Here is a 71,578-nt window from a genome sequence, read left to right as displayed (position 1 = left end):
ATTTTAAGAATAAGAAAAATCCAGGCTCAGGGCCTCTTTAGTTTCAGTGTCTCCTTCCAGAAAGCAAGGACGTTGAGCTAAAACAGCATGTCTGAAACTTCCGCCGTTTACCATATGTGTGTTCCACCTATTTATGTTTCTCAAGTCAATGTTTTAAAGCGAAATCGGTTTTAAAAAGAAGTACGGCAATGGAATTCTGAATTGCCAGGAGTAGGAGAGAGCATATTAACACGGATACATAACTAAGAAAACAGGAAGTACTTCCTAAACATCTGCCCCCAAACTCATTCCCCCACGTCACCAGAGGTATGGAAAAACACTTTGAAAAGCCACTGAGTTAAATGAACTCCAGGTCCTGTCCTATCTCTGACTCTGTAAGAACACAGAATCCTGGAGTCTGGTGAGGCCTGACAGCTTAAGAACAACGTCCTTCACGAGACACCAGCCATGATAAAGGAACACCTTAAAAATCCACTTGTAAACAAGGTGATCTCTAGGTTATTTATACCAAACTGGTCTCCAGGAGCCTCTGAAGCTTCTTTATTCTTTCTGGGAACAGAGAGAGCCTTTCCAGCCAGAATGACCTGAAGAGGTGAGTGGGGGCTTCCACTGTGGCTCAGGCTCGGGGTGGGGGTGGGGCCCTCAGAAGACAGAGGCCATCTAGAGTTCATGTGCAGTATCTTGTCCTTACCTTGCGTTCGGCTATTCAAAATAGCCAATAGTGACAGCTATTTCAGCTCAGTCCTGATTGGAATTCAACAGGCTTTGAGCCTCCTCTAGGGCTGGGGCATCACAACACGCACGCACGTACACAAAGCGCTTAAAGCTTGGTGACTCAAAGTGTGGTCAGAGGACTGGCAGCATTGGCCTCACCTGAGAGCTTGTCAGGGATGCGGACTCTCAGGCCCCACTCAGATCTCCTGGATCAGAACCTGCATTGTAACAAGGTCCCCAGGTGGTTTGTACGCACATTGGGGTTTGAGTGGTCCTGCTGAGGTGCCGCTGATGTCTCTGGTCCCAAGACCATGCCTGGTACAGCAATGCTTCAGAGTCATCACCCCAGTGCTTGGCCCATCATCAGAATCAGTTGGGGAATTAAACCACACACACACACACACACACACACACACACACACACAGAGAGAGATTCCTGGATTCCAAATTCCAAAGATTCTGATCCAGTACAACTAAAGCAGGGCCTGGGAATCTGTTACGAAACAAGATCTCAAGGGATTCTGCTGCTTAGCCAGGTTTGGGGGAGGTGTGAGCTTCCATTTAGTGGTATTTAACCAAGTTCCAGACAGGGGTCCAAGCTCTTCGCATCTATTAATCTATCTGACTTTCAGGACAGCCTTTGGAGATGGGTACTAGTATCAGTCCCATTTCCCAGATGGAAAAAACGAGGCACAAAAAGTGAAGTAACTTGCCAAAGTTTGAAATGGAAGGGGGGCTATAAATAGAATTCAGGTCACTTGGCTCTAGAGCAGGGATCTCAGTGCTCCTGACATCCAGGCTGTCCTGAGCACTGCAGGATGGTTAACAGCATCCCTGGCTTCTACCTACTAGCTGCTGGTATACAGAACTCTCCTAGTTGTGACAACCAAAAATGTCTCCATGAATTGCCAAAGGTCCCCGGGGGGAAAATCGCCCCTGGTTAAGAACGGCTGCTCTAGAGTCTCTACCTGCCTCCACCACACTTGCTCTGCTGCCTCAGAACCCCTGGGTTTGCACCAAGCACTTTTACACCACAATAGCCTAACAAGGTAAGAATTGCTAGCTTGATTCTAACGTACGACTTACTCAGGGTCATATGGCCTGTGCAAAGCTAGGACTCAAATCCACATTTCAGCCCTTTCCTCGATTGACCCCACACAGTGATGTCTCGGGGAAGGTTTTGTGCCTTGCAAGAGAGCCAAGTTGAAGGCCAGGGATGGATCATGCCCCTCACTACAGTTAATTGGTTCAAGGGTGGTACCTGACCCAAGCTGAACCGATGAATTCCTTCTCTGGATTTTTTGGGACCAGCTAGAACTCAGATTTGTTTCCTTCTGGTGCCTAAAGTGGTAAAATCTAAAACTCAAGAGCGGAGAACAGAGCTTGTTCGCATTGAGAGAAATAAAGCCAAGACATAGAGTCAACCTGAGCAGAGGCACCAGAAGCACTGATATGGCGGGACTTCTGGGTTTGTGCTGCTCGCAAAGTCTGACTGCCTCGCGATCCTTCTTGGGGCCTGGCTGTTCCACAAAAGGGCCCTGGATCTTTCTCATACACTCTCCTTTCCCCCCCACCAGTTACTTTTAGTTGAGTTGAATAAGAGTCCTTATTAGTTTGTCCCTGTTAACAAAATACCTACTTGTTGGGGGGGGGGGGAATCCTTCTTAGTATCAGTAATCTGCTGCTAAAATTCTATGATCCATGTAAGCATGCTGATAATTAAGTTCCTATTATTTTAAGTGGGAAACATTATGTCACATGACACATCAACCCCAAACGCGCAACCAATTTTTGAAACGTAAGTAAAACTCAATAAAATGTCTACATGTAAGCAATAAACTCTGATGTTTGCTATAAATGCTTACCATGTGACACTCGGCACAAATTAATGTGGCACTTACAAGAAGTTGCTTTATCTACAGTAACATCTTCCACATCCTCTTTGTGGACATTTAGTTGTTCTGCTTTCCAAGCTGTGTGGGATTCTAACATTTGATTGTGTCTGCAGCAGAAAAATGTAAGAAACGGCTGAAGACATTTCTCACAGATTGTTTTGTTTTGCCAAATCTGTTATATTGAGTTTTGGGGGCATAAATGTAAATGTTACTTACATAAACAGAGTACAGAAAAGTTGGAGTGGCACGGATGCGTTCATTCTGTGTAGTTTGGGAGTTAAAAAAATAGACATTCTATTAAAAAAAGCAATGGAAGAAATGTTCTAAGTGAGGATCCTGTATATATGTCAAAACCACATCCCAACCCGAAATTTCCTTCTGCAGGAGAAATGATGAACAGTCTGGAGGGTGCGTTTCCCTACTTTTGTTTCACACGCACCTGTGTGTGTGCATGTGCATGTGTGTGATCACGCGTGCACACACACACGCACACACATCCATCAAGAGGGTGGCCTGGGGTGAGGAACCTGCCTGGAAGAGGTGCTGGAAGATGAGGGCCAGGATTCCAGCATGAGAACGTTGGTGAGCACGGAGCAAGTCCACAGGCCTGGAAGGTTCTGGATGAACACCAGCGTAGCTGGGAAGAGGAGTACTGCGCAGATGCGGATGCCCAGGGTGGGCGTGGCAGGAACGAGCCCTCTGCCCCACAATCGCCGGTGGTCGCGTCCACAGTCTGATAACCTGCGGATAAGGAAGGAAGACAACGAGCCTCCGCTACGACCTCCAGGCCCCGCCCCATGCCCTCCAGGCCCAGTCTCCATGCCCTCCAGGCCCCGCCCCATGCCCTCCAGGCCCCGCCTCCATGCCCTCCAGGCCCCGCCTCCATGCCCTCCAGCCTTTGCTGCAGATTTTCAGCCCTCAGAAGCACCAAGCCTCTGGAGGTTTCCTTTGTGGAACAGTTTCCCGCGCTCCCGACCTTCTCTTAGTGACTGGTCAGCCTGCAGGTACAATGCCCCGCAAACCAGATCACACCGCTAAACTAGATCAGAGCACCTAGCCCTTTTCCTCAACAGGGTTCATCACAGACTGTGACTTTACACTAGCTTGATTATGGTTAAATGTTTACCGTCCCCACCGGAGTGTACGTATCCAGTTTGCTCACTACTGTACTGCCAGCAAAGTGACCAGCACCGGGTTGATAGTCAACACCTATTTGCTGAATTGAAAGAGAGCTTTTTAATGAAATTCTGAACAGAGGGCACCCAGGTGCCCCCAGATAATTCTTTTTTTTAAATAAAAGTTCCGTTTTATTATTTATTTATTTTAATGTTTATTTATTTTTAAGAGAGAGAGAGAGACAGAGTGAGCAGGGGAGGGGCAGAGAGAGAGGGAGACACAGAATCCGAAGCAAGCTCCAGGCTCGGAGCAGTCAGCACAGAGCTGGATGCGGGGCTCAAACTCAAGAGCTGTGAGATCATGACCTGAGCTGAAGTCCGACGCTTAACCAACTGAGCCACCCAAGTGCCCCATAAAGGTTTTATTTTATGATGATAGAAAATATTTATGGTTAAAGATTTAGAAAACAAAGCAGAATTATTTCTGGAGATTCTCTCAACCTTGCTTATAACAGCTATAACATAAAAAAAAAAAAGAGAAATAGTCCAAATGTCTGTTAATAAGGACTTGGTAAATAAATCATCTGTGATGAACTTATGATCTATCATTATACAAGAAAAAAAAGTAAATAACAGATCAATATCATAGTTTGAAAAGAATGATTAGTACATGGGATATTTGAATATTCATGAAAAAATGTGAAAAATGATTCATATGACTTTTAGTGGTATATTTTCATAGGGGAGAGATTTATAGGGATCTTTAATGCAATAATGTTTATATTATTGTTTGATTTGTTTAAGAAAGAGCTGTGATGGTTTTGTGTTCTGATGGGATAAAATTAACCCTAATGATTTAAAAATGAAGATAAAAGATACACCTGTAAGTTCATCTCAGAGAGGTAGCCACTGTTACTGTTTTATTGTTAATGTGTATTTATTTTGAGAGAGAGAGTGCAAGAGCTCATGTGTTGGGGGGTGGGGGCCAGAGGGAGAGAGAGAGGGAGAGAGAGAACCCAAAGAGGCTCCATGCTGTCAGCGCAGAGCCGGATGTGGGGCTCAATCTCATGAACCATGAGATCACTGCCTGAGCCGGAATCAAGAGTTGGAAGCTTAACTGACTGAGTCACCCAGGCGCCCCCAACTGTTGTTACAATTTAGAGTAGATACTATATATATTTTTACTTTGTATATAGACACATGCAGACATTTGTATTTACAACAGTGAGTCCTAAATGTACGTCATACCTTGTAGCCTTTTGATGACCTATCCCACTTGTGTTTGTTTAAGCACTCGGGTTTGAAGAACTAACAAATATCTATGAGCAGTTGCTTTAATAATTCCAGAGGAAATATTCTAATCTCAGTGAGCTCATAGCCTATTTAGAAGGAAGGGATGTGGACACATAACTATATTCAAGGGAAGCTACATCTATCTATCTAATCTATCTATCGATCAATCGATCGATCGATCTATCAACCGAAAAGGGAAATATAAGATAGCAATTCTGTGTGGATCAGGGAATGATACCCAGAGGGGGATGGGCACGATTTAAGTACTTGGAGATAACTGGAGGAGGAAGGACATTGCACGTGGGAAGAATAGCATAAGTAGAGGCTCAGTGGTAGGAAAAGACAGGATATATTTGGGAACAGTAGATAGCACAGGTTTGTTGGGACATGGGACACTTACAGAAGAGAAGTGGAAGATCAAGCTGGAGGGTAGGTGGGTGCCAGGTCACCCAGAGTCTTGTGAGCCAGATGAAGGTGTTTAGAATAATATCCTCTCCAACAGAAAGACCTTGATTATTTTCAAGTGGAAAGGTGTGCTTGGTTTTTTCTGTTGCTGCTGTGAGGTAGGGACCTGGAAGTCCCAAAGCAAAGGCTGAATCATTTAAGTTTTCACTAACTTGGTTGATTTGGAGAAAGCTGCTCAAAGCTCAAGCTGGGCTATCTCTGGCCATCTGTGTTTCTGCTCCAGGGCTCTGCCTGCTTACAGTTATCTGCCAGAAACATAAGGAACGCATAGAAGCCCAGGTGATCCACAACCAGGAAGAAGAACACGATGTACCCGGGTGTTCGGAGGAGATTATTATAAAAAGGAGGAAGGCAGAGAGAATATGGGGCCACCTCGTGTGTTGTGTTATCAGCCCCTGCCTCACCTCTCCTACTTGGATGCCATTGCCACCTACAGCCACAGCTATGAAGGCCTGCAGCAGCCTCAGACCTCCTCCAGCTCCAGAAGGCACAGGAATGACCCTGGAAGGCTCATTACCCCCATGTCCAGGTATGTTTTTAGGCAGAAACTTTGTGTCCAGGTACTTATGGAGTCAAGACCTGCCTTGGCCTCCCTATCCCATTGCCTGCTGCCCAATCTCATCTGCTTGGAGAAGGAAGGCTCTGTCTTCCTGCAAATTCCAACTGGCTTGACTTGGACACTGAACACTTGCTCGGAATTGGCCATCCTTTCCCCCATGGAATGAATCTGTTTCCACTCTTGTCCTTCCAATCTATGCTCCACACAGCAGCTCTAGTGGTCTTTTAAAAACTCATTGATTATATCATGCCCTTCCTCTGCTTCAAGAGGGGACTTTTCTCTGCTCTTGAATTAACATTCTGATGCATGATTGGCTCTTGCCTGCCTTTCCACTTTTTCCTTCTATAGTCTCTTCCTCCTCAGAGTGCCTCGCCAGCTTCTGAAGGGCTCTGAGTTCTTCCCACTTCATGGCCACTGGCGATACCATTTCCTAAGGAAGTTCTCCTTTGCCTCTTCAAGTGGTTGCTCTTACTTGTGCTCCAGATCTTGGTTTAAACCTCACCTCTTTAGACAGGTTTTCCCCAACCCCCTATAGCTCTTATTAATTCATAATTTTCCTTATGTACTTTCCATCTCTACTGCTAGGCAATAAAACTCCATCAAGGCAGGAGTCATGCCTGTTATATTTACTCCTGTCTCCCTAGCACCTAGCATGGGGGCTGGTCTAGAGTGAGTACTCAGTGGATACTTGTTCAGTGAATGGGTGAATGAATTAATGAGCAAATGGATCCTTGGTTTCTCGGAGAATGGACTCCTCTTCTAGAAAGTACACACAGTCCATGTGGCTTTGAGTCATTGTATACTGGCTGGCATTCCCTGATGTTCAGGGTCATGAGCCATCTCAGACTGGCCCAGGGCCTCCTCAGCTTGACCCCTGTTTGCTTATATCACCTTCTGGTTTCTTGGCCCTGGCCACTTCAACCACTGGAACTGGAGGGTCTCTACTGCCCATTTCCTACCCCCTGGTCCAAGGCAAGCTGGACCTGGGCTCTTTCTGTTTAGACAGGTCCACAATTAGCAGAACCAATAGGGTTAAATAGATATGTTCACAGAGTACCCCAAATCACACTTATAGCAAAATGTGATCTCAAAAGGTATTTATTAATGATTGCTGGTAAAGGTTCAACCCCAGCATGACACCCATTCAATTAAGAGTGATTTATTTCACACTGTGAAAGCAGTATCCAGTAGCTTCATTATTTAATCTTTTGAATTCCAATGACTACGGAATAGTGGGCAGTGGGGGGACAGAGAGGAAGAAGAGCTGACACAAAAAAACCAAAAACCAAAAAACACACACACACACCCCACAGCTCTGCTGTCAGAATGTCCCCTGACTGCAGGGAGAGGTGACTCCAGACTCTAGCCACCCAGAATCAGCTAATCCACACTCAGAGTAACTAACAGTTGTTCTTTCCCAGGAGAACTAGGAGCTAAGTGCATTTAGATCACATGTTTACCCAGAGTTGTGGTTTTTGGCCTGTTGTGATTCACTGTGTGACTTTGGGCAAGTTGTTCCCTGTTTTGAAGGTTCACTTTCCCCATCTGCACTTTTAGGGGGCTGTGTTCTAGAAACTCCTGGCTCTGACCCTGTGAGAGTCCATCTTGACCCATATGCAAGGCTTGAGTCTTGGTTATTGTTCCGTTGCTGTCTTCCTTTCAGGATTAAAGAAAACCCTCCTGTTAAGCACAGGAAATGTCAATTTTATATATATATATATATTTGTTTGCTCCTAGAGGCCACTTCTATAGTCAACAGTGTATGGTTGTTTCTCAAACTTTCATACGCATCAGAATCATCCAGATATCTTGTTAAAAGACAGATTGCTGGGGCCCATCCCCAGAGTTTCTGATTCACTTGCTCTGGGATGGGACCCTAAAATTTGCATTTCTAACAAGTTCCCAGGTGACACTGATGCACCTGGACTGGAGACCAACTTTGAGAACTACTTTAGGACCCTCAAAAGTGTTGATATTAATTAGGTATGTGTTTCTGAGGGACAGATATCAACATTGGACTAGAGGCTGTCTGAGACCTCAGTGGGACTCACCATCCTACTCTGTTCCAGGCAAGGAGAGGACAAGGTAGCCCTCCGGGGGCATGGTCCCAGAGCCAGGTATAGGGGCTGGCTGCCAGGGCTGTGTCATCATATCCCCATGGTTCATAAAGGGCCCATTAAGTCTAAGGGAGAGGGCACAGGAAATGGGTCTTTGTTGGGTTTAGCAGCATATCGTGGGATGAAAGCAAGGCAGGCCGTTAGCACAAGGCTGCATGGAAAGGTGAAAGGTAGGTGTATGGCAGAAATGCTAGGTGCTAATGCCCACTGGTGCTCACTCTGCCTCCTCACTTCCCTGAAGGGTCTCCAAAATCATCTACAACTCACTAAACATTTAGTGAGTGCCTACTGAGTGTTTGCAGCTGTGCAAGGCACTAGGGTACATATTATTGAATAAGAGAGGCAGGGCCCCGTCCTCCTGGAGCCGTCTGCTAGGCAGATTAACAAGTCGCATGTACTCACTGAACGCATGGTGACAGACACTCAGGCCCAGAGGGGGCAGGGCACTTGTCCAAAGTCACACAGCGAGCTGACCTCTGGTCTCCTGGCTCCCACCACAGTGATTTTCCTCTTTTACGCTGCTGCTTCCCTGAGACCGCATAACTTGCTGGTCTTTGCGGTAGCAATGAAGATAATCATGCACGCTGCCCCTTGTTGCAACGATTTTTACCAGGAGTGTAGGGACTCATGCTCCTCCGGGCTCATCAGAATTTCAGGGAAATATAACAAGGAATGTGACTTCTTTGCCATTTAATTAAAAAAATACAGCGGTGATGAATGCCTATTATAAAAAGGTCAAAGGGTCTAGAAGTATATACAGAAAAAAGGAACATCCCTATTTATATCCTCCCCTGCCTCATTCCAATTTCATTCTCTTCCTTCTTTCCTCAAAAGTAGCTACTTTTCACAGTGTGGTGTGCTCACGTCCAGACCTTTTCTATGCATTTGTAAACATTATGTACACTAATTTATAAACATTGTATATATAAGCAGGCACTTAAAAGTGAGTTTTAAAATCATATATGTATAATATATTTATTTTTTTTTAGATTTCAAATATACCTTCATTTCTTCTGAAAATGGAGGTATTCTTGGTAAAACTTCGGCTACCACGCCACCCTTCAGACCAAATTCTGGCACAAGTTAACATAAATAGAACACACCATAAGGTCCTTTACAATTTACAAATGAATATCATATAGATTTTTTACTTAATCCTCAAAGCTATCCTATGAGGTAGACTCAACTGAATGTCTTACGACAGTTTTTCTACAAGAAAACCGGTGCTCATAGAAATTGAGGGGATTGCCCAGTGAACCACAACACCCAAGAAACAAAGCTAGATCTCAAACCCAGCCCTTTTGCCTCCAAATGATTCCCACTGCATTGTGCCCTACACTATGTCCCAGTGGATTTAGCAGGTTTCTTCATTCCAGTGTTGAGCCCAGTGTTGTGAGTATCGTCCATCTCTGCCAAACAGCTCTTAAATAAACTGGCTAAAGCCATTCTGCATTAAGGGTATGGTAGAGCTGGGGCAAAGCATATATAATAGTATTTTTTAAATTGTGTGTGTAAGGTGAAAAGTGGACACTGCTTTTGTGATAGAAACTGCAGAGACAGAAACTGAATAAGCTCTTGGCTGATGGGGCATGACTGAGAGGCCTTGTTCTGGGATGTGCGTAAAGAAAGGTGGCAGGAAACAGGGCAAACCATGGCGGTGGAACTAAAGCAAAGCAAGCCTTGTTTGCAAGGAGGCTTGAAGGCTCTCCCTGTAGCAGAAGTAGTGGGCACAGGGGCGCTTGGGGGGCTCAGTAGGTTGAGTGTCCGACTCTTGATTTTGTCTCAGGTCATGATTCCAGGGTTGTGGGCTTCAGCCCTGCTTGGGGCTCCTCGCTGAGCATGGAATCTGCTTAAGATTTTCTCTCTCCTCTCCCTCTGCCCCTCCCCCCTGCTTGCATGCACTCTCTCTCTCTAAAACGAATAAGATAAAATAAGATAAAAAGAAGTGGTGGGCACAGTTCACCAGGACACCCACACAGTGCATGGCCACGAAGCTTATCACCAGCAGACTGAGAGGACCCAGACAGAGATGGGGATGCGGTCAGAAGGAAGAGAGTTAAGCAGGTATGTTAGGATGAAAATACAGGACAAAAATGGATTGGACAAGAGAATGGGAAGACAAGCCATAGATTGGGAGAAAATATTTGCAAAAGACATCACTGAAGAAGGACCGTTACCTACATTAACATTCAACAATAAAAAAAGCAATCTAATTAAAAAGGCAAAAGACTTGAACAGACACCTCACCAACGAAGACACACAGCAGGCGAAAAAGCATATGAAAACATGCTCCACATCATATATCATCAGGGAATTGCAAATTAAAACACTACACACCTGTTAGAATGGTCAAAATCCACCACCCTGACAACATCAAATGCTGGCAAGGATGTGGGGCAACAGGAACTCTCACTCTCTGCTGGTGGGAACGCCAAACAGCACAGCCACTTTGGAAGACAGGTTGGCCGTTTCTTACAAAGCTTACAAAACATTCTTACCATATGATTCAGCAATAATGTTCCTTGGTATTTACTCAAATGAGTTGCAAACTTATGTCAACACAAAGATCTATACATGAATACTTAGACCAGCTTTGCTCATAATGGCCAAAACTTAGAAGCGACCATGATGTCCTTCAGTAGGTGACTAGATAAACTGTGATACATGCGGACACTGGAATATTATTCAGCACTAGTAAGAAATGAGCTATCAAACCATAAAAGACATGGGAGAAACTTAAGTGCATATTACCAAGTGAAATCACGCTGGTATGAAAAGGCTACTTACTGACTGATTCCAACTATACGGCATTCTGGAAAAGGCTAAGCTATGGGGACAATAAAAAGATCAGTGTTTGCCTGGGGTGAGGTGAGAGAGGGTTAGGCAGATCACAGTGGGTTTCTAAGACAGTGATACTATTCTGTATGATACCACAGTGGTGAATACCTGTCATGTATTTGTTCAAGCCCACAGAACACACACTACCATGACCGAACCCTAACATAAACTATGGATTTTGGGTGACGATGATGTGTCAGTGTGGATTCATTGATTGTGACGCACGTACCACTCTGGTGGGGGATGTTGATAGTGGAGAGACGTGAGTGTGTTATGGTAGGAGGTATACAGGAACTCTGTACTTTCTGCTCAATACTGCTGTGAACCTAAGACTGCTCGAAAAAAATAGTCTATTAAAACAAAACAAAACAAAACAAAACAAAACAAAACAAAACAAAACAAAACACCTGAATATTTAAGAAACGTGGACAGGGGGATCATGAACTCTGCAGTTTGATATTATTGATATAAGTATATAACTAGTCAGTCTCACATGGACAGACAATAAGACCTTACAGAGAGCAGACCAGAGAAGTAAGTGGCCATGAGTAAAGGAGGGACAAGAAAAAGGAGTGGCCCTAACCCCTCCTGTCATGGGCTCTATCAGAACACTAGAGACTCGTACTAGGTGGCTGTATGTATTTGTGCTGCTGATAAAATTATGCTAATCAAAAAAAGCGTGTGTGTGTGTGTGTGAGTGTGATCTGTAACCCTCCCCCCCCCCCGCCCCCCGGCTTGTGGGGCAATGGAACAGACCCTGACTTGGGAACTCAGTTGCCTGGTCTCCATCGTGGCATCGCCTCTGGTTTCCTGAGGCAGACGAGGTGATGTTAGTGGGCACAGGGGGTGGCTAGCGCCCTCCTCAGTCTCCAGGCTGTGTCTCCGGGCCCCGGCTGGCACAGGCAGAAGTGAGTCCGGTGTGCTGCAGTGACCCTCCTGGATCTGTCGTTCATCCCTGTTCCCTTGGCACAGCTGCTAACTCTAGATCTAATTGTACTCAGGGTTCCAGGACAGGAAGCCTGACCTTAACTTAGGGGTGTTCTGGGGACAAGCGATAGAGAGCATTTCCTCTGCCTTTCTCGTGATCTCTTGAGGACAAAGCTTCTCATAAAATGGGTCAGGTTGTGACAGAAGACCCACGGGATGCCAGCACCAGGCTCAGACCTGCCCTGCACAGGCTCTGAGGGAGAAGTGCCTCATGCAACCCTCTCAACGCCTCGGAAAGCAATAGGATTTATTCTCACAATGCTACCTATGGCTCAGAGATGGGACAGTTGGCCCAAGGTCACACAGCTACGGTGGGAATAGCAGAGCCGGGATGGGGGTGAGTGCATTTTCCTGTGGTCTTACACAGGACGTCCTGGAACCTCAGAAAGTCATTCGTTTCAATATTCTCTTCCCTCACATACAATGCTTCAATTGTCCTACTAAGGTCCCCCTCTATAGGCAAACCGCAAGCAGACTGGCCCCTTAAACCTTCAAGGACAGATGATAATATCTTCCTAAAAAATCTCTGTCCATAACGCAACCTTCTTTAAAACTCCTTCTAGGATTCAACAGTACTCATTCCCCTAAAAATCTTCCCTTACCTGCAATTTAAGAGATTGATAAAGAGGATGTCGCCTCTGTCCGATCATTCATTTTGCAAACCTATACTGGCTCCTTGTGCCCAGTGATAGGCTTGGGAGGACGCAGTGGTAAATGAGGCCGGGTCATTGTCCTCAGACTGCTCAAGGTCTGAACAGCGAGTCTGATCCATGCTAGAATTAGCTAACCTTTTCAGCAAATAATTGCTATTTGCCAGGCACCATGTTAAGTGCTTTGCATGACTCAACTTAATTGGTCCTTAACAATAATCATCTGAAGTAGAAACTATTATTATCCCCATTTGACAGGTGAGAAAATTGAGGCTAAGACAGGTTGAGTAACTTGTTGCAGGTTATATAGCTAGTAAGTGGCAGAGCTGGGATTTGAAGTCAGTTCCATCTGATGCCAAAACCAGTGCTCATTTCCACAATGTTCTACTGACCCAGGTTAATGTCAAACCTGGGATTCTTTGATTCTGCTGGCAAAGACTTGGCCCGTCTTCTTCAGTAGAGGCAGATAATGCTTTATAGGTGTCCTCACTGGCAACACCATTTCTCCAAAGAGTAGCTCAGACGCTACCTCTAATGCAAGCCTTCCCTGCTTTGACCATCTGGAAGAAATACCTTTCTCTTCTGAATCCTTGATTTCACTCATGCCATTCTGTCTGGGATTTCAGCTATGTGTGTACATATCTTCCTCTGTGAGTTGCGAGAGCCTTAGAGGATCGTGTCTCATGTTCATTATTGTAGCCCCATTATGACTGGGTCCTCAATAATGTTGAAAGGATCCCTAAAAAGTTATGCTCATGTGAAAAGCATTATCTTCAAGGAACATTATTGTTGCCCATCTCTACACCTCTCTTTGCCTGTCAAAAATGGAGAAGAGCCCAGATTTAGCTATTTGAGCTATTGAAAAGAAGGAAAGAATTCCCACAAAAGTCTCAAGGTACAAGATCCTAGACGCAGGAGCTACTGTTGGGGAGGAAAGGACATTTACAAGATCCCACTGGCCTCCTTAAATAGCAGGAGCCCTGGTGGGAGAGTTGCTGAGCCCTGCCTGGGAGCCCCTGGGACATTCCTTGGGCTGCACCATTCAGGGACTGGCTGCTGGCAGAGGTGCCCCCAGCCCCAGGCAGGTGGATACCTCACTCTTCAGCTCCAAACACTGTGTGTGAGGGGTGGAGAGCCTCCATCGCTTGGCAAAAGCTTGAGCAAGAACAGCCTTGGCATGTAGGAGCTGCAAGGCCCAGCTCTCAGCTGCTTGAGCCTTAGAAGCCTCAGGAACTTCAGTACAGCTCCACCCCACTGGCCTGGAGTGATGCAAGCTCTGATCCTCAGGAAGAACACAAGACCAAAAGCACGAATGAGTGGATGAATGCGCTTTCCCTCCACTCCCACAGAGACTTCTCACCACTGCTCTAAGAGTCTGTTCTTTTCCTTCTACCAGTACTGATTGAATGCCCACGTGCCAGGAACTTTTCTGGGTGCTGAGGATCCCCCGGTCCCAGGCAGTGTGGTGCCTGTTTTCCAGGAGCTTAGTTGGACACCATGAATATTACTCAGGGTTTCTCATAAATAAGTAAAAGTTTCAACTGTGATAAGTGCTCTGAACACTTGAGTGTAATAAAAGCAGTTGGCTCTTGCAACGAGGTCAGCAAAGGTTTTCCCGAGGAAGAGGGAAGTCCTCTGCGTGGCGATGTTCTTTTCACCTCCTTGCTCTAATGAAAATGTGGCTCCCCTGAGGTCACCATTTTCTCTGCAGGTCACTGCTTCCAGATAGTTTGCCCTTCACCCCACCTTAGACACCCACTCCCCCCATCATAGCCTAGGCCTTGTCATCACCGGAGACTACACCACCTTCAAAATCTCTACTGCAAACATCCTATTCTCTAGATGGCTTACCAACTCCTATCGGTCTGTCTTCTATCCATGAGTTTGCAGACCGCACCAGATCTTTGACATCAGGGCCCCCAGTCTACCAGTGCTACTCTGCTCCCTATCTACTGCTCGTCCCCTCATACCCTCACTGCCATCTTAACCCAGCTATTAGACAGTCATTGCAGTCACCCTTGCCACTCACTCTTATCCGTCTTATCCCTTTCCTTGTATTGGGTCCAACTTTCAAAGCCATAATACTGGGTAGATGCAACTTCGCCTCTACTTTGAGACTACACCCAAGCAGTTGAATATGGGTTGAGAAATATGCACAGATTTGCCAACAGGTTGCATCTTAAATTTATGAACACGACCCTCAGGTGGGTCCCAGCACTGTTGGGCAGATCTATGACCTATCTTGTTTCTGTTGCTTTCCCATTCTTCAGGAGGACTGTTTCTTATCTCTTCTCTTGATTCAAACCTCCAGTATTCTCCCTTTTTCACTCTCAGCTGATGACATTGTTTTTCTTTCATTGAGGAAATAGAAGCAATCAGAAGAGAACTTCCTTATCCTCCACCCATGAAATCTACCCACTGACCTGTGTCTGAATCATATACCAGGCTTTTCTCCCACAAAAATAGGTAAACTGTCCTCACCTGTCGTTAAGTTCCTTTATCTTGCACACTGATCTCTTGCCCTTCCCTTTACTTAACCAAGAGTTTTGCTCTTGCAATGATCCTTCCTTCTCTCTTGGGCCATCAAAATTCCCCTTCCTACTGCATTGTTCCATTGAACATATAAACATAATAGAGTAACTGTTCTCTCATCTGTCTGTTCTCTTTCATAGCACAACTCCTTGAAAGAGGTGTCTCTACTCACTCTCTCCAATTTCTCACTTTCCATTCTCTTGAATCTATTCCAGTAGACTTTGATCCTTATTACTTCATTGAAACTATTCTTGTCAAGGGTAACAATGCCTTGCATTCCAAAATCCAGTGGCTAAACCTGAGTTCTCATCTTGTCTTAGCTGGAGTAGAGATTTCAGTCTTTTTACACTTACAGTTTTCACCACAATGGTGGATAGACTGTAAGGTGCCACCTCTGTTGATATTCACGGTATTCGTGCTCTTGTATATCCCCTCCCCTTGAGTGTGGGTGGGGCCCATGCTTGCTTCTGACTAACAGAATGTGGCAAAGGTGATGGGATGTCACTTTCATGATTACATTATGTCATCTAAGAATTTATATAACCAGAAGACTCTCTCTAGAGTCCTCAAAGCTCAGCTGGCTTTGGAGAAGTGGCATGTTGGAAGGCTCACATGGCTAGGAGCTGAGGGCCAACAAGAAGCCAACTGCCAGTGAGAAGCTGAGGATTTCAGTCCTACAATAGCAAGTAAATGTACCAACAACCCAAGTGAGCTTGGAGGAAGATTCTTTGGCAGTTGTGCTTCCAAATGAGAACACACCCCAGCTAACACCTGACTACAGCCTTGTGAGTTCCTGTAAGCAGAGGACCCAGTTAAGCCACCCCTGACCCACAGAAACCATGAGACAATAGAAGTGTGTTGTTTTAAACCACTAAGCTTGTGGTAATTTATTACACAGCAATAGAAAGCTGATATAACTGCTTATCTTTTATATGAGGTCGTTGCTATGTTTTTTCCATAATGGCATCTTATATTGGATTTTTTAAAGACTCAGATACAATTTATTTGCTTATCAAACGGGTACCATTCTGTGTGTTCATATGCAAATGGTAACCATAGAACCCTAGGGTCTAAGTGAAGGTCATCGGAAGTTACCAAGTATGACCTTGAATGAACACCTTTGTCCCGCAGAGGCTGTTTCCCATGTGTAAATGAATGGGTTGCAGCAGACCATCTCAGAGAAACTCTGAGGTGTGATACATAATGATTCTCTGGCTGACCTTGGGCCTGTCCAGTCATCTTTGGAAGGAGGAAGATTTGGGAGGTGAGCTTCCTTCCCCTATTCATTTCAGCAGCTAGGGGCGGAAGCCCAGACTGAAAGGGATTTGCTAAGTCAATGGTAGAGCTGGCCTCAGCCCTTTCCTTCGTGCTCCTATGTCAGTGCTTTTTCAGTGGCAACAGGAGGCCCTTCTCTCTTCTCAGCTCTCCCAGGCCCTTTGTTAGCATTGTGAGGTAAAGTCAAGGTCTGCCCACCCTACAGATGGGGCTTCGGGGGTTTGCTCCAGATCTCTCGGACCCTTGCCTGGGTCCAATCCTGGGAATATTCCTTGTCCAATGGTGCCTCTTCCTGCCTTATTTCAGGAGGACCTACCAGTTGGCCTTATCTTGTACCAAGGAAGCTGTTGGCTGAGTAAAAGGTTAGGAGAAGTTCTGTGAATGAGGGGGAATCTGTAAGCAGGTTTCAGGTAGGGCGGGGGCTATAGCTTTGGAGAACCTGAGCCCAATAAGCTCTTGGAAACTTCCCCCCAAACAACCTTACTTTAAAAACTAATACTCAAAATAAAACATACACGCCCAGGTTTAGACTATTAATATTCTAACCAGAGGATTTATAATAAAAACTGGAGTCTTCTCATCTAACCTTCTCCATGAAAAGTCCCTCTTTCTGTGGCTAAGCTTTTTTAACATCTGTTTTTTCAGTTCTCTAGTTTTCCATCTCTCTATACAATATAATGAGTTTTCAATTTATTAATACAATGTTAGTGCAAATTTATACCTGTTTTAGTTATTTACCTTTATAGCTTAAAATTATATAAGCATAGAGATAAATTTATTGTCAATTACAAATATTTGTACTGGTTTTCTATTGCTGTTGCAACAAATTACCACAAGCACAGCGGAGTAAAAGAACACAAACATTCTTGTACAGTTCTGGAAGTCAGAAGTCCTAAAATCAAGATGTTAGCAAAACTGTTCTTTCAGGAGGCTCTAGGGAGTATCGGCTTCCTTTTTCTCCCAGCTTCTAGAGCCTCCCACATTCCCTTGGCATGCAGCTCCTCCTTCCATCTCCAAAGCCAGTAGAATAGCATCTTGCCTCTTCCCTGACCTTCTAGCCTCCCTCCTGTAAGAGCCCTTGCGATGTCACCAGGTCCATCCGGATAATCCAGGATAATCTCCTCATCTCAAAACCCTTACTTTAATCACATCTGCAAAGTCCCTTTTGCTGTCTAAGCGTTGCGGGGATAAGGATGTGGACGAGACCATTACTCCGCCTACTCCATCATACATCCCAGTTTACCTGGAGCAGTCCCACTCTATGCCGATTGTCCTGATGCAAATATTAACAAGGCCCCTTTCATTCTCAAAAGTGTCTCCATTTGAAATCATATCGATACTCTACTTATCCAGCGTTTCCCAGTTTTTTTTATATCATAACATGTAGAAAATAACATTTTCTAGGTCCTCAGGATGAAAGAACAAAGCCTGTTTATGGTTAGAGCTAACTGTCTCAGGAGCTCTAGCCACTTTGGGACCTGCCTGGCTGCTTCAAGGGGCAAGAGTATCAATACCTCAGCACCCCATAACCCATTTGTGATACCCCATTGACCATCGCACAGCACTGGGAAAGTCTTCCATTAAAGCAGTATAATACATTTAAAGCGTGCTCTTGTGATGCCCTCCTGTGTGAGCAGCCTTTGGTTCCAAGGGTCTCACACACGTGCATTGACGCTCCTGTCATTGTAATCCTGGGGGCTAGTGCAGGTTGTCGGACTGATGCACCCCTCTCCATCTTTTCACCTGCGCCTCCCAGTTCTGTGTCTGCAGAATCTTCTGTCCCTCACACACTCTCCCAGGCATCAGAATGCCAATATTGGTGGCACAGCACTCGTCCTGGATTCACAGGAGGGGCTTTTGAAGCACTCGTCCATTTTTTTCTCTGGGACTCCGGAGCGCCCAAGTGTCTTAGCTGTGTAACATACTCTTCTTTCTTTAAACGTACTCCATTTACCACAGAAATACTCGTGGTAAAACATCTTATCATTATCACTGCCTTTCAGATCATTATAAAAATCACAACAGCTTGGCCAAGAGGCACATTATAACGGGTCGATCCGGCACCAGCACTTTTCCTATGTACTTGAGCCGGTATTTACTTCCTTAGCAGGGTCTTTGCTTTAAATTGCTGCTTTTCATTTCCACTCTGTTCCTAATTTATTTTGCAGGATGCACTCTCCCTAGTCCTCAGCATGTGGTGTCATGATGGTGTTCAGCCTTCGTTATAGGAATATTATGTCTTCCAATACCCATGCCCAAACTGAGGATTTTAAAATTCATTTTTCAGCACTTGTGCCGCTTAATGAATCCTTGAATTGTATCGTTATGGCTTACAGAATGTTTTAAATTATACTAATGATGAGTGCTCACGCTACAGCTAATAACTACTCAGACCTCTCACACAAGTGCCATGTGACCAGGGCATTTCTCTCTGTATTCTCACAGAAGGACCAGGTGGGCACTTCTGTGTCCCAGCCAAAGTGGCCGCCGTATGGAAGTTATAGTGTAGCACAATTCACTGTGCCCTTCTGAGCATCAGTCTGGCTATTATGACATACTTTGTGAAATTTTGAATTTGGGTGGGATTCTAAAGGCTGTAAATTCTGCATACAAAGTGGATCTTTACTAATATTTTTATATCACACTACCTTAAATTCACGTAACTCATGTGCATACAGACTGTGTTGTGTGCATATGCACCCTGTTTTTTTTTTTTTTCTTAACAAAACATAATCATTCTCTATATGTTATTTTGTTACCTTTGTATGATGTGGGGGGCCAAGGGCTCCAAAGCAAGGGCTCTTTTCTAGAGCAAAGAGACACATGACCTGTGTGACACTCTGGGTGCATCGCTCCTCCTCTCTGGGCCTTGGTTTCCCCACCAAAGGATAGGGGGCTGGACTCACTGATCCTAGAGGCCTGCTCCTGCCATTGTCTTCCTGGTCTTGTAGAAGGCAGCTCTGCTCTTCCTGTGGTTCAGTCCAAAGTATTTATCTCCTCTCTCTCATACTCCATTTCCTTCCATCGACATTTAACATTTCCAATCTACCATAAAACTATTTTTCAGAAATTGACCACTTCTCACCATCTTCACTGTGCTTATTCTTGTCAAATCATCATAATCTTATTCCAGATTATAGAAACTGCCTCCTGACTGGTCTCCCCTTTCTGCCCATGCCTAAATCAACCTAATAGGCAGAGCATCCTGTTTTTAAAAAAAAATTTTTTTTAACGTTTATTATTGACAGAGAGAGACAGAGCATGCACGGGGGAGGGTCAGAGAGAGAGGGAGATACAGAATCTGAAACAAGCTCCAGGCTCTGAGCAGTCGGCACAGAGCCCGACGCGGGGCTCGAACCCACATACCGCGAGATCGTGACCTGAGCCGAAGTCGGCCGCTTAACCGACTGAGCCACCCAGGCGCCCCCCTGGGCTCTTTACTCTGTTCCATTTGTCTGTGTGTCTGTTTTTGTGTCACTACCAGACTGTCTTGATGACTACAGCTTTGCAATGAATCTTGAAATCCGGGATTGTGTTACCTCAGGTTTTGTTCTTCTTTTTCAAGGTTGTTTGGCCATTAGGGGTCTTTTGTGATTCCATACACATTTTAGGATTACTTCTGTGAAAAATGCTGTTCTAGTTCTGTGAAAAATGCTGTTGGCATTTTGATAGGAACTGCATTAAATCTGTAGATTGCTTTGGGTAGCACGAACATATTAGCAATATCTGTTTTCCCAATCCGTTAGCATGGAATATCTTTCCATTTGTTTATTGCCATCTTCAATTTCTTTCATCAGTGCTTTATAATTGTCAGAATACAGTTCTTTTACCTCCTCAGTCAAGCTTATTACCAGCTATTTTATTATTTTTGGCACAATTGTAAATGGGATTGCTTTCTTATCTTCTCTTTCTGCTACTTCATTATTAGTAACAGATTTCTGCATATTGATTTTGTATCCTTACTGAAATAACCTATCTGAATGAATAGGCCTTACTGAATTCACCTATCAGTTCTAGCAGCTTTTTGATGGAGTTTTTAGGGTTTTCTACATACAGTATCATGCACACACTGACTACCTTTTAATTCTTCAAATAGGCTAGGCACATTCCCTCCTGGGCCCCTAGAACATGCTATTCCCTCTGCCCAGAATGCTCTTCTCAAAGAAGTCCACAGGGATTGTTTCCTCCCCTATTTTAGGACTTTGTTGAGATATCACCTCTCAGTAGTATATTCCTGACTATTTAAAAAGGCTTCAATCCCTCCTCTCTGCCTCTAGACTCCCTCTCCCACTTTCCTGATTTTCCTCCACAGCAGGTACACCCGCTGACATGACATGGATATTACTTATTTATTTTTGTTCTCTTCCCTCCCTAAAATGTTTCACAAGGGCGGGGATTTTTGTCTATTGTGTTCACTGTTTTAGGCCCAGTGCCTGGCACATATAATAAATATTCATTAATGAAAAAGAACCAATTTCTTTATTTTCATCTTCTTACTCTTCTATTTGATTCTTCATTTTTGTTATTACATTCTTAATTTCCAAGAGCTGTTTTTTTCCCCTAACAATATTTTTTAAAAGCAGTATTTTTGTTGTTGCTATCGTTATGTCATGGTGGCAACATCTTGTCTCTCTGAGGATATTTGTCTGCGTGTTTGTTTTTTGCATGGTCTCCTCCAAAAGGCTTCATGTTTGTGCATTTGGTTATTCTTTTGTCTTGGAGGTTTTCCCAGATGTCTTGTAATCTCTTTACAATTTTTAAATGAACCTTTAGGAGTACAATTTATATACAATCAAGTTAACGTATTTTAGGTTCCCTCCCCACCCCCCCCGGCCCATGTGGCTCAGTTGGTTAAATGTCTGACTTTGGCCCAGGTCATGATCTCACAGTTCGTGAGATCGAGCCCTGCATTTAATAAGTATTTAATTTAATAAGTAAAAAAATAAACCCACATAACCAGCATCCCAATCAATATACAGAATGTTAGCATTACTCCAGAAAGCTGTGTCCCTTTGCAGCCAATCCCCACATGTTTCTTTGACACATGTCAAGAAACCATTGTTCAGCTCTCTGTCACTAGATTTGGTTTTGCCCATTCTTTACATTTATATAAACCGAATCATATAGTATGCAGTTTTGTGTGTATGGCTTCTTCCACTTAGCCATAATGAGATGCATCCACATTTTTGCATGTATCAATAGCTCCTTTCTGCTCTGTATGCCACAATTTGTTTACCAATTCACTTATTGATAAGTGTGTGGGTTGTCACTGATTTAGCTTTATTAAGGTATCTGCTGTGAAAATTTGAATACAAGTCTGTGTGGACCACAGCCTGGACCCGGGTGAGGCAAGACAGGAAGCCTAGGTCACAAAATTTAAGGAGGCACCTGCTCTTGTGTTCATGTAAGTGCCAACCCTGCGCCTGTACAATCCTAAAAGTGAGTGCCTCTTTAAATGTCCCATCTGCGGCACCTTGCTTGCCTCCCCCTAGTCGAGGCCCTGGTGTGGATAAACACTTTTATTCTCCCTGGGTCAATACCTAGGAGTGGAATTGCTGGATCACAGGACATGTGTTTAACTTCATAAAAAACCATCAAAACAACTTTCCGAAGCGGTTGCATCACTGTCCACTCCCCCCAGCAGTGGATGAAACTTCCAGTTGCTTTACATCCTCAACAAGTGTATTTCCAGTTGTTTCTGTTTCATTGCCATAGACCAACTGCTTCCTGCAAATATGGCTCATCCCTGTGCTTCTTGCTGTTATCTTTATCTTCCTGGCTTCCCGGATCCAAACCAGATTCAGGAGAGCTTTTGTTGAGTCTTGCTGAACTGTTTCCACACCCATTGTTGCAAACAAAACAAATAGAGCCCAGCAGCTCTAAGTGAGCTCTTCCTTTTCAGGAAGAGCGTTTTCACTGTTGCATTCCTGAGATCTGTCCCCCCTGGGTCCCTTTGCTTCTCTTTGAATTTCTTTTCCATTTCCTTTATAGCTTCTGTCTGATCTCAGCGCTTTCGTTAGCCCTTACACATATTTCGGGATCTGTGGATTCTATCTTCTCCCTTTGCTGAAAATAGAGTTTTCAGAGTTTTTACGTTTTGCTTTTGCATAGTTTTCGAGGAGTAAAAGAGTCAAAGTGCTTTTTTATGTATACTTCCATATATTTTTAAAAATATTTTTTAAGTGTTTATTTATTTCCAAGAGAGAGAGCGAGAGAGAGCACAAGCAGGGGAGGGGCAGAGAGAGGGAGACACAGAATTTGAAACGGGCTCCAGTCTCTGAGCTGTCAGCACAGAGCCCGACACTGGGCTCAAACCCACAAACCGGGAGATCATGACCTGAGCCAGAATTGGATGCTTAAGCAACTGAGCCACCCAGGTGCCCCTATTTATGCATCCATATTGAACAGTGAATCTTCATTTATACTTCTGAGTAAACTCTGGAAGCAGAGGTGGGGATTTGTATAGTTGGGAAAAGTTCTCTGGGAATGACAAGGAGATGTAATTGTGTTAATTTCTTTTCTTTTTAATTTTTAATTTTTTAATGTTTATTTTTGAGAGAGAGAGAGAGAGAGAGAGAGAGAGAGAGAGTGCAAGTGGGGGAGGGGCAGAGAGAGAGAGGGAGACACAGAATCCACAGCAGCTCCAGGCTCTGAGCTGTCAGCACAGAACCCAACGCGGGGCTTGAACTCATGAGCCATGAGATCATGACCTGAGCTAAGTCAGACGCTTAACCGACTGAGACACCCAGGCGCCCCATAACTGTGTTAATTTCTAATTATGACTGCATAATGATAAGCTTGATAGAATCCTAACAGTATCTGAAAATGATGCAAAGGTCTTTCTAATAAGAGTGTGGTGGCCAGATATAAGAAAGAATCCTTATTATAGTCAGTGCCTCCCAGGAGCCAATTGGGGAAGGCAAAGTCCCCCTTGCATCAGTAATTCCAACAGGGAGCTCTTTGGTTCTCTTAAGATCGGGCTTTCTTGACCATGACATCAGAAGGAGCCATAGAATCAATGAAATTCAAGACCTGGAGGTAACCTGGGCTCAGAAGCATTCCAAGCATAGTTTCTGGCACTGATCGGTCAATAAATTGCTGGGTTCTTCCAGGGATGAGATGAACTCACTGGCCTTGCTATTTTGAATTGAGCACGAACCTGCATTCTTTTCTCTTTCCCTGGTGAAATGAACCAACTGGGGTAGATATTTTAAAAAATATGGTGGGGTGAGGGGCACCTGGGTGGCTTAGTTGGTTAAGCATCTGACTTCAGCTCAGGTCATGATCTCATGGTTTGTGAGTTCAAGCCCCATGTCTGGCTGTGTGCTGACAGCTCAGAGCCTGGAGCCTGCTTCAGATTCTGTGTCTCCCTCTCTCTCTGGCCCTTCCCCACTTGTGCTCTGTCTCTTTCTGTCTCTCAAAAATAAATAAATGTAAAAATAAATAAATAAATAAATAAATAAATAAATAAATAAAATATGGTGAGGTGCCTGGGTGGCTCAGTTGGTTAAGTGACTGACTCTTGCTTTTGGCTCAGGTCATGATCTCCTGGTTTGTGAGATCAAGTCCCATGTCAACACAAAGGCTTCTTGGGATTCTTTCTCTCTCCCTCTCTCTCTGCCCCTCCCTAGCTTGTGCACTCTTTCTCTCTCTCTCTCAAAATAAATAAATAAACATTAAAAAAATATATATGGGTCATAGAACATACAAAGGCTTTAAATATATATATAAAGTAATATATGTTTATGAAATAATTGAGACAGTATATATAGATAGTTAAGAGTAAGAGTCTTAAGCAAAACAGTAAGTACTGTTATTCATGATTCTAGATTTTAACGCCACAAATCTGTATATGTCTCTCTGTATAAATATTTCTATAAATGCATAGTATAGTGTATGGAGAACAATACTCATATGCTGGCAACTGTAAGTCTTTGGAGGAAAAGTGTGAATTTGGGAGCAGGGAAATTTTCACTGTGTATATATCTATATATTGTCTAACATTTCTAATAATAACAATATATTAATATATAATTTATACTATCTTAACAGTTTTATGGAGGTATAATTTACATAACAATAAACTGCACATATTTTTAAAAATTTATTTTTAAACTGCATGTATTGAATGTGTATAATTTGATAACTTAAAATCCATATTCACTTATGAAACCATCAGCACAATCAAGGTAGTGAAAATATTTGTCACCTTGAAAGTTTTCTTATGCCCCTTTATAATCTCTCCGGTCCTGACCTTCCCACCCACTCCAGGCAACCACTGACAGGTTTTCTGTCACTGGAGACTATTTAACATTTTCTAGAACATTAGGTAAATGGAATATTTTTTCTGACTTCTTTTACTCAGCAGAATTATTTTAAGATTTATCCATTTGTAGCTCTATCAAGAGCTTATTCCTTTATGTGTGTGTGTGTGTGTGTGTGTGTGTGTGTGTGAATGGTTACATAATTTCAAATTAATTAATTAATTTGTTAGTTACATAATTTTTAAAGGAAAAATTCAGGGAGAAGGAGGAAAGAGAAGGCTAGGTAACACATACACCTCAAACATACTGAGATGTTGCCATCCATTTAAAATTTTAAATATGTTAAAAAGTTAACGTTGCCTTACCTCACAGTCCCATTTCCAGGAGCAACCACAAATGAGTTTGTGCAAGCTTCGAAAAATAGGACAAGATGATTTTTAAAAAGATGTATTTTTTTAAATTATAAAAGCAACATACGCTCCCCGAAACGTGTTAAGGAAAGCACACCATGTGCAGAAATGAGCGCACGGCTCAGGGGACAGAGCTCTGGGGACTCGCCAGCCACGCTCCGAGCTCAAAGCCCCGCCCAGTTCTGCCGGGCCCCGGGCCCTGCCTGCGTGTCAGCAACAGGTCGCCAGGTGGTGCTGCGGAGCCGGGCTCCGGAGCTTCCCGGGTGGAGGGGAGCTGCCACGCGCTGGAACACGTGACCCGGGTCTCCGGCTGGGGAGCCGGGATCACGTGACGGGGCCCGGAAGCGGCTGCCCCGGCAGCAAAGGTGGGAGGGGGGGGATGGCTGGGGCTCCGAGCTGAGGCGGGAACGGGTGGGCTGAGCTGAAGCGGGAGCCAGATCCGGAACCGAGCCTGAGCCGGAGCCCGAGCGGTGCGTCCGCGCGCTGATGGGCCGGGGCTGACGGCGTGTCACCGCCTCCTGCAGGACCCACCTCGCCTTCCTCTGGGGCTCAGCGGATGCTCCGGGTCAGGCACCGATCGGCTTGGGGTGCAGGTCCGAATCTCCTCGGCTCCCCCGCCTCAGCCGCGGTAAGATGCGGGCACCCCTCCCAGGATGAGGCCAACTGGAGAATCCCTTTTCCCTCGCGCTCTATCCCTTGACCTCCCCCTGCCGTTTGACAGGTGGGGAAACTGAGGTGCCCAGATGAGAAAGGTCACCCTACCTACCAGCCAGGGCTTCTTCCACGCTTCCCAAGGGGGTCCTGTCGCCTGGGACAAGTGACCGGCCCTGTGGGAGCCCTGCTGGGGACTTGCTAATAGTGGGTCTTTGGGTCATAGAATACCAGAACTGGGATCCTGGGAAATCACTTGGTGCAACCCCATTCTAGAACAGTTGAAGAAATGGAGGATCTGGAAGGGGTCGGGGCTTGCCTAAGGTCACCCAGTGAGTTAGTGGCAGACCTGCGCCCCAACCTCCAGCGGCTGTTCGCCTTTCCCCACACTGCCTCCTGCGGAAAACTTGACATGCGGAAAGGCACCCTCTTCCTGTCCTCTTCTCTTCTAGCTCTGCCTTTTTAGCTCTACGGTCTCCATCTCCCGGATTGGCTTAGCTCTGGGTGTGGTTCCCTGTTTCAGTGTTCACGGTTTTTCTGCAGACTCATCATTCTGGAGGCTTTGCTTCTAACCGTCTTGCAATTTTGTGTAAATCATACTGAGATATGAAATAAGAATTGCAGAAGGTGGCTCGCAGCTGGGGCTGTGAAACGCCCTGGCCATTAACTCGAAGAATGCAAAGGCCTTGGCTTTATGTTTTCTGTATCTTGTGTCATTTGGGGAATACTGGTTACTTGCATGCAGTCGTTTGAGGCTTGCTAAAATAACATAGCGGCATGGTGTAACGGAAAGAGCCGAGATTGGGGAATTGAGAGACTGTGTTCTAGCTCTGACACTTGCTTTGCAACCTTGGGTGACTCCCATCCTGGAGTGGGTGTAGGTTTCCCAGCCTGTACAGTGATGAAGTTGAATCCCTAAGGACCTCGTCTGCTCTGACATTCGGTGCATCGGGTCTGTTTGTTTTCTAATCAGAGAGGGTTTTCCCCTGTGTGTAGTACTACCACTGTGCAACAAAGATTAATCCAGTTGTCCAGGACGCGGTTCCCTACTTCAGTTATTTCTGGGTTGCCATGAAATCCTCCTCTTTCTTCTTATCTCTGTATTATGTCCAAGATAAATGCTGACCGCTGAAAGTCATTTTGATGGTCTTTAATCACTTTAAACATGATCAAGCCCCTCTTTGACTCTTTGTCAAGGGCCTAGTCTATAGTCGTTCACATGTGCACTTAGAGTATGTTTTCTTTAAAGATTTTTTTGTTGTCAAGAAGTAAAGGGGACACAAAAGACTGGATCTTTTGCTCTGAGTTTGAGACTGTGGGGTGGAGGCTGTATGAAGAAGAGGCTGCTGCGATGATGGTATTAAGTCTCTTTTCCTTTGTTTGCTGATGGTGCCATTTATAATCACCTGCCGTTGAGTCCTTATTTTCCCTTTAAACCGTGTAGCCGTTCATTCGGCGTCACCTCTGTGGCAGCGTGACGGGCTTGGAGCTGTCTTTGTCTATTCTCAAGGCAGATTCCATTTCTTCTGCGGTATTCCAGAGGTTATAACTAGGACCAGTGGATGCAAGTGCCGAAAGGGAAGTGGTTTTTGGGTGAGCAGAAGAACTTTCTAAGAATAAGTGCTCTTTCATGTGGCAACACAGAGCACGGAGCTCCCTGTCACTGGAGATAATTGTCCCTTGGCAATTACTTGTGGGAATGTCATGGATTAGATTATTGTATTGGGTAGAGCTTTGGGCTAGATAGAGTGTTAGGTTTTCTTCCAACTCAGGGGTTCTGTGAAATTCTAGGACTGGACTTGTTAGCATGGAGAATGTGAAGTAGGGTGGGTAGGACAGATGGCCACTTTTGTGAACACGGTACTTTCCCCTTTGTCTCATCTCCTGTTAAGTACCCCTCCTGGTTTTTTAATTTTAATTTTAATTTTTATTATTCCTCCTCCTCCCTCCCCAGGGAGTGTCTCAATTCTTTAAATGCTTGATATCTCTCCCAAGGTCAGATTCTGAAGAGTCATTGTGCTGTTAATGATACATTTCTTTCTACCATGACCTGAAAGCAAGGTCCTAGAACTGGGCTGAGTAAATGGACTTTGGGTTCTACTTTTGCTGGCCTGGCTCTGATAACCCCTTCCAGAAGTGTGTGACTGGCTGACAACCACTAACACCTAGGATAGCTTTTCTCTTTGTCCCGTAGAGGAAACTCACACTGAGTCTTTTTGCCTCATCCGGGGCCGTGGAGGAATCCTGAGGCTCCTTCCTTAAGCCAGGCCTTACTGGGTCTAAGTACACAAAGCTAGCTGTTTTATGGGTGTGGGGTCCAGTGGATGGGACATTCTAAATGTACCAGAATAGAAACTACATGATATTGCATTTGGTGCCATCTCTTATCTCCCAAACATTTCTCTCGGAAGCCTTAACACCCAGGGCCAGTTCTCAATGACCCTCTCCAGTAGAAAATAACTCCACTGTGCCTCCCTATTCCGTGAAGTCAGAAATCTATCTGGGTTACTGGGATGCTCATGGCACATAGATCACCATTTCCAAAATGGGGGCTCATTCCAGGAGTGATGGAATGGAAAAGAACTGCAGAACCATGGGTGTGCATAGTGACCTTTCTGACTTCTTGTTCTTGAACTTCTCTGCGGTGATAATCACATCTAACTCTGAGCTTGTTGTGTCTTTTATTGTGCAGAATTCCCCATGCACACCTAATCCTGGCCCCAGTTTTGTTCCAGGGAAGATGGCAGGGAGGAGAGAGAATTTATGGTGTGATAGAAACACTGACTAAGAATCTGGAATGTTATATTCTAATCCCAAGTCTTTAACTAGCTGGGGCCTTGGTTTTCTCACCTTTGAATGAGAAGCTGGGGCTTTATCTTCTATAAGTCACGCCTGGTTCTGACGTTTAGTGGTTTTTATGACTGTGGGTAAAAAGTGAGCGTGTTTGTGTCTTTAGCCCCTCCTGGGCAGAGACTGCTGAGGTCAGCAGCCCTCTCACCAGGCTCATTTAGGCAGGAGTCAAATTATGGAATGCACTTCTGTGGTAGGTTAGATGGAGTTTTATCTGATGCCCTTTAAAAACAGCAGATCACGTGGAAGTTAGAGATTTTCACTTTCCTCCTTGTAGATCACAGATAGCAACACAATCTGTGTCCTTGTTCATGACTTTGGAATCCCAGCAACAGAGAAAAGAAAACGCATCTAGAGAATTCGCTGTTTCTCTGGGTTCCAAAGTCTAACCCAATGTAATTGTTTAGGAATAATGGGTGGCAATTTTAGTCTGCAAATATCACCAATCCATGAACTCTGGTAGGAGGTGAGGCCTGGGGTACACCTATCATAATAAGATCATATGTATTTTTCTAGTGCTTAGTATGAATCCATCTGTAATCAGGATCATCTAGGAAGCTGGTTAAAAATAAACTGTTCATGTTGAATCAGACTGGGGTCAGAAATATGTTTGGTTTTTTTAAGCAGTTTTATTGAGATATAATTCAAATGGCATGGGATATACTTCAGCCATTTAAAGTGTACAATTCACTGGCTTTTAGTGTATTCACAGAGATGTGCATAAAATCCATTTTAGAACATTTTCATCACTCCAAAAGAAACTCTGTCCCTTAGGTGTCACTGCTAATTCCTCTTAACTCCCTACCCTAAACCGTAGGCAACTAATAATCTATTCTCTGTTCTAGACTTTCATATGAACAAAATCATATAATATATGGTGCTCTGTGACTGACCTTTTTCAACTAGAATGTTTTCAGGGTTCACCCATGTTGTCACATGTATTTGTCAGTACTTAATTTATTTTTGTATTTTGTATTATGTCAGTATTTAATTTATTTTTATTGCTAAGTAGTATTGTATGGATACAGCACATTTCATTTATCCATTCATCAGGTTTATTTTCACATTTGGCTATTAGGAATAATACTGGGATCACCATTTGTGTACAAGTTTTTCTGTGGACATACATTTTCATTTCAGGATATACCTAGGAGTAGAATTGCTGGGTCATTTAGCCTTTTGAGGAACCGTGAGACTTTTGTCCAAAGTAGCTACACCATGTCACATTCCCACCAACTGTGTTAGAGGATTCCAGTTTCTCCACAGCTTCACCAGTATTTATTATTATCTGTCTTTGATTTTAGCCATCTTGGTGGGTGTGAAGTAGTATCTCATTGTGCTTTTTGATTTGCATTTACCTGGTGGCTAGTGATATTGAGTATCTTTTCAGGTGGTATTGGCCATTTCCACCTCTTTGGCAAAATAGTTATTCAGATGCTTTGCCTATTTTTTAATTGTATTGTCTTTTTATTATTGAGTTGTAACAGTGTTTGTATTTTCTGGATTTAAGTCTCTGATCAGAAATATGATTTGCAGAAGTTTTCTCCCACCATGTGGCTTTTCACTTTCTTGATGGCGTCCTTTGAGGCACAAATGTTTTTTAATTTTGATAATGTCTAATTTACCAATTATTTTTTGCTTGTGATTTTGCTGTCATATGTAGAAACCACTACCTCATCTGAGGTCATGAAGATTTACACTTATGTTTTCTTCTAAGAGTTTTATAGTATTCACTCCTGTGTTTAGGTCTTTGATCCATTTTGAGTTAATTTGTACGTATGGTGTGAGGTAGAGTTCCAGTGTGGCTATCCAGTAGTCCCAGCATGATTTGTTGAAAAGATGATTCTTTCTCCATTGACTTATCTTGGCACCCTGTCAAAAATCAATTGACCATAGATGTGAGGGTTCCTTTCTGGACTCTCAGTTCTGTTCCATTGATCTGTATGTCTATCCTTATGCCAGTACCATATTGTCTTGATTACTGTAGCTTTGTACTGAGTTTTGAAATTGGGAAGTCCTCCAACTTTGTTCTTCTTTTTCAAAATTGTTTTGGCTAATCTGAGCCTTTTGGATTTCCATATGAATTTTAGAATCAGCTTGTGAATTTCTGCAGAAAGGCAACTAGGATTTTGATAGGGACTTCACTGAATCTGCAGATCAGTTTAGGAAATATTGCCATATTAACAACATTGAATCTTCTAAACCGTAAACATTGGGATGTTTTTTCAATTTTTTAGGCCTTTAACTTCTTTCAACAATATTTTATAGTTCTCATGTACAACCCTTATACCTACTTGGTTTAAATTCATTCCTAAGAATTTTATTCTTTTGATGCTATTGTAAACGGAACTGTTTTCTCAACTTAATTTTCAGATTGTTCCTTGCAATTGCATAGAAATACAACTAGTGTTTGTATATTGACCTTGTATCCTGCAAATTTGCTGAACTTATTAATTGTCCTAGTTTTTAGTGGATAATTTTTATGTGTTTACAAGGCACCCATAAAGGTATTGTTCAGTTTTTGATAATGAAGCTAAATAAATAACACTTTAGTACTGTCTCTCCATCCCTTCATTCCTTTTTTTTCCCTCCCCTACCTTCCCATAGGCCCCAAAGAAGAGCTATAAACATGTATAGGTGGACTCTCCTTCCTTTGTTGGAATTGGCCTTGTTTATTGTACTGAATTTGGAATAGAAACCAATCAGTAAACTCTTATTTGGTTATTTTGAGAACATTTTCATATTTTCAAAAGTGACTTACTATGAGGCCGATAGGTGGATGAAAGATGCTCAGTTTTTATTTTTCTGGAAATCAGAGAAATGTAAAATAAAACAAGTACAGGGGACCACCCATCCATTTAAAAGAACAAAAATGATAAAAGCCAACATTGGCAGAGTTATGAAGAGACAGTCATATTCCTAGTGACACTATAGGTTAGTTCAATCATTTGTATGGCAAGGACCATAAAAATGAGTGTATTCACCTAGTTTTACTCCAAAAGCATATCTCCAAAATTAAAAAAAAAACTATGTGTATGAATTCCTATTAGATGTGATGTAGAGATTTAAAAAAGAAAGAAAGCATAAGCTTCATATCCAACAGTTGGGAGCTAGCGAAGCAAATTATTATATCAATATAATGATGGACTGTTATATTGCAACTACACATCATTAGTGTGTGTACTTTACGGATTCAGGGAATAGTAGATATGAAATAAGTGGGGGAAAACCTTCAAATAATGAGAATATTGCTAACTAAAAAATAGTTTATGTAAGGAAAAAAATAAAATTTATTAAGATTATACAGATAGTTGATATTTCACTGCAATTTTGGTTGAATGTATATTTAAAGAAAAAAATGTTTTCCCACCGCACGTGTAGACTTTTCTTACTTTGTAGTGTTCACCCTTTTGGGTCTGAGTATCTAATGAAGATTTTGAGTTTGTGTTGATGGGCCACACATAATGTATAAACTCTCTTCTTTGTCCTCAAGAGCCTAAAATAAAGGACAAGCTTGTCTTGAATTCTCACATATTTTGCCCCTCATTTAAAAGTTAACAGGTGCTATTAAAATCTCCCACAGGGTAGAAATCTCAATTGCACAATAGACTTGGAAACCAGGTTTCATCAAAGGGAGCCCAGAGGCAGGGTGGCCTTGGAGGCTAGCACTCAGTGTGGACAGCTAGAGAGCAAGAGGAGGCTGCCTTGATGGCCAGAAAGAGCGATAGAAGGAACTCCGAGAAGTGATTGCCTGCACCCACTAGAGCTCTTGGACCCCTCCTTCACCGCTCTGAGAAAGGTCTTCTGCTTGGACTTTCCCAGGGGTGGGGAACACATTGTCTCCCAGAGCAGTCTGTTCCATTGGACAACTCCTGATAAAGGCTCTTCCTTATGTCTAGCCACAGGCCTGCCTCCCTCTACTTCCCAGCTCCTGACCCTCTTTCTGACTCATCTTTGAGGTCCCACAGGACAAGTGTTACCCATAGGACAGCTTTTGGAAGCAGTTTTTATACCTCCCAAGTTGCTAGTTCTCCAGGTTGAACTTTCTCATTGCTTCTAGTCGTTCCTCATTTAGGTGTTTTCCACTCCCTCCTCCTGTTGGTGGTGAGCCCTCACTATACTACAGTTTAGCATTGTTTATAGTGTACTTCCTGGAACAGAATATCGTGCGTGGCAAAAACAGTGCTGTCGACTACTGGGGGTTCTCTCTCATCCTAGTGCAACCTAGAATTAGCTTATTTGGCATCTGTTATTAAATCGTTGACTTCTGTTGAGCTGATCATCAGCTAAAACCCATAAATAGTGTTAATTTTTTCTTTTCAGCATGCATGCAGTGGCCAAGCCACATCTCCCACGTCCTGTGGTTGTTTCTCAGACTTCAGATCTATAGATTTCAGCTTCTTTTTTTGAGCAGTTTCTTACCAATACTGTGCTGTGGGTAACTTCAGTTTTTATATACAACATAAAGACACCTCTTTGCAGTATTTGAAATAAATTGAGCATCTGTGCCAAGTAATCAATAGAGTAGTTTCCTGGTTGTTGGGGAGGAGTAGGGGGATTTGTCAGTCCCCGTATTCTGTCCCTTCTCCCTCAGTAATATGCATGAGTCACCTGGATGGCTCTATTCCTCAGACACTTGGTATGTTGGAAAAGAAATTCTCTTCTGTTTGCATAAATAATTAGTTGATTTTTGGAGTACTGGAGCTAGAGAGAAGCTGACAGATCTTTCAGTTCACTGCCCTCTACCCCTTTCTGCACATTTGGGATAAAAGAATTGTTCCAAGTTAGTAAGGAAACTGGCGAGAGAGGCAGGCTTAGAACCCAGGCCTTCTGCCATACATAGAACCTGACCTATTAGCTCTTGCCTAAATAGCAGCTTTCAACTGTCATGTTAAGATATTTTATAGATTTTCTCCCCCTGATCCTCTTATGAGTTTAATTACCCTAGAACTAGAAGACTTCTTTGAATCCCTCTGGCTTGTGAGTAAATGATGCCCTCTTAGGTATTTAACAAAGTCGCCCTAGTGGTGAAGCTGGGCAGGATCCTCTGGGAGACTTCCACAGCCCTTACTGGCTTTCTGCCAGGCACTTTCCTTGTGGGGTTATGTGGGTCCTCTCTCCATTACACTTGGGAGAAAATGAGATCACCCTGGATCTCTTAGGTGCCAGAGTAGGGCCAGTTTCCAAAGAGTCCCCTGGGACTTGACCTGTGGGAACACTCAGCACAGAGCTGTCCTCTGGCAGCTAGTGTTGGGGGCTAGGCAAGATGGTATCCTGATGCCCATCATTCCTGTCTCCTTACCAGGTATCTGAGACAGCACGTCAGGCTCCGGGGCTTAGGCTGGGGAAGAGCCCACTCGCAGGGAGGCAGGTATGCCAGTCTGCCAGTGTCAGAAGGATTTTTATTTGTAATCTTTAATGTACGTGTACCTTCCTTTCCTCACTCGATTGCAGATTCTTGGAGGGCAGGAAGTTGGCTTCCTTTCATTGTAATATTCCCTCATTGCCAGTGGCAGTGCATTCAATAGATGTTTCCAGGTTCGGGCAGGGCAGCACAATATATGTTTCCTGCTTTGCTGCTACCTGGCTGTAGCAGACAGGTTCCTTCATCGTTCTGGGATTGATTCTGCATCCGTCAAATGCACAGTTTGTGGAGCGACCTCTGAGGGCTCTTTTAGTGTAGCGCCTAGGATTCTGGAGGCTTCCGGAACTGCCCAAATGTATCCTTCTGGTGTAGCTCAGAGGAGTCGTTGTTCTTCTCTTTTCTGTGGTAGCATTACTGAGAAAGTCCACCCTGGGGACGATACCCTCGCCATCTTTCCCCAACACACAACAGAAAGGGTTTTTTCATTCACCATCTTTAAAACGTTGGCAAATCCGTAACAATAAAAACAAGGGGAGTTGTGGAGGGGAGGTCTTGAGATGAGGGCCAATGGAGAGCCCTCTCATGCTCCTGCTCTTCCTCTGAGCTGCTTGCCTTTCAGGCTGGTTGCAAGAAAAGGGGATGGGGGTTGCCGGTGACCTCCAAAAAGTACAGGCCGGGCCAGAGGTCATGGTGGAGAGGGAGAGGAAGTCAGCTGTGGCTCTGGAACCTGGTGGGGAATCTGAGCAGGCTTGGATGATTGGGAGGGGGTTCCTTGAATGCAACAGAGTCCTTTTTCTAATGCACGCAGAAGAAAAATAAGATGCAGTGAGGGATACTCAGGTTCCCATCCTCTGAGAGCTTGCTCCTGGGGAAGATGGGCAGACATACCATATAACTGTTGTTCAAGGTTCAAAGAAATTAGCTCAAAGGAGGGGATAGTTACTCCCAACCTAAGGAACGGGGAAGGCTTCCTGGAAGCAACTGTCTGCATCTTACCCACCCATCCCGGGCAGTGCCTCACCTTTGCTCTGTCCAGGTATGCGGTGGCAAATTTAGAAATTTATGAGTGGGGCACTAACTGGAAAGGTTGGGAGACAGAAGCTGAGTGAGCTCAGCCCGCCCATGTGTACTTTGCACTTTTTCCATTTCCCTTGGTATCAGGCACTGTCACTGTACTTAATTCATAGTGCAGCTGTCACTGAGCTGTTGTGACCATGGCTGCTCCTGCCCCAGAGCCCACCACAGGCTTGGAGCTAAAGGCCCCGGCCTCTGGAGGTCTTAGCGCTGACCCTGTCCCTCCAGCTACCATGTCCACGCAGAGACTTCGGAACGAGGATTACAATGACTACAGCTCCACGGACGTGAGCCCAGAGGAGAGCCCATCCGAAGGCCTAAACAACTTCTCTTCCCCTGGCTCTTACCAGCGGTTTGGGGAAAGCAACAGCACAACGTAAGTTTCTTTACCCTCCTGGGTGGGATTCATGTTTCTACATTCTGTATTCATAATGTAGTCTCCCTTAGAGGTATTTTTGCTCCCCCATTTTTATCAGTTCCCCACTTTACAGATGGAAGGAAGATATAAAGAGACTGGGTGAGTAACAGTGCTGAGATTTGAGTTCCTTGCCAGCCACCTTCCCATCTGTTTTATATTCTTTGCTCCTTTCAGCTGCGTTGGTCCCCGAACGCTGGTGCTGAATGTAAGAGAAACTTCTAGAGAGAACGTTCTCTTAATTCAGAAGCACGGGTCATCTGTCTTAGAACCTCAAATACCTCTAGGCTCAATTGGAAGCTTCCTTTGCAGAGTCTTGCCCAGACTTCTGTCCCCATCATGAAACAGCCAGTTCATTTGGTTGAAGAAGTGGTAAGAGGGAGGAAGGAATAATTTCTCCTGCATTTAAAAAATTCAAGAGGTTGAGAAAAGGAGGTCTGCTTTGCATTGCCTAGGGAGGGATTGAGTTTTATTCCTGGAAACTGAATCCCAAGGCTCATCTGAGTGCCCTCTCTGGGCCTCAGTTTCTCCAAATGTAAGAGAAAGTTGAGGACCCCACTGTGAAGGTATGCTGACTGTTTGGTACTTACCCACTTGAATTAGAAGGTTCAGAAGAGGGTTTTCTACCCCACTGAGTTTTCATACTCAGTCCTGAACCTCAAGTATGTTTTCTCCATCTTTTTTGACCCCTTCTGTTTATTCCTCAAGCTTAGCTGTTACCCTTTCTGTGTTCCTTTGTGGGTTGGGTGTGACTTAATTGAGGGATCCTTTATGTGCTAGACTTGTCCCATGTGACTGCCCAAGGAGGCTCTTGAAGCTTCTCTTGGAGGTCATTACTGGTGAAGCTCCCTTTGGCTGCAGGCTCTCCCGGGGCAGGGCATTTTCTCTTGGGATAGAACCAGAAGATATGGTCTGTCCACATTACCACTAGGTGATTTCTGCTCCTAAAGATTCAGTCTCTATAGCTTATGTCTCATGTGGCATGCTTTTGTAGATTCCCCCATTTCCTTGCAGTGCTAGCTGATGGGAAAGATTGTGCAGAGAACAACTGGCGGCAGTGAGGACCATCTTTGCCCTCTTTTCCCTAACCTATCCTCCCAGCTGGCCTCCCCCCAGGCAGAAGGAGCTCCAAATGCAGCCATTGACATGTGATAGCTTCCCTTCAGAAGTCATACGCGTTGTGCAATTGTTTTTCCAAGCTTCTCTCTCTATAGTTTCTCTTCCAGTTTTTGCTCTTGTTATCAGGCATCAGCTTGTCTGTGTAATGCTTGTCATATGGGGTCTAGATTTTCATTTTTAAAGGGACCTCCCTGAAGTTCAAAACCAACCACTAGCAACTTCAGGATGGTAGCTCACAAGTTTTGTATGTATTGAAAGTTATGTGTGCCCGTTAGCTATTCTGAATATCTCTTTTTTCACATTGCATCATAACTAGTATCAACCCAAAACTATTTCTCCTTGCTTGTTAGAAATTGAGAAAATCAGGAGATACCTTCCTTGGGCTTGTACTGGGATGTTTTCCTGGGTATACTTTGTTGTGAGGGCCTATCCTGCCCTGATACTGTGCTATAGGGTAGGTGACCAGGAATGCCCATCTGCAAGTGATGTCCAGTATCACAAGTGGTAGAGGGAAAAGTACTCCCTTGGGACTGGGAGGGTTGGTTGAGTAACCAGCTGGTTACTCAGGCTGGATCCACCTGAGCATTTAGGTGTAGAAAGCATGCCAGGTGTCATTAAGATATAAGCTGATTCAGGAGACCTCATTAGCTCAGGTGGATTTCTCACATATCAGGGTGTTAGAGACAAGCTCTTGAGCTGGAGTCCTTGTCTACTGTGCCTTGCCCCACCCTGTTATCTGCTTTGTCCAGGAGCAAAGAACATGGAACAAAGTACAAGGAACAAAATGCAAGGAATAAAGTACATGCTTGCATATACCTGGCTCTTCTAAGGGTTAAGGGCTCAAGAAAAATCCCTAATCAGGGGTGCAGATCGGAACCCCAGACACTTCCATAATGGTGTGTTTAGTGAGTTTATTTCCTAACACTTGGTCTTGCCAAGCCGTTGACTGCTTTGACAACAGCCTCATTTTACTCTGTTGGGCATTTTTCTTCTTGTTGCCCTGTTGAGTTACATTATACCAGCTGTTGGTTGAGCTTGGGTCCTTTTCCCCCAGGCCGGCAGGCTGAGAAACCAGTTGACTGCTCTAGGTTATCTAGAACAGCTGTTTGCAAAGTGTGACTCTCTGGGGTTCCCAAGACCATTTCAAGAAGTCTGTGAGACTGAAACTATTTTCATAATAATGCTAACATGTTATTTGCCTTTTCACTGTGTTGGCATTTACACTGATGGTTCAGCAGCGGGTAAAATTGCTGGTGCGTTAGCATAAATCAAGGCAATACTACCAACTTATGCCAGTCATCGTATTTTTCTCTGCCACACGTGTACAAAGAGTAAGCCAGTTTCACGTAAGCAGGTCCTTGGTGAAGCAGTCAAATTACTCATTTTATTACTTAATCCTTCAGTGCAGGTTTAATAATCTGCGTGACAAAATGGGAAGTACATGTGAAATACCACTGTTGCATACCAAAGTATGACACCTGTCTCAAGGACAAGGAGTGATTGAGTTACTGAACTCAACTACCTCTGAACTACAAGCTGTAGGTTATTCAGGCCTGAGGACTTGGCAGACATTTTCTTGAACATGAAAATAATGAGACCATAACCTCATGAAAAACAATGGTATTTGTGGTCCGCAATAAAATTTAAGTTTTCAAGCAAAACTAGAAAAAACCTGGTATCCAACACTGACCTTGACAGCTTCCCTCTACTTAAAGGCTAGTAGGGTGCCTGGGTGGCTCAGTTGGTTGAGCATCTGACTCTTGATTTCGGCTCAGTTGATGATCCCAGGGTCGTATGATTGATCCCCATGTGAGGCTCCATGCTGAGTATGGAGCCTGCTTAAGATTCTCTCTCCCCCTCTGCACCTCTCCCCAACTTGTGCTCGCTCTCTCCCTTAAAAAAAAAAAAAACTTCAGTGATATTAATAAATGTGAGTTTTTCTGATATTGTGTAGTGAAATGTGCCAGTGCTCGGAAGATCTGCGTAACTCAGGAAACCAGTATCTTCCAAATGGCCAGCCTGATATTAGAAAATTGCGCGTGGGTGAAAGATTCATGCAAACGGCAAAATCACCAGTAGATTTTTGATCTGATATGATATTGAAAGGCCAGACTCCATGTTGTAACTAACTTCTAAGAAACAACTACATGTCAAGTATCAAAGGAAAACTACCATAATCGTCTAAAGAGATTACTAAAACACATTCCAACTGCATGTCTTTGTGAGGACAGATTTTCTTCGTGTACTTCAACCAAAACAACATATCACAACAGATTTAATGCAGAAGTAGATAGTGAAGCTATCAAGCAAGACATTAAAGAAGTTTGCAAAAAAACCTGTAAATTAGTACCAGTCTTCGTTTTGGAAAAGAGAATTACTTTTCATTAAAAAAAAAAAATCTGTTATTTATAGCGACGCCTGGGTGCCTTAGTTGGTTAAGTTGCTTTCAGCTCAGGTCATGATCTCATGGTCATGGGACGGAGCCTCCAGTTGGGCTCCATGCTAAGCATAGAACCTGCTTGATTCTCTCCCTCCCTCTACCTCTGCCCTTCTGCTTGCACACACTCTCTCTCTCCCTCAAATAAAAAAAGAAAAGAAAAAAGAAATTTAAAAATCTGTTATTTATATTAACATATAATTTTATTTTTAAATTAACTTAATTTTAAGTAAATTAATTTACAATAGAATTTACTTATTTTATTAACATGTTATTTTAATTAATTAATCAATACATATTTTAAAATTTCCCAATTTTAATTTGTAATATATATCAGCAGACATAATCCATATAATCAAAAGCTATTTGGTATCCTTAATACTTTATAAGTATATATAGGGTTCCTGAGACCAAAAAGTGTAAGAACTGCTGATCTGGAACATAAACTGAACTACAGAGATTTGCAAGGTTTCCTCCCTGTACTCCCCATAGTTAAGACTTTGCAGTCCATGGAGTTGATTTTGTGATACTCATGGTTTTGGGTAATCTCAGCTTGGGGCCATTGATTAAAGAGAGTAATGTTGGCCAGTTGCTTAGAATCTTGGTGTTTCAGAGCTAAAGAGACCTTGGAAAGGATGCTGTCCTATCCAGTCCCCTTACTCTACAGCTGAGACTAAGGTCCAGACAAGGGGAGGAAATTGTATAGAGTTACTGGCAGAACCAGGGCTAATAGGGTCCTGGTCTCCCACAAAACCCAGCTCAGAGGCATTTTGGGGAGGCCTCTGGTAGGCAGGTGGGTTTGCTACAATGCTTACCTTTGCCTTGAGTGGATTAAACATTTGCTAAGGTAGACATTTGCTTCGCTTATCATCCTGCTTATAATCTTCTGGTCCCTGGCTGCTGATAATTAAGCAGTCACCCCTGTACTCGTGTGGTCCTTAGGCTGTTTCCTCAGGATAGTCCGGGAGAGTGCTCAGCCTCTTCTCATTTAGATTCAAAGACATTTTCTTGATCTTTCCTGAAAAACTTGGGGACAGTAGGCAGGTCGAGAGGTCTTCTTCCTAGAGGTAGAAGGAAAAAGGTTACCAAAAGTAAAATTCCATTCCAGAGAGTAGAGATAGGTCATATTTATTATGGTCTTTACGAGTGAACATATGTTATTTGCTTTTGGTTTCTTCTGAATTGCTGATTTGAAGAAATATATGGAAACATCATTTAGGAGGGATTTAAGGTATTTGTGCGGAAGAATTTCCAGACGGTGCCAGAGGCCAAATCCTGAGTGAGTCTATGTACTGGGGGCAAAGCGATGGCTATGTTTGACCTGTTTTGTATCCTTCTGGAGGTAGCGGGATAGAAAATATGGCAGATGAGGACATTCCTCTGCTATCAGTCCTTGAGGAAACACACTCCTCTGTGCTGATGCCCCCTGTCTCTCTCTAGCTTTGTATTTCCAGGCCTTTCTTCCCCAGGGGCACCCTTGCAAGCTCTGCCTGTCCTCCTGGACTCAGCTCAGATCTCCACCCTGGGACCCTCACCTGCCTCCCCCTCCCTGAACACTGTTCCCGGGCACATCTTAAGGCGTCTCTCTACCTGGGTGGTTATTAATGTATCTGCCTTATTTTTTCATTGAAACATTATTAATTTCTAGAGACCGAGGTCCAGGTCCGTATCTGATTCATACTTCTTTCTACCACAGTATGAGCACAATGTTTTACACAGAACAGATGGTATTTGCTGGGTGAAAAAATGAATGAGGGTGCGGGATAGGCTTTACAATCACAGCGTGAGATGGACAGTCTATAATAGGTGAGGGGGAAATCTGTCCTCAAGGCAGAATGATGAACTAGGTGACGTTTGAAGAGGGCTTCTCCAATCCGACTTTTAATTTTATTATTTATTTATTTATTTTTGAAAATGCAGATTCTTTTATTTTATTTTAATTTTTTTATAATTTACATCCCAATTAGTTAGCATAGAGTGCAACAATGATTGCAGGAGTGGATTCCTTAGTGCCCCTTAACCCATTTAGCCCATCCCCCCTCCCACAGCCCCTCCAGTACCCCTCAGTTTGTTCTCCATATTTGTGAGTCTCTTATGTTTTGTCCCCCTCCCTGTTTTTATATTATTTTTGTTTCCCTTCCCTTATGTTCATCTGTTTTGTCTCTTAAAGTCCTCATATGAGTGAAGTCATATGATATTTGTCTTTCTCTGACTAATTTCACTTAGCATAATACCCTCCAGTTCCATCCACGTAGTTGCAAATGCTAAGATTTCATTCTTTTTGATTGCCAAGTGACATTCCATTATATATATATATATATATATATATATATATATATATATATATACCACATCTTCTTTATCCATTCATCCATCGATGGACATTTGGGCTCTTTCCATATTTTGGCTATTGTTGAGAGTGCTGCTATAAACGTGGGGGTGCATGTGTCCCTTCGAAACAGCACACCTGTATCCTGTGGATAAATGCCTAGTAGTGCAATTGCTGGGTCGTAGGGTAGTTCTCTTTTTAGTTTTTTGAGGAACCTCCATACTGCTTTCCAGAGCTTGCATTCCCATCGACTTTTAATTTTAAATACAAAGTATTCCAGGGACTGGCCGTTTGTGGTACCATATTCCTTTTGCTCTGTTCACTTTGCATACAGTTTTCTTTTAAGGGTTCTGGGCTTCTGTTTTTTATGTCCCTCGTTTTTCTCTTACACCAGTGTCTTGTCCTTCACACTGAATGCTTGTCATCCTCCATTGTGGTTTTGGATACGAGTCTCTGTAGTGGGCAGTTATGGTGAAACCCAGACCAGACCCACTAGGAAAAGATAAAGCATCTACAGAGAGCTGTGGTGTCCCTCTGGTCTAATGTGCCATAGAGATGGGGTTCTTGGAGATCCCACAGGGAATGGAGCTCATAGCACAGAGGCAAGGGGAGGGCTTGCGGGTCAGACTGCCTGGGTTTGAATCCTGGCTGAACTCTTTATTAGGTATATGACCTTGAGCAAGTGTCTTCCTCATCCATAAAACAAAGTTAACATCTATTTCATAGGGTTGTTGTAGACATTGAATGAGATAATGCATGAAAGTGTTTAGCACAGGGCTACATGCTTAGTAAATGTTAGCTGTCATTATTGTTAACATGCCCTTGTCTACCTTCTTTCCACTTCAGATGGTTCCAGACTTTGGTCCACTTGCTAAAAGGCAACATTGGCACCGGCCTCCTGGGGCTGCCTCTGGCAGTGAAGAATGCAGGCATCTTGGTAAGGATCTGCACTGGCAGGGGGAGTATCATGACAAATTTTAGGAGATGGTGTGTGTGTTTTTTTAAATTTGCTTCATTTAAAACACTTAAAAATGAAAAGCTTGACTCTTTAATTCAGCTGAGAAAAAGCAAAATTCAGGTGTTCGTTCACTTAAACATATTATTTAGGGCCTTGTGTGTGTTTGACATTGTTCTGGGTTCTGAGCGTTATCAGTGAATAAAAAAGAGAGATTCTTGCCCTCATGTAGCTTACTCTGGGGTGAGGAGGAGTACTTAAAATGTCTCAGGGAGTTTCTGTTAATAATATTAAGTAATGGACTCGTAACAGAAATCTGTTGGTTTCTTCCACGGTCCTTCCACGTCCCACTCCTAGGAGGCCAACTCTGAGAATTTTACTTTTTCTGTTATGATTCATCCCCTACAGACTGCAATCTAAAGCCATTTGGTTTCTCTTAGAGTTGGAGCTAGCTCAGAGATGTGGATTGCCCTTAGCTAAGGGCATCTTTTCCTGATCTGGCGTTGCCCTAACAAGACCTTTCCCCTTCCCTCCACCCCTTCCCTGTCTCTTCTTCCCAGAACATAGGAGCCTTCTGTTCGGCTGAATTGAAGCTGTTTTGGAACAGCCTTATGCTGTGTCATTCTTCTCCATGAGGTTAACTCTTTTGAAAGCATGCTAAGGTTCAGATCATGCCCTTCTCCCCGAGCTAACCCCCACGATCACATTCCTATCTCGAATGTTGTGCCAGATGTTCTGTCACTGGAAGGTGCCTTAGTAGTGTTTGGATCACTTGCAAATCCACTCTCCATTGGGTTCACTCCTAATTCTACCTGCTTGTCTCTCTCTCTCTTGCCCGCAACACCTGTCCCCAGATGGGTCCCCTCAGCCTGCTGGTGATAGGCATCGTGGCTGTGCACTGCATGGGTATCCTGGTGAAATGTGCTCACCACTTCTGCCGCAGGTGAGCGCTCTGAAATGCCAAGTTGTCCTTTGGGATTCTGTTAGCCGCACTGAAAGAGAGGATTTAGGCCACTCTAAATTCTCTGCGCTAGCTGCAGGTGGCTGCTGATTATTGCAGAACTCCCTTCCCCTGGTTATTTTTGTGTTCTTTTTCAGTTTGTTGTCATCTGTTGTATTTGCTTGTGTCCAGTGGACAGAGACCGCATTCTCATTTTATGTGCTTTGTAGTATTTACCCCACTGAAATGGTTCTGCCAGATGGTCGGTAATTATATGGAAGTAACTGACCTGTTGATTTAACACTTCTGATCCTTGAAAGCATTAGACGCAGGACTCAGTAGTTTCTCCAGGGTGACAGGTGGGGAACTGGCCCAGGTCTCAGGGAGCTACCTGTGTTCTGTCACTTTGTTGAACCCACACACTCTGCCTTTCCTCTCTCCCTCTCCTCCCAGACTGAACAAGCCCTTTGTGGACTATGGGGACACAGTGATGTACGGACTGGAATCCAGCCCCAGCTCCTGGCTCCGGAACCACGCACACTGGGGAAGGTAACCACTTCCCTCCTTCGTTGCAGCTGTGGCCTCGCAGAGCGGAGGCCCTCCGACAGGGAGGTGGGGTGCGGCACACGGTATAAGCAGTGGAAAGAGCATTGTTTGGGTCAATGGATTTGGCTCCTTGCTCAGCTCTGCCTGCAGTCATCTGGTGACCTTGGCTGTGTGACCCCTTTCTTCTCTGGTCCTCAGTTTCCTTATTGGCCAACCTGGCTGTTCCCAGCTTTGACAGTCTATGACCAGTGATTATTTTTTATTCACTCATTTGTTCAGTAAAGATATTTAAGCACTCTCTTATAAGTCATGCAGAATAATTCTCGATACAGGGAGGGGGTTCCCCCTGGGGTGAATAGTGTGGTCCTGGCCCTTTGTGGACTTGTAGTCTCTGTAAGGAGAAGGATATGTGGAAGGCTCAAGGACAAGAGATCAGGAATAGTCTATACCTGTAGAAAAAGTGTCAGAAGCTAGAAGCGCACCCTAGGGGCTCAGACGGGGAGGAGATTTAAGGACGGTTACCTGTGCCAGATGCAAAGTGCACATGATAGGTGCTTTAAGGGCAGGGCACCGGGCAGGAGAAGGAAGTCTTTAAGGAAGAGATGAGCTGAGCTAGAACAAATGGGTTTGTTGGGGAAAGAGACATTTCAAGGGGGGAGGGGGGCGGGGAGTGTTTGGAAATTTCTCCTTAGGGTAAGTTTCCAGATGTCTGGAGAGAAATATTCTAATTTTTGTTTCCTGTTTGAGGAAATGGTATATTTAGAAGTAGAGAGTTGACATCAAAGGCTGAATCCTTTAAATTCTTTTTAAATGGAACTGCATTAAATGTATGTTCTCCAGGAAAACTCCCTTTTTGTGTTCATAGGGAGGTTTTATAGTTTCACACATAGCTTCCTCCTGTGATACAGGTTTATTTTGCGATTCTTTTAGCAGAATCATTTTCTGTGACTGGGAGAAGCCATCGTGCCAAGTGGCCACCATTGGTTATTTGGTTGGCTGGTAGTTGATTGATTGTTTCTCCCCGCCCCCTTCCCTCCTTTCTTCTCTCTCCTCTCCTCTCTCTCTGTTTCTCTTTCTCTCTCTCTCTCCCCATTTCTCCTCCCTCCTTCCTTATTTCCTCCCTTCCTTTCTTTAATGAAATTAATGTCTGTTCATGGTAATTTTTTTTTTTTTTGAGCAAGATACACGTTCATAAAGTGAAAAATAAAAGTATCTATTGGTTACACTTGCTTGGGTATACTTTTGGCATTTTCTGTATGTATACAAACATACACATGTTCTTTTACATTTTTTACACAAATTGACAGTACTATAAGTACTATTTGGAAGCTGTTTTTTTCTTTGTTTATTTGTCTTTTCAGTTAAAGGTCCTGGACCTATCTCTACCAGTACATATAGATTTAACATACTCTTTTTCCCTGCTGTATACCTCTCCATTTAAGAATGGTCTTGCATTTACTCATTTTCCTTTTGATGATCTTTTAGGTTGTTGCCAGCTATTGTTCAGGGCTTCCATCAGTTGTCTGTTTTGGTACATCTGTTTCTGTGTACTTATGTGAGAGTAGGCTGTTTCTTAGATCCATATTATAGAAAGCAAGCATAAAGGGCTCCACCTCCTGGGCTTTTATGCTGAGGGCTCCCTGTAGCTTTAGAACAAACAGTGTGAGACAGGATAGGCAGGCCGCGGGGGAGGGGGAGGCCAAGGGCTGGTCATTGGTCCTGGGGTGTGTGCTCCACTCTAGCCATTCTGATCTCGGGATCACCCGACCCCACGCAGCATTCTAGAGAAGACAGAGGAAGGGGACCTCAGCGTCGTCTTCACCCTCCTCCAAAGCTCCAGACTGGTGGCACCTTGCACGGTTTCTCCTTTTGTCAGGGCACCCTCATCCTTGTCACCTGGTGGGAAGGGGCTGTGACGGCCTGGGAAGAAGCACTGTTGGAACACCTCTGTCTCCGGGACTCTCTTGCTTTTCATTCTCATGATGTTTGTATTCTTTCCTTCCCCTTCTACAGGCACCTGGTGGACTTCTTCCTGATTGTCACGCAGCTGGGGTTCTGCTGTGTCTACTTTGTCTTTCTGGCTGACAACTTTAAACAGGTAGGGCCCTGGTTTAAAAAAAAAAGAGAGAGAGAATGGCAAGAGATAAGTGGATTTTGAGTTTAGGATTCCTTCTAAGCCAGTTTTGGTCAACAAAAGAATTAAGAGTTTAACACATTATATAGAACGGTGTCTTTTGTGTAATTTTGTCTAAAGACCTATGACACTGAGAAACTTCCAGGTACCTTATCTATCCTCCTGTCTTTAGATAAGATGGGATCAAACCCAGCTCAGACAGTTGGGTTGCTGATGACAGTTATGAAGATCTCTGAAGATGGTTCACCAGCCACAGACTCCTGAATGGCGTTGTTTTCCTCCTGAGCCCCCAGTTAGGAACCCTTTGGGTGGGAGGTCCACCGGCCTCTGTCATTTGAGAGACTTTTCTGTCGCTTTCCTTCCCCTCATTCTAGGTGATCGAAGCGGCCAATGGGACCACCAACAACTGCCACAACAATGAGACTGTGATTCTGACGCCCACCATGGACTCCCGACTCTACATGCTCACCTTCCTGCCCTTCCTGGTGCTGCTGGTTTTTGTCAGGAACCTCCGAGCCCTGTCCATCTTCTCTCTGTTGGCCAACATCACCATGCTGGTTAGCCTGGTTATGCTCTACCAGTTCATTGTCCAGGTAAGAGCCCAGGCTCTCCCTCCGCCTGTTATATAATCAAAGCAGCAAACAAAACAAGTAAGTGGAACATAAATAGGGAGATGTTACTTACGTGTGGTATGTTTCGATTAGGGGTTCTCAACTTTGGCACTGTTGACATTTTGGGCCAGATAAGCTTTCTGTCGTGGGAACTGTCCTGTGCATCGTGGGATTTTAGCAGCATCCCTGGCCTCTACCCACCAACTGCTAGTAGCAGCCACTCCCCAAGTTAGGCCAGCCAAAAATATCCCCAGACATTGCAAAGTGTGCTGAGGGTGGGTATGCGCGTGCCAAGTCACCCCTATTGAGATCACTGGTTTAGACTTTTCCTCAACTGGATAGTTAATATATGGATCATCGTGTAATGGGAAAATAGACACATATTAAGATGAAAAGAAAAATCAACTTCTCTAACTCGATATTTATTTATTTATTTATTTTTACGTGTTTGTTTTGAGAGAGAGAAGAGAGAGAGCACAAGCAGGGGGAGGGGGAGAGAGAGAAGGAGAAAGAGAATCCCCAGCAGGCTCCGTGCTGTCAGCGCAGAGCCCAACATGGGGCTTCCTCCCACGAACTGTGAGATCACGACCTGAGCCGAAATCAAGAGTCGGACGCTTTACCAACTGAGCCACCCAGGGGCCCCTGTAACGTGATATTCAGATAAAGTAATTCCTTACCACTCCAGTTATATATTTATTTGTCAAAATTATAAATCCAGTATTGCTTTCCCTTGCCTCGCCCACGGGGGCAGGTCTGTGGGGCAGTGCAAGAGAAGATGTGTGTGAATGGGTAGAAGACGAGGCGAGAAAAATGTGCCCTCAAACAGTGTGGCCCTCTATGGACGAGACAATGTGTTTTGCCAACACTCCAGAAAAAGAGGAGAATGAAAGCAGGTGAATAAAAGCATAACTTTAAAAAAAGGTATTTAGATGTAATTACTCAAAGGACTCAGTGCATACTCATTAAGATGCAGACAACACGAGCATCGAAAACCACATCTCCACCCCGAGGCTCTTTCAGAGACTCACTGTGTGTGATTGGTCTGTCTCCGTCTAGGTCCTGTGAATGCGTCTACACATAACACGGACAGTATCCTGGTTTGAATTGTGTCTAGTACATAGAGAAATATATAAAAAAAAGAATGTTTTGTTTTGTGTTTAACCTAATTTTAAAAATTGTTAGATGTGCTGTTCCTCTACTTCGCTTTTTTGTTTCCGGGACAGCACCAGTGTGGCAGGGAGCTTTCCATGTTGTTACACATAGTTTTACCTCATCCTTTTTAATTGCTGCATAGTATCTCAGAGAATAGATGTGCCCTAGTTTATTTAACCAGTCCCCAATCAGTGGACCGTCAGGTCGTTTATAATTTTTTAGTGTTACTTTAGTATTCTGGCAGTGAGTTTTCTGAGGCCTTTCTTTTTGTGGCCATGTAGAAATACTCCCCCAAGGTATTTTTCTAGAGGTGTAGCTGTTGAAGAGTATGTACTTTTGAATTTTTATTTTGCCAAGTCGCTTTTTCCAAAAGCTTTTGACCAATTTCATCTAGGCTCCCTTCCATAGTATGTAAGTAGCCATCACTAGACATATCAATCTTTTTTTTTTTTTTTAAATTTTTTTTTTAACGTTTATTTATTTTTGGGACAGAGAGAGGCAGAGCATGAACGGGGAGGGGCAGAGAGAGAGGGAGACACAGAATCAGAAACAGGCTCCAGGCTCTGAGCCATCAGCCCAGAGCCCGACGCGGGGCTCGAACTCCCGGACCGCGAGATCGTGACCTGAGCTGAAGTCGGACGCTTAACCGACTGCGCCACCCAGGCGCCCCGACATATCAATCTTTTTAATATTAGTCAATCTGACAGGTGAACATTAACTCATTTTCACACGGTCTACTTAACAGTGACCAGGTCACTCACTGATACGGTTTCTAGGAAAGCAGCACATTGTGAAACAGGTTTTCCTCTACTGAGGAAATGACATAATGAATTTAGATTAACATTGTACTCAGTGAGCATTTACTGTTTTTTTTCTGTCTTAGTGAGTCAGATGGGTGGCCGATACTGACTTTTCTTCTGCAGAACTATTTTTTAAGAACAAAATAAACTGCTGTCTGGATATGTCCCATTTTTGATGAGCATGGAAGGAGGACCCATGAACGCATGATTGACCATTTCCAGAGAGTTTTCTTCTCTACCTCTGGCAAATTAAGTGAAAACAAGGAAGGGTAAATAAATGCATGATTTAACGTTGTAATTAGAGATCTGAATCAGTGCCTAGGACACACCGCAGTGGACATTAAAGCGAGCAAGGCCACCTCACATGGACGTGCACACACACTGCATTTAGTCGTTGGACTGCGGTGGTTGCCGTGATCAGAGGGCCGGGATGGGAACGTGGCTTCCAACAGTGTCTCCGCCCCAGTGGAAGGCAGTGTCCGTTTAGAGCGTTGTCTGTGCGTAGAGCAAACTTGCCCTTGCAGATGAGGCAGCCCCGCCAATTTCTTGAGCGTGAGTGTGAGCCTGCCTCTGGGCTTAGCCAGGAGGCGTGTGTGGTCACACAGTGCTCTCAGCGCTGGGGTGGCTTGGGAGAACGGTGCTGTGGCTGTGAGTCGAGCAGCATCATTTTGATGTGCATAGGTCAAGATGCTCCCTTTGGGTCGTTTTTGTGGCTGTGTTGCTGCTGTCTTGTCTTGGCGTCTTCTGCTGTCCAGTGTTTCCGAACCCTTCCGTGGTCCCGAACGTGTGTGACCGGTGCGCTTGCTCTTCGTGCAAACACCATCTTGGAAGCCGACCGAGATCCTCCACCTGTGCAGGCTTCCCCATATCTTCACCACCTGGAATGACGGATGGCATGGTTCTGAGCAGAGGGCCTCCCCCGGAGGGGGCTCCCAGTAAATGTTTTTATCGCTGCATTTCCTTAATTCTGAGATGCAATGTTTTTCATAGTTAGGATATTTCCAAAATTGGAGTACATCTTGCAATCCTTATGTACATTTAACAGCATTTTCTCAGGAAGCTGTTATCACTGAAATTAATAATATCAGAACTGAGGAGGTAATATGTCGATAATGAGCTGATTTTAATTTGTATGTTTCTTTGCACGTTAAACTTTTTCCATTTTTTTAAAAGTTTATTTGTTTACTTTGAGAGAGAGAGAGAGAGAGAACATGCACAAGCAGGGGAGGGGCAGACAGAGGGGAAGAGAGAGAAAATTCCAAGCACTAGCAGTGCGGAGCCTGATGCGGGGCTTGAACTCATGAACCGCGAGATCATGACCTGAGCTGAAGTCAGGAGTCAGATACAACTGACTGAGCCACCCAGGTGCCCCTAAACATTTTCCACTTAAGTGGTTGGTCTCTTAAGTCAGTAGCAATTATTAAGTATGGAAAATTATAAATTCCTTCTGCTGGTCTCATTCACACCAGTATCCCCAGACATGGATTCTGAAATTCCCTCTCTGATACTTCAGCCAGATCTGATGTATGAGCCTGGATAACAGTCAGCCTCTAACCAACAGATTGCTCCTGTTTCCAGGAAGCTTCCAGAAGTTACACTGTGACTCAGGAGTAATTTCAAGGCACTGTAATTTCACTCTTTGTCTCATCGTAGAGCAAAAATATTTATTAGTCTGTCTTCATTCCAGGTACTGAAATACTTCTTATAAAGAGATCTAAGAAATTTCTTAGTAGAAGCTCAGGAAGGAAAAAAAATGCATTTTTAAAATTATATTTTAGGGGAACTATAGTATAATTGCTTTGAAAACTTTCAAAGAGAAGCCTGTTATAGAGATTAATGTTAGATCTCCTTTTGTTCACTGGTACTATTCTGTCACACTGTTAGAGCATGCCCCATATTTGTCTAAATACCTCTATAGTTAAATCAATTTTAAAACAGTATAAAGGCAGCTTAAAATTTTTTTTTAATGTTTATTTATTTTTGACACAGAGACAGAGCGTGAGTGGGGGAGGGGCAGAGAGAGAGGGAGACACAGAATCCAAAGGAGGCTCCAGGCTCTGAGCTGTCAGCACAGAGCCTGACGTGGGGCTTGAACTCACGGACCACGAGATCATGACCTGAACCGAAGTTGGATGCTCAACCGATTGAGCCACCCAGGCGCCACAAAAAATATTATAAAGGCAGCTTAAAAAGCAATTCTTATATTTAAGCCGTGTATTCGCGTGGTTTCAAAAACCACATTCTGAAAGGACAGCTCCTGTCCGTGTTGAGTCCCGTTCCTTTGATGCTCCGTCGCTGGGGGCCGTTGTCCAGTGGTGAGCCAGGTAGGATTCTGTGTCTGCACCTCCATGCTTCAACACCTGTACATTGTACCTGCAGTTAACAAGTGCTATGGTTTTCATCTGCCTATAATTTTAAATGCTTTTTATTTTTTTTGCCATTTTATCCCTAATGTTCCAATACTCCTATCATGTGTGTATCAATAAAATTTTTCAGGTGTTCAAACTCTTTTATAAGAATTAAAAGAAAGAGAAAAGCAGCTTTATCCATGTGGAGTGTTTACGTAGTGGCATTATAGTGAATATGCAAATTTTAAAAGTGAATGTTCTCACTATTATTTCGTAAGCGTTTTTCATGTGCTCTTAGTTATCTCAATTTTTACGTCAAAAATAGCACATAATCAGGTCGCCTGGGTGGCTCAGTTGGTTATGCGTCCGACTGCGGCTCAGGTCATGGTCTCACGGTTCGTGGGTTTGAGCCCCACGTCGGGATCTGTGCTGACAGCTCAGAGTCTGCTTCAGATCCTCTGTCTCCTTCTCTCTCTGCCCCTCCCCTGCTTACATTCTCTCTCTTTCTCTCTCTCTGTCTCTCAAAAATAAATAAGCATGTATATTTTGATTTTTGTTCCCTACTCGGATTCAATTTCTGGGGATGGGATTACCTAATGAAAGAATGTGACTATTTTTATGCAAGCTCCAGCATTTGAGTTTTTTATAGTACACTGGGATATAGTCTTTCCCCAAAGCAAATAGGGGTTTTCTAAGCCTGAAGGGAAAAAAAATACAAAGACTAAATGTCCCCGAACCATGTCAGGCGTCAGACTTTCTCCTTTTAGAGGATCTTGAATCTAGGAAAAGGTTATGACCTGTCTGATGTTGGAGTTCAAATCTCGAATCTCTGTATAGCCTTTGCTTTGTTTTATTTTCTCTTTCAGAATATCCCAGACCCCAGCCGCCTCCCCTTGGTGGCTCCCTGGAAGACCTACCCTCTGTTCTTTGGCACGGCCATTTTTGCGTTTGAAGGCATTGGGATGGTAAGAGTTTTGCTGTGATTCTGTGTCGCCCTTGGTGTCCTTGAGGTCTGCTCTTTGGAAGGCTGAGGAAATGCTGTTAGAAATTATCTTCTGAAACTTATCGGCCAGCTCCTGAACAGCAATGCAGGGATTCCACTGGGGTTTTGGAAACAAATTGTATGTGATTTGAGAATGTTTGCCTTCAAGCCCTCTCTGTTGCATATTTATCACCTATGTGGGCAATAAGCAATAATACATGGCAATTGGGAGTGCAGGGTCTAGAGTCAGACTGACTGGGGTTGAGTCCTGGCTCTCCCAGAGAACAGCTGTGTGACCTTGTGTGAGGACTTAACTTCTTTGTTGTTCACTTCTGAAAAGTGAACTTAATGATTAGTAGTTGTTAGGATTCAATGAGATGTGTGTAAAGTACTTTGTGTAGCCCCTGACACACAGTAAGTATTATTATCAATTAATAATACTATTGATTTTAGAATTAAATCAGTAGCTGCACAAATAATGTCTCTGCCCTGGAACATTGGTGTGCTGTGTTTTTTGTGTGTAGATAGATGGCCTTAGCTCTCACTGCTAGTTAGCTTCCCCCACCATTGCTATGATTTCACCAAGTTCTTCTCCTAAAGAGAGGAATCTGCCACTCATTTGCACTTAATTTGATTTTTATTTATATTTTTTCATAATAAAGTTCCAGAATTCTTCCTTGAAGAAAATTAGTAGTACTGTTGGCCAACAGCTTAGGAAAAGGGAAGAAGACACTTTTCCTTTCATGGAATATCTTTTTATCCCCATTTGGTTTCCCTGTCACTTGATATACTTTTAAGAAAACCTAGAAGCTGGATCGATTCTTTCGTCAAAATACTAAGGAGTTGCCCTGGTGGGATTGGTGCAATGTGTTAAGGCCCTAACATCACGGGGGAGACTTTCTGAGGGATCAGTGTGTAAGTTGTTGTCCCGAGGTTTTACACCTTTCCCTTTGCTCTTTCTTGGAGCTTCTCGCTGCCCAGGAAGATGGTCTCACCTTGACTCACAAACACAAACAGAACCCCGTATTGTAGCAGTGAGAAACGAGCTCTCAAGTGCTTGGGACTGGAAAGAAGAGATTGAGTAAATGTGGAAAGCTGCCTGGAGATCCTGGTTCTGAAGGAGCATTGTGCGGAACTCACCAGTTTTCCCTGGCAGCACAGTGCAGACGTTGTTCTTTGCTTCCTTTCTTTAGCCAAGGCCTGGATGTGGAGTCATCCTGTGATCATTATTATCTGTTGCTTGAGATTTCTCTGTGTTTCGACTCTTAGTTTGGATTTGAGGGCTGTTGAGCATGTGTGGGTGCAGGGCCCCTGCTCACTCTTTGTTCATGGTAGGCTCTGTGTTTGTGCCACTGGCCCAGGCCTGGCAGACACAGGGGAGACGGGCTGCCTGCCCTCTGGCTCTCTAGACTGTCCACAAAAGGTAACCAGAAGCAAGCTTAGCAACTGTTTCTAACCGGATGTGGATCAGCTGAAGCTGGAGGCCCCCTGCACTGGTGGGGGAGGGGGGGTGGTGTTGAGGGCCGGTTGGAAGTGCAGGGCTGTGGCTCCCTCACGGCGCCGGGCCTGCAGCGGGCCCTCCCTGCCCGCCGGGGTATGTCTGGCACAGACCCACTCTGCCTCGTGACTGCAAGCGTTCAAGGAAAATGAGTGTCATGACAAGATCAAAGATGGTTTGTGGGACAGCTCGACACTGTCACTCTTCCTTGTGAGCCCGGCCAGGTGCAGTTGGTAGCAGGTTGTGAAGTTTCCGGGAACTAGAGTGGCAGTGTTCCCTGACCTGTGTTTTGCATTCTTCGGACAGGTTAGCAGAACTGTGGTCTCAGGCGAGGTCTGTTCCCCATCATGCCGGGTGGGCATGAGGTGGGAGGGCTGCCGGCGGCCGTGCGGCTGTGCCGAGGGGCAGAGAGCACACCCCCCCCCCCCAACCCCGCCCATGGGGCTCCTGGAGCCGGAGGCAGAGCACTGGCCTGGGCAGGGGTCCTGGTCCCAGTCCGGCCCACGCTCGCCTCCCCGCACTTCCCGGCTCACACAGCGGGCTCTGCCTCTCCTCCAGCTCTGAGGAAATAGCTTGGATTTGTTTCTGTCTCCTGGGGCTAAAGCAGTTATTTCTGAGCCCATTACAGTTTTGTTTTTCACCATTAATGTTCCTTTTTCCTGTGTTTTCTCTTCTTTCTCACTACTCTTATAGGTTCTGCCCCTTGAAAACAAAATGAAGGATCCTCAGAAATTTCCGGTCATCCTGTACGTGGGAATGGCCATCATCACCGCCCTGTACATCAGTCTGGGGTGCCTGGGGTACCTGCAGTTTGGAGCTAACATCCAAGGCAGCATAACCCTCAACCTGCCCAATTGTTGGTACGTGGGGAAGGATGGAAGCGTGGGAGCCCTGGATGCTTGTTTCATTTAGTTTGTAGTTTTAAAAATGTTTACTTATCTATTTTGAGAGAAAGAGAGGGGGAGAGAGAATCCCAAGCAGGCTTCACACTGTCAGTCCGGAGCCTGATGTGAGGCTCGATCTCACGAACCGTGAGACCATGACCTGAGCCGAGATCAAGAGTCAGATGCTTAACTGACTGAGCCACCTGGATACCCCTGGATGTTTTTTTAAATTCATGGGTCAGAACGTGGATTTTCTTCCTAGTCACCCCTTAAATCAGCTTACTTCACTTTAGCCCACCACTGCCACCCCCTACTCACCCCCACCCCTGCCCCCGGCCAGCACCATCCTTCCTTGGCCCCCCACTGAGCCCTTTGACCCATCTGCCTGTCCTAGTCTTAATCCTTCTCCAGGTCTGTTCTCCCATTCCCTGTACGAGCCAGGACTCCAGTCATGGGTGCATTCCCTTGGCGAGAGCCCTCAGGGGCCTCCCTTTGCTCCTCCAGCAGAGACAAAAATCTGCAACGTCCCTGTCAGGACCACTCGGGCTCTAGCCCTGCCTGCACCTCCTTCCTAGTCCGTGAGGAAGACTTAGTCAAGGAGCCACTCTTTCTGAGAAACTTTCTCTGCTGTTCCACCCGCCACAACCTCCAGGCTAGGTCAGATGCCCCTTCACTCTGTTCTTACAGGATCCCATTCGGACCCTAGCCTAATTCCTGTTCCAAAGCGCTATAATGTTCTGTTTACCTGCACTGTGATCTCCCTCCACCGTAAGCTCTGCATTCTACCCCGGCCCCCGGCACAACGCCTGGCACACAATCATCATCCAGTAGATGCCTTTTGAACAAAAAGGAGGACTAAATGCTAGAACTGTGAGGCATGTTGTGAAGAGATGTTTTCAGGGAACAACTGGGGCATAGAGGGTAGGGGTGGTCTGCCATGTTCACCTCTGTGGCCTTGGACAGGTCACAGCTGCTCACTGCCTCAGCTCCTACTTTGGGGAACCAGGAGTAGTCATTTCTTCCAGGATTGTCAGGAAGACCAAGTGCTATGTGTGAGAAAGTGCTTCGTCATACTCTCCTGGTGCGATCAGAAGGAGAAGTCTGCCCTGAGCTTTCTTCTTTGTTTAGAGGAGGGATTCCTCTGGAGGCGTATGCCACATGGATTGGTTGATCAGGTAGTATGCCATTTCTCCCTAGAAATCTGAACCTGGAAGGGCCAAGCATCCCATCGGTTCACCTCAAGCATTCCAGACAGGGAGAAAAGAGGGCGAATAGGCTGGGTTCCCAGCTTCTGCTGTGCCTCTCCCGTGGCAGTCACCGGCTTGATGAGTGGGTGGAGGCCTCTCACAGTGGACTTGGGGCTGTGGGGAGCCCTTCTCTACCTCACTTTGCTTAACTCTTGGTTACTATCTTGCAGGGAAACACTGAGACATACTGAAATGCTTCCTGAAAAGGTAGCTGTCGCAGGGTGTGTCTGAAGCAACAGTTCTGTTTTGAAGATGAGAATTTCATTGTGGAGGGCAGCTGAGCAGACACTGAGAAGCTTGTTGAGTGCCCTGGGGACCAGGGAACCTTTCAGGCTGGCCTGGTTGACCTGCCTGTGCATGTTGTTAGAGCTCTGATCAGCGAGGCATTGTACAAAGGCAGGTTGAAAAAATTGAGAAGAGTGTTTATTCGGTTGTGTCATCAGTGTTTAGCCCAGGGTGCCCTTAATCAGCAGGGGTCTGGGGACAAGGGTTGTGGTGTGGCCAGCCAAGTGGCAGTCCTGCAATGGGCTGTTGTTTTCAGAAAGTCTTTCCCTTTCGCTCTGATGCCTGCTTTTAAGTTTCCAAATGTTCCTGCCCTTTCAAGAGCCAGGTGGTAGGTTGGCATAACTGAAGATGAATGGATCAGGAACAGCAGAAGCAGCCCACATAATCTAAAGCCGTGGATGAGCACCTGTCATCGTCCCTTTGACACTCCAAACCCAGCTACTCTTCATCTTTCCTCCTCCATTCAGGCGCGATTTATTTAGCCGTCCCTGCAGGTGACGATCCTGCTTCCAGACTTCCCAGCACTCCAGAAGGCTTTGGTGTTGTACCGAGTTTAATTATAGAGGCACCAGCTGATTTTTCCAAAGCGTTTTTATTATCTATTCTTGGAGCAAGTAAGACCTTTTGTCAAACTCAGTCTCTCCCAGGATGTTCTCCTGTTTATAGCATCAGAACATCTTCTAGGCATTAAGTTCAACCACAGAGAAACTCCATGCACAATATACACAATGCAATCACCACTTTTAAATAGATTTCCAACAAGGTGGGGGAGGCCAGTTTCTTGCTGCTGAAGGCATGAAGGTCTTGCTTGAAGGGGAGCTTTTGCTAAGGGGCAGGGTAGCCTTCCCTGGATTGATCATTTCAGATCCATGAGTACTTATGGATCAGGCTTGTTTTCTACTCTGCACAGTTCTAGGCAAGAGATAAGACAGAGCTATCTGTTGGTGAGTTAACCGTCTCCCTGAGGAGCCACACGTGAAGCAATGGTAGGAAGACAGCCACAGTGGTGTGGGAAGATGGGTTTTGCTCTTGCTTCTTGGTCATGTGGTCCCCTTCTGATTCTAGGGAACAGGGAATTGAAGGGGAAGGATAGAAAAAGGCCTGTTACGCTTTAATTGCATTTTTAATTGTTTTGATTTTTGAAAGGTTATGTGTCCATGAAAGATTCCATCTGTTCAAAGCGTAGACAGAATATGTTTGTTTCCATTTGCTTCCCCAAGTCCCCAGTTTTACAGTTTACCATTTCAGAGGCAACCACATTACCGATTTCTTGTGTTTCCTTTTGGGGATGGTTAGAGTATGTAAGAATGTCATATGCATGTGTGGGGTAGGGGGAGGGAGTGTTTTTTCCTTCTTTTTCCTTTTTTTGGACAATTTGTAGCACACTGTAGGCACTGTCCTGCTTCACGCATTTTTCACTTACGTATCCTGGCGCTGGTTCCGTATCAGCACCTGTAGTTCTGCCTCCTACTTTTTCACAGCTGTATGGGACCCTATGATGTAACTAGTTCCCCACTGGCTAACATTTCAACTGTTTTCAGCCTTCCATACGTAAACAATGCGACAGTGACATACTTGGAGGGAAAAATGTTACGCAACGTGCAAGTGTATCTGCAGGGTAAATGCCTCGACATGAAGTTGCTGGGTCTGAAGGACACGCGCGTCCGTGACTTGGATAGACATGGCCACGGCGAGACCGTCTTGCCCCCTCACTGCTAGTGCTGTGGCACAGAGCAGGCTTTGGAATGGGTCTCGGCTCTCTCTCTGCAGGCTGTACCAGTCGGTCAAGCTGCTCTACTCCATTGGCATCTTCTTCACCTACGCCCTCCAGTTCTACGTCCCGGCCGAGATCATCATCCCCTTCTTCGTGTCCCGCGTGCCCGAGCACTGCGAGCTGGTGGTAGACCTGTTCGTGCGCACTGTGCTGGTCTGCCTGACATGTGAGTAGAAGACGAGATAATTGCTTTGTTTTTTTTTTTTTTTTTCCCTCCCCAAAGGGCACCGAGTCCTCAGGGCTTTCTTGAGGGAGAGCCTGGTGTACTGAAACAGTTGTAGTGTGTGAGCGGGGAACATGGCCTGATGTCTCAGGTGCGTAGTTGAGGCCCGGCCAGACGGTGAAGTGAATTGATTGTATATGTACTCGAAAGGGCATGGGAAGGAGAACACAAGTTTATTTGTAGATATGGCGTAAAATGCTACAGTGGTGGTCAGAATTCATAGTAAAGATGTACAATTACTATCCCATGTCCTTGGGGTAAAATAAGGTAACAGTGTAAAAGAGAGCCATTTAAACCATATGCATGTGAGTATAGGTTACTTTGATAGCCACTACATGTTTATTTGTGTTTTCAAATAATCCTTTTCCAGTGTGACGATCTATTGCTTAGATTTCATGTTGAGCCTATATGATACTCTTCTAGACGTTTACTAAATGTGTTTCTTAGAAAATGTATACTGATTAATCTAGGTGTTTGATTTTTACCTTTGTGTTTTATTTCTCCTCCCTGACCACACACCCCAGAGTGTGAGTTAAGAGACAAGATATTACTCTATTTGCTGTTGGTGGAAACCGATGTACATTTTAAAATAAAAATCAATTTTTCCTTTTTTTTTTCTTTTTTGGTAGGTTCTGTGAGTTGATAGAATAGAGAACCCCTGAATAAATTGGTCTATAATACCTAATGTAAATTTCTAGGAGATTTGCAACTTGTTTCCAGATCACAGTACTTGAATCTAGATGGTACTTTTTGGCTATGTTGGGCTTTTTATTTTATTTTTAAAAATTGTGCTATTTTGGGAAAAGAATTATCTTGACTTATTATATTGAGACTTCCCTGGGAACTTCTTAAATTATCCAGTCCAAGGCTCTATCTTTGGAATAAAAATAGGCCTGTATGGTTTTTAAATTGAACCAGAATGGAGTGTTTTAGGGATAAATGGTGTGAAAGTTATCTAGCATTTACTCATAGTGTGGAAGATCAGAAATGATGGTATGGGTTAACTGTTGACAAGAGAAGGGCAGTAGAGGTTAGACACGGGGGACAGACTAGTGCCTATTCCAGAATGGACCTCCTCAGGGAATAGTATCGTGCCTACCTAGAATGGACCTCTTTAAGGGAACAGACTACTTCCCATCCCAGAATGGTCTCCTCAATAGAGCTGATAGTGTTTATCTCAAAATGGACTTACTTGAGGAAACATTCTGGTGTGTATTTCTGAATAAACTTCCTCAGAAGAACAGTCTAGTGCCTATCCAAGAACAGACTTCTTCTAGGGAACGGACTACTGCCCATCCCGGATCAGCCTCCGCATGAGAACAGCTTAGTGCCTATCCCAGAATGGTCTCCTCAGCAAGACTAATAGTTCTTACCCTAGAAAGGACTTGAGACACCAGTCTCAAGGAGACAGACTAGTGCCTATTTCAGAATGAACTTTTTCAAGGTAACAGCCTAGTGCCTATCCCAGAGTAAACCCTCTTCAAAGGCACGAACTAGTGCCTATTCTAGAATGGGCTTCTTCCAGGGAACAGATGAGTACCTATCCCAGATGGGCCTCCTCAAGGGAATGACTTAGTGCCTATCCCAGAATGGGCTTCTTCAAGGGACAGCCTGGTGCCCGTGCTAGAAAGGACCTCAAGGGACAGCCTAGTGCCTGTGCTAGAAAGGACCTCTTTAAGGAAAGTGCCAACCCCAGAATGGTCTTCTCAATAGAACTGACATTGCTTACCACAGAATGGGCTTCCTAGGGAACAGGCTAGTACCTATCCTAGAATGGTCCTTCTCCAAAAAATAGACTAGTGCCCATCCCAGAATGGACCTTTCAAGGAAATAGACTGGTGGCTCTACCAGCTAGGACTTTCTCAAGGGAACTGAACAGTGCCTATCTCAGACTCATTTGCTCAAGGAATAGACTGGCTCCTGTCCTAGAATGTCTCTTCAAAGAACAGACTAGTGCCTGTCCCAGAGTGAACTGTCTCAAGGGAACAGACTAATGCCTGTCATCGAACAGATTTCTTCAAGCCACCTGCAGTTCTCTTTCTCATTTCATTTCAAGGATGTGGGTGAAGCTCAGCGTCCTGAATCTTTGTATGGAAGGAGGTCACTAGAGCTGAGGAACCAAACCTTCTGACTTAATGTTGGGCATATTCTGTCTGAGGATTTATTGCAGGGTGGGGCTGGGGAAGAGCCAGGCAACGAGTGGACTGCTTGCATTTGCCAACCCTAGCAAGTTGATGGCAGCCAAGAATCTGGCTTCTCCTTATAGCCTTTGTTTGGCAGACCTTCTGGCCCTCTGTAGTCCAGCCTATAGAAAAAGCCCACTCAGCAGCTAATCCAGTGCCCAGAGCTACCTACAGGCCACTGCTGCCCTAGAGCAACTGAAAAGGAAACAATTGTAGTGTATCTTTGCTTTTCTAGCAATTTGCCTTAATGTGCGCTAAGATGCTCTGGATTTTGTTCCTATCTTCTGCCTGCAACTCTCATTCTTCAACACAGATACGTGTGTTCCTCTGTGGATGGTTACCTCTAAGGATTGAAGTCCAGCCTTCATGTGCACAGTGTATAATGTCAACCCTCAGTTTTCTGATTCTGGAATCCAAAGGGTGCTGGAAGCAAGGATGGGATGGTTCAAATAATTGGCTTTTTTCAAAGTGGTTTCTCTAGAAAAGGTAGGTCTGTCTAGGCAAAATGTGCTCTAACTGCCTAGACACCAGCTTCTCCTTGCCCGGAGAGCTGGGGCGGTGATGCTGGGCCTGATTCCTGTCCTGGCCCCATTTTCTTCTCAAACCTGGCTTAGCCTCCGGTAGCATATGTCTTGCTTCCTGCCAGGTTTCTTTCCACCGCGCCCTGCAGGAGCCAGGAGTCTCTGATTCATAGACCTCATGCTATCCTTAGATGTCTCCTGGATTTTGCTTTGCTTTTCCTGACTCTGTCTGTGGGTCTCATCTCCCTTCTACAGCATGATGCTCAAAGGACTCAAGCTGCTTTTGATCTGCAAGTGCATTCAGTTATTTCCCTTTCTGTGATCTATTGTGACCTAGCATTGCATCGTCAGCCTATTAAATGATGCAGCCTTTTCATCTCTGAACACCCGGGCTTCTTTTCCCTTCCCTGGAGACTGTGAAGTGATTGTGGGATTCAGGAGAGGCATTTCACTGCAGCACCAACTTAAATGTATTTATGTGAGTTTATTTTGTTTTTGTTTTTTTCCTGTACTTTCAGATCTTTGCTGCATAAGGTTATTTGGTGTATGATTTTAGAACTTTGCTGAAACTGATTGTTTTCTATTACACCCATACATTTTAGTAGCAGCTTATTTTATTGCTATTTATAGTGTTTTCTTGTCTTTTTTCCTCCTCCTCCTTACCCTCCACCCACCAAGGGAAACAGGGGAATTTGGTCCAGACTCAATTTTTTTTTGCGTTGGGAATTCGACTTTCTCGCCACTCTCCCCCTTTTTGCAAAGACTTCTGTGTCTACTCTTTGGTGCTTAATTTCAGACTCTTGGACAGGAGGGGAAGGGAAAATACACGCATCAGAGAATGGTGTTCATTGTGTTGCAATTTCATATGAAACAGTATTTCTTTCCAGCCCCTATGTTTCAATTGCAGACTTCGCAGGTCACCTATGTGCAAGGGGGAGGGGCTGGAAGAGGCTGGTGCCAGAGGGAGTTCAGAAGTGTAGAAAGAGTAGTTCCTTTGGGTTCCATGAGGCATTAATCTGTCCTTCAGTGCTTTGAACTAATTCTCTGTGGCATTTCCCACGTGAAGCATCTTCCTTCGGTTACATATGAAAATTTCAGAAACCTATTGTTGAAGATGTAATCACATAAAGCCTTATCAATTAAAAGGCCTGTTTGGACTGGAATGCGTAGCTGTGGAACATTCCAAGCAGCCAAACCCTGTCAAGCATGAAGCTGCCAGGTCCGAACAGAGTGGCTTCTCAGCAGCTTGTGCTCCCTCCCATCCCTCCATCTTGCAGCTACAGTGACAAGGGGCAGTGGTGGTAATTAGCCGTGCACTGTGGGTCCCTGGGGAACCCTCCCGAGGCCTCAGTTTCCTCAGCCAGAAGATAGATGTGCAGGGTACCAGATTGCGAAGATTTCTTTCAAGTCTAAACTTCTGTGATTTGGCACAGGTGCTTTGAGCCTGAGTTGAAATTTCTACCAAACTACTGCTCAAAAAAAAAAAAAAAAAAAAAAAAAGTTAATGTAGAAACATTTCAAGAATGTCTAGATTGAAGAAGAAATTCCAAATATCCCACTGACTTAACAAAATAAATTTTTTTTGCATTTTATTTTCTGTGTTCATCCTCGTAGGTGCTTTTAAAAATAGTTGCAGTCGTAGTATACACAGGAAACTTCGTCTTTTGCTTTTTATTTGATATTATGTCATGAATATACGTATCCTTCATAAATATTTTCATGACCATATAATATTCTATTGTATTAGTGGATCATATTTACTAAACTACTCCTTTGGTGTGGGACATGTAAGTTGTTTTCCTTGCTTTTGTATTTTTTTAAATTTATACTCACCCTAAATGAAATGACATATTGTGTCCAAGGCTGGTATTAATTTTAAAGGTACATTTCTAGACATTCAGAGTAACACAGGTGGGCTGCACCAGCACTGAGCACAACGAAACAGCAGGAAGAGCTTCCAGACATAGGGCTGGCTGTAGGTGTCCGGCATAGTTCTGTAAGTGTGTGTTCTCTAAAGTGCTTTGTCTTCTCTTGTGCACACGTCAGCTCTTTCAGTTGCCGGTCTAAAACCACAGGCTCCAGAATCCCAGTCAGTTCCATCTCTGAACATGGCCGTTTGCCCCCTGGTGCTTCAGCAGTCAAAAGGTCACATTTTTAGTGTCTCTTAACCCAAAGGGAACATGTTTTGTAATACCGTTGGAGCCCTCTTGACTAATCACGTGGACTAGCTGAGTTGTCCTCAGTCCCCCATTTCTGCACATGCCACAGCCAAGCTGCTGCAGAGGGCGCTGCCTTGCTGTTTGGGAGGGTGCTGTGGGAGTGTTCCTCTTTGTATGGGGTGTGCTTGTGGGGGAGCAGGGAGAGAGTAGGGAGAGGATATTCCTGGTTGGCTGCTTTGAGATCTCTACCTTCTGGAGTTTCTCCTTCCAGAGGGCTTTAATTCCGAGTAAAGACATTTAGTGCTAGAAGAGGTTTTGGTTACTCCCACATCTTTCCTAAGTACTTGATTCCCATGTCTGGAATTAGCTGAAGCTAGCTGGCCGCATTTTGCATGATGGCAAAACAGGCACCCCTGCTGTTGAGCCCTTGGGGCTATTTGTGCTAATTTGGTTGGGTCCTCTTGTCTTCCCCTTCCCCCAGCATTATTGGTGTGAGGCTTACTGTTCTTGCCTTCTCCCCACCCCCCTCATTATCTTTCTCCAATGTCAGGCTTTATTTGGGGTTCGCTTGTGGTATGTGGTCCAGCTAGGATAGCCTTGTGATCCTGGCCTTAAGAGAAAAGTTTTGCCACTTTAAAAAATCTCTATTTAGAGATATTTTTGTTAGGCACGCTTATTGTGTATATCCTTTGTAGCAAACACAAGGGCAAGTTTTTAGATTGCTTTTAAAATGTCATGCTGAAGTGGAACATCTCTGTCTAATCTGAGAAAAGATTCTAATCGCAGGAGCTTGTGTCACTGTTTCCACCTAATGCTTATCATAGAGTAGAGCACATCTGACCTCACTTAAGTCCTATCACGACGTGCCATATGTCCCCCAGGTTAACGTGAGAGAGGAAGAGGGGATGTCAGACTCAGAGCTGGGAGGGCGCAGGCAGGTCATCTGACTTCTTTCCTCCTCGGGCTTATTGTCTCTGATAAGGGACACCCTTCTCTTGAGTGGGGTGGAGCATCCATGGAGATCAGGGGCTGGCACCGGAAGAATAACTCACACTCCCTTTAACGGCACAAAACCAGGCAGGCTGGAAGCTGTGTTTAGGGCATACCCATCTGTTCTAGGAGAGGAATCCCATTGCTCTGCTGTGCCACAGTCGAGCAGGACATGGTGCTTCCCACTTGACAGTGAGTTGACGGATCCCACAACACACTCCTAAGTGACCACACCTGCTTTGTACGGTTCCTTAAGATGTCAGAGGCGGGTGAGACTTCAGTCCTCATCCAGGGCTCGTATGGTCACCTAACCTCATGGGTGAACGAGCTGAGGCTCCAAATGGTGAACCCGTTGGTGCTGGGACCGGTGATTGTATTAACTCACATTTCATTTATTGTGCACTTAAGTTCTGAGTGCTCTGAGATCTCGATGTGAACGGTCTCATGTGACCATTCCTATTTAGTGGTAGGTTAAGTAGCTGGCTGGTTAGTGGTGGAGCTGGGATTGGAGTCCAGGTTCTGAGTCCAGAGCCTGCACTCTCAACCACGTTCCTTTACCAGCCTCTCCCGGGGTTCAGATCTGATTGCTGCCCCAGTGCTATTGCCACCGCACCCCTCACCCACACTGGAACCATGGGAGCCGTCACTGTGAGGTTGACATTAGGCAGATGTAGACCCAGACCCCAGAGAGGGGAAGGGAACACACAGCACGGACCACACGGCAGATCAATTCTCGTTGAGCGCTAAGTTGTCCGTAATGAGAACGCCATTTTGTCATCAGCTTACAATTTAGTCTTTTTTTTTTTTTTTAACGTTTATTTATTAAGAGACAGAGGGAGATTGAGCATGAGCAGGGGAGGGGCAGAGAGAGAAGGAAACACAGAATCTGAAGCAGGCTCCGGGCTCTGAGCGGTCAGCACAGTGCCCAAGGCGGGGCTCGAACTCACAAACCGCGAGATCATGACCTGAGCCAAAGTCGGACGCTTAACTGACTGAGCCACCCAGGCGCCCTAGTTTACAATTTAGTTTTATCCTTCCTCCAAATTCAACCCTGAAGATTTGAGGGATATCACCAACTCTATATAGAAATAGCTAAGGGCTGAAACATACTGTTTTTAACTTGCAGTGCAAGTTAAAAGCCTACACTTTTTATGGGCTTCCTGAAGGCTTCAGAACAGCGAGGGTGTTGATGGATAATTGCCATTACGGTTGAACACTAGAATAAGGAAAGAGGAAGGGATTGCCTCAGGGCTATAAAATGATGCTAGAAGCAGATCTGAGGCTCAGTATCCTTGTGCCCCCTTTTGTTATCAGGCTTCAAAACACTTGTCTTACTTCCTTTGCAAAGCAGAGAGAGGTCAGGGCTGACTGTATACCGGTTCTCTGCTAAATGATTGCAGTGCGTCCCTGGGAAAGTTAGCCCGACATCTGACTCCCCCAGTTCTTCACAGACAGGCTCTTTGTGTGATCAGCCAGCGCCCCTGTTCTGCCTCCTGCGGGTGTCGTTCTGTATGTTCTTAATCGTCAGGTGTGTGACGTGACCAGACACTTGAGGGCCTGCATTCTGTCCCTTCCTATCATTGAATCTGCCTGGGGACAGTAACCATGTTGTGAAGTTACATACCCATGGACCCGAGGCAGATTCTGCCAACGAGTGGCTGCGTCGCAGTGCTGCCTATCAGACGCTAGATGTTCTGCCGCGAGGGGAGTATTCTGGGTCTGTGCTGTCCAGGACGGTAGCCATTAGGCACAGGCAACTGTTAAGTCCTTGAAATATGGCCGCTGTGAATGAGGAACTGGATTCGTTTAAGTTGACATCGCTTCAGAGGAAGTGTGAGACGGGAGACGTGTACCTGTCCCTCTCCTGGTAAGCCCCCATCCCACGTCACCTCCTCTCTTACTACAGGGAGTGCTATTCCAGCTTAAAAGCAAGTGCGTCTCACAAAACCTGGCTTCTACATGCAACCCAGTCCATTTGTCTGTAGCTTAGCCAAAGAAACAGTAATCGATGCGGACAGTCCCATCTGAGGAGTAAAATTGATCTGAGGGTAAAATGGGGTGCATCGGCCTGAGGTGTCTGTCTGGCAGTCTCACCACTGTGATGCCTTCCTCAGAATGACTTGGCTACTCTGCTTTGTGAGATGAAGGGGGAACTGAACCCCCCCCCCCCCCCCCCATGTAAGATGTGACTCGTAGGAGCCAGTGAGGTATGTGCTCTGGAGCACGGTCTCCATGCTGGGGACCTCCGGTTGGAGCCTGCCGTGGGGAAGACAGTAATGAGTCAGTAATGCAGTTGCATGGGCAGCAGCATATATAGTAGAATGATGCTCTGAACTCTAGCGTGAGCCTCTTGTACCCCAGGCCTTTTGTGAGGTGCCTGTGCAACCCCGTTGGGCCATCAGGGTATCTCCGTGACATAGGAGCCATTTGTATCCTCATTTGCCAACAAGAAAACCGGGGAATAGAAAGGAGCGGTAACATCCCCCCTGTGTCACCGATGCCAGAGCCCGCAGTCCTCGGGGCATTTGTGGAGCAGTGGCCTTCGCGCCTCACCCCCGGCGGAGGGCTGAGTCAGATGAGAACGGCGGGCTCAGCGGGCGCTGGAGTAAGTGCGGTCGGCGAGGCCTCCTCCCCCTGGTGTGACAGCAGCACTGTCATTGCCACGGGGTGGAAGCTGACGGGGATTCCTAAGGCGGCCTGCGGTTGGTTCTTCGTCACTTCCGCCTGGTGTGGGAGCCATGGGCGCGAGGCCATCATGTGGGGCCTTGCCCCTCAGGTGAGCCTGCACTCTGAGCTACATCTACTTTCCCTGTAGGAAAATGCTCTGTGAGACGGGGTTTATTCTGATAGCATTCCAGAAGGATGGCTCCCCCCCGGCCCCGATTTTGTTTCTTGTCAGTTAAGTGAGATATTTGTGGGGGAGGTACCCTCGGCAGAAGAAAATGACCAGTCGCACAGAAACAGTCCACCTCCCTCTCTGGTAGGGACCAGGCTGCCCAGGAGTGTAATTTGGTTCCTTTGCTTCGGAAAGATGGAGGTCGTATGCTGTAGCGGGAAAAGCTGAAAGCCAGGAGATCTGGGTTCCAGTCCCAGCCTTGCAGTGAGACCCAGGTTGTGCCACACCTGCGGCCATTTGTTTTCTCATCTGTGCAAAGAGGCACTGGATGGGACGATGTCTAAGTTTCTGCGGAGCTCTCCATTCTGGAAGAAGGACTCGTGCTAAATTTGCTCAGCAGTGAGGAGGTCTCTCCCGGCTCTGGGCAGTCCTGAGCAGGCGTGTCCTCTCTCTCCTGCAGGCGTCTTGGCCATCCTCATCCCCCGCCTGGACCTGGTCATCTCCCTGGTGGGGTCCGTGAGCAGCAGCGCCCTGGCCCTCATCATCCCGCCCCTCCTGGAGATCACCACCTACTACTCAGAGGGCATGAGCCCCATCACCATCGCCAAGGACGCCCTGATCAGCATCCTGGGCTTCGTGGGCTTTGTGGTGGGGACGTATGAGGCCCTCTACGAGCTGATCCAGCCAAGCAGTGCTCCTGTCTTCATCAACTCCACCAGTGCCTTTGTATAGCGACCTGCCCGCCCCGCCCCTGTGTGTTCCCCAGCCCCTGGCCCCAGAGCCTCAGCTAGGGTCGGGGCTCTGGGGAAAGGTGAGGTTGCTGTCCAGGAGCTCCTCTACCCGGCAGCTGGGTGCCCTGGGCCAGGTAGGGCTGAGGGCACAGGAGAGAGTGGGTAGCAGATATGCAGAGGCCCCTCTTAGTGGCAGGGCCACCCCTGTTCATTTGTACTTACGTTAACCCAGACCTTTGCAACTCTTTTCCCTCATCCTGTCTCCTCCCTTACCTGCCTCCCTCCTTCTGACCCACCTCACCCAATTATTCCTGTTGCACAGCTCACTTTATTTAAGAATCTTAGCATCCCCCACCTCCTGTTTTCTCCTTTCCAGGCCCAGGCCTGGATTAAATGAGTGGGAGGGCTGGGCCTCTCTCTTTCTCATACCTCTCCCAGGTATTTTACCTCAGTTTCCTCCAACCTGTTCAAGTCTCCAGGAGGTGCCTGGACCTACCTAGTAGTTAAAAACCAGCCTTCCAGAGCTGGAGCTTTTAATCTTTACTCTCTCTGCCTGTGACCCTTGGCAACACCTCCTCCAAATTCCTCGTGTGGGTCACAGTGTTATATTCTTAGATGCTTTAGCTTCCGAAAGATATCAAGTCCTGCCTAAATTGAAAATATTTATATTTTATTTAAAATTAGCTTCTGTTTTTAGATTGTCTCTAGATCTGGGGTTATTGTGGATTGTTTCTTCCTCAGTAAGCTTTTACTAGGTTTCTCCTGCTGAAAAGAAACTTGCTCTAGGAAATTGTGCTTAGGTCCTCAGCACCCTTGTCTGAGTACCCCAGAGGTTTTAATCAGGATCATTTTCACGTGTACCTCTGTGGGGAGGGTATAGACTTTGCCTCCCACTGACCAGCCTGGTTTCATATTGAGAAGACACGCAGGACTCAGGATATGTTTGCCAGTGCACTGGGCCGAGGAAGGATGGCCGGGTGGGATGTGCTGCTTTCCGCAGGAGGCTTATAAAATGGTCGCGTCGTGCGCTGAGGCCCCCGACGGGCACATGACACGCTAGCGTTCAGTTGCCAGCACGTCGGGAGGACACCCACACTTCGCCGTGGATGAGAAGACGGGGCCAGTGAGCACAGAGCGTGAAGTTCAGTTCACAGAATTAAGAAGCAGCTGGTCTGACACTACACGTGGTGCTTGGTTGTTTACAATCAACGGGGGACAGGCCAGAAGCAGCTCCCCACCCCGGGCTGCCTCCATGACCTGGACTTCTTCTAAAGGGAACCACTCGGTAGGGACTTAGGTCCCCTATGTTTTAAACACTAATCATGACCCCGTCCCTCCCCCTGCATGCCTCCCTGAGTGTCAGAAATAGCCTCGGTGTTGGCTCACCTCAAGGCCAGCCTTCAGATTTGGGAACAAACTGTGGAGAAAGCAGAGGAAGGTTCATGGCCTTGCTTTTGGCTGCCTTTTCTCCCCGCTGTTGGTGTGAGAAGTATTTCAGAAGGCATTCATTAAGTCTCCATCCCCTGAGCTCTGTGTGTCTGTGTGTGTGTGTGTGTGTGTGTGTGTGTTCATGTGTGTGCAATAGGGTCCTGCTGTCCTCCACTCCTGTCACCAGGCCGTTTCTGACCTGGAGACACAGTTCGCCCTGAAAGTTGGAGAGCAGCGTAGCTTCATCAGGGTCCTGTTTGTTTGTGTTTCCCCAAAGCTTGTAAGGGCTCTGACCGCCCCTGCCCCCGCCCCCAGCCTAGGCTTTTTCTTTCTTTTCTGTTCCAAAGCCAAATTCTCATTGCAATGACTCCCAGCCTACTAATAATTTATGAACTTAGGGAGATGGGATCACTTGTGACTTGGTCTCCATTAGGAGAATGACGGTTTTCACTTACCCTTTCTGTGGTCACCAGTAGGTGCTTATGGGACTCAGATTCTAGCTGAAGGGGGCAGCGGCCCTGCCCTGTGAAACCTCAGGTGCAGAAGGTACCAAAGTGGGTTCAAGAGTTGCGCTCATCTGTTTGCAAGCCCTGGGCTCCAGCCGTCTTTCCATGGCAGTCCTGAGAGTTGTTTTCAGTGAGAAGGCACATGCCAGAAGAAGGGAATCAGATCTGTGTCCTGCCCACAGCCTCTATGCTGGAGGCCTCTGTAACTCAGGGAGCTGCTAGAGGACATCCTGTCCGGTGGGTAGCAAGACTTGACCTGAGGACTGGGTGGCACAAAACAGTGGTCCTCTGGTCCCAGGTCTTAGCAAAATGCAGACTACTGTTTCAGGGTCCCTGGCCTAGAAAATGTGTGTGGGAGAGACGGCACCACTAGCTTTGGGGCTTCTGGAAGCTAATTTGGCACAGCCTTGTCCCCGTTTGATCTTTTTCCTGTGCTCCTGCTGCTTCAGAAGAGCCAGGCAAGGGGGGCCCTGTCCATGGACCTTTCCGGTTGTGGGGTTGTCAAGTAAAGGGTCAGCCAGAAGATGGAGGGTAGGGGGAAGCGGCCCTCTGGGCCAGCTCAGGATAGCTTGCTCTTCTGCCCACGAGGCTTCTGCAGTCAGGGGGCCTTCCCTGGTTTCTGTCCATGGCTCATCAGGAACCAGCTGCCCAGCCTCTCCCTGTGCCCTGCTCTGGCCCCTGGTGAAGCAGGCCCAGCATACACAGAAGTCTGATTAGGGGCAACGAGGCTCTCGAGTGTGAGGCTGCATCTGCCAGGCCAAAGGCAAACCGTGGGATTCTCGGGCCGATACTGTTAGGCTCTGTGCCCCTCCCCCAGCCACCCCAAGTGCAGCCTCAGATTTCCAGTAGCCCCGAGGTGGCTTCTCAGAGCCCCTTGTTTTGTTTTTGTGTTTGTTTTTGTTTGCAAACGCTGCTCTTAGGAGGTTTCCAACTCTCTGTCAGCAGCGTACCTCCCCTCAAATGGCTGGGAAGAGCATGATCTGTCATCTTGTGTGTAGTTTTCTGGAAGTTGTCACCATTCACAAGTGTCATTATTTGTATATTGTGCTGCTGTCTGGCTGCTAGGAGCCCTTCGTCTGCACAAACCCGGGCCAGATGCATATGAATGTGTGGTGTATCTTAGCTCAGAACCTGCAGCTTCCGCCCTCCCTCTCTGCCACTCACCTCTCTGGCCGGATTCATTGGCTGGTGCTCACTGGTCACTCTATCCCCATGAAAGGTACAATCTGCAGTTTATTCACTTGTCTTCAAGTGATGATCCCAGAAAGGAACATGGGGAAATCTTTCCTCTGCCCCCATTCTCCTGGCTTACTTTTTTCTTCCCAAATGTCTCCCTTCCTGAATTGTAGAATATCTACTCTGTATAACACTACATATTCACCTCATGTTTTTTGGAAGTGCAAAATCTCAATTTGTGTCTGTTTACAGCTCTCTCTATTCACTGCTCACAGCAAAGGGGTATCAGTGGCTTGTATTTCGCAGCCGATCAGATGTTAAGGCGAGCCCCCAGCATCGGCCCTGGTCCGAACCCGACGCCACTTCCTGACAGCGGAGGCACATGGTACAAGTCGCGTGACCTCGTGATTAGGGAGTCGGCTCCAAGTCTGCCTTAGAATTAAATTTTCCAAAGTACATTACAAATCTCCAAGACCGTTAGGGGAAAGGAGAGGGTGTGGCTTGTCTTTGAAATCATGGTCAGTACTTTTAGACAATTTAATTAGTCCTGCTGGTTGCAGGGCTGTGTGCTCCGACAGCATCGGCTTGTGGTATTTCTTCCCTGTTCTTTGTACCACCGGGTCATGATCTGGCCCGGGTATGTAAGTGGTGCTGATATGTGGTCACCAGAACGGGGGGTGGGGGGGCGGGGAAACGAGGGTTAAGGGTGCCTGCTGTAAGCCGTGTTCTTTTGTTGAAATCAAGGCGATGCTGGGGAAGCTGTTTTTAGTGAACAACGAATTTATGTGACTCTTGTAAACCATGTCGATGAATGTGCAAATAAGACGAATATGAAAAACTGCCATCCAACAGGTGTTGGTAACCAGACGGTACCGTGTATATTATACCGAGTATGTGCCTACATGGGTGTCATTTCTCACAGGGTATGTGTAGAGAGGTAGATCATGCAGGAGCTCATAGAAGAATTTGTTTTGGGTTCTGCACTTGGATCATGTGTTAAACTTTTCCTTCCTCAATAAATGAATTTTATTTTTTATTTTTGAGAGGTTGCAGCCTGCATCTTTGTGTTTGCCTTTTTGTTTTGTTTTGTTTTTTTTGTAGTATCACTCAGATCTCTTTACTAGATCTTGCGAGGTTGAAATGTTTTTAGTTGCTGTCCCAGAGCTCCTCCGGGAGAGCAGTGCAAACAGTAGGGCCACCTGTGGAATTGAGCGTTCCCAAGAAAGGGGCCAGGTAGGTGTTTTTCTGTCAGACAGTCCTGCCCTTCCTTAGCCTACTCCTGCTTTTATTGAAAACTTGAGTAGAAACTCTCAAC

The 71,578-nt window shown here is 45.2% G+C and overlaps 1 protein-coding gene across 1 annotated transcript; it reads left to right on the top strand.

Annotated features, from left to right (window-relative positions):
* Window positions 1-25,637: 25,637 nt before the first annotated feature.
* Window positions 25,638-71,306, top strand: SLC36A1 (solute carrier family 36 member 1). The gene is made up of 11 exons (XM_043599507.1): window positions 25,638-25,742; window positions 35,283-35,430; window positions 42,201-42,291; window positions 43,164-43,252; window positions 43,703-43,798; window positions 45,809-45,893; window positions 46,304-46,522; window positions 51,707-51,805; window positions 54,014-54,180; window positions 57,507-57,676; window positions 66,883-71,306. Exons 2-11 carry the CDS (start codon window positions 35,288-35,290, stop codon window positions 67,152-67,154), a joined length of 1,431 nt encoding a protein of 476 aa, XP_043455442.1. The 5' UTR covers window positions 25,638-25,742; window positions 35,283-35,287; the 3' UTR covers window positions 67,155-71,306.
* Window positions 71,307-71,578: the final 272 nt, after the last annotated feature.

Source organism: Prionailurus bengalensis, chromosome A1 (genome assembly GCF_016509475.1).
Source record: "Prionailurus bengalensis isolate Pbe53 chromosome A1, Fcat_Pben_1.1_paternal_pri, whole genome shotgun sequence".
Classification (NCBI taxonomy): domain Eukaryota; kingdom Metazoa; phylum Chordata; class Mammalia; order Carnivora; family Felidae; genus Prionailurus; species Prionailurus bengalensis.
Note: the sequence above shows the minus strand (reverse complement) of the source record. Positions and strands in the feature narration are given on the sequence as shown.

Coding starts and splice junctions, on each gene's coding strand:
- SLC36A1 (XM_043599507.1), top strand. CDS start 35,288: ATGTCCACGCAGAGACTTCGGAACGAGGATTACAATGACTACAGCTCC. Junction 43,799..45,808: donor AACCACGCACACTGGGGAAG/GTAACCACTTCC, acceptor CCCCTTCTACAG/GCACCTGGTGGACTTCTTCC. Junction 54,181..57,506: donor CTCAACCTGCCCAATTGTTG/GTACGTGGGGAA, acceptor CTCTCTCTGCAG/GCTGTACCAGTCGGTCAAGC.